The sequence below is a fragment of the Tripterygium wilfordii genome, chromosome 4 (assembly GCF_013401445.1).
Source record: "Tripterygium wilfordii isolate XIE 37 chromosome 4, ASM1340144v1, whole genome shotgun sequence".
Classification (NCBI taxonomy): Eukaryota; Viridiplantae; Streptophyta; class Magnoliopsida; order Celastrales; family Celastraceae; genus Tripterygium; species Tripterygium wilfordii.
In genome coordinates, this window is record NC_052235.1 from 13001815 (window position 1) to 13073903 (window position 72089).

The 72089-nt window shown below is 37.9% G+C and overlaps 2 protein-coding genes across 8 annotated transcripts; one reads left to right on the plus strand and one right to left on the minus strand.

Moving 5' to 3' along the window:
* Positions 1-290: 290 nt before the first annotated feature.
* LOC119996084 (protein SMAX1-LIKE 4) lies at positions 291-4356 on the plus strand. 2 transcript variants are annotated; one of them, XM_038842595.1, is made up of 3 exons: positions 291-1988; positions 2552-2726; positions 2825-4356. In XM_038842595.1, the coding sequence occupies exons 1-3, from the start codon at positions 700-702 to the stop codon at positions 4349-4351; spliced, it is 2991 nt and encodes a 996-aa protein (XP_038698523.1). In that variant the 5' UTR covers positions 291-699; the 3' UTR covers positions 4352-4356. The 2 variants fall into 2 exon arrangements, with proteins under 2 accessions (XP_038698523.1, XP_038698524.1); XM_038842596.1 differs by having other exon boundaries at positions 2570-2726.
* Positions 4357-5847: 1491 nt separating this feature from the next.
* Positions 5848-21135, minus strand: LOC119996713 (protein TRANSPARENT TESTA 9). 6 transcript variants are annotated; one of them, XR_005467925.1, is made up of 21 exons: positions 20797-21135; positions 20376-20427; positions 20214-20290; positions 20000-20133; positions 19794-19890; positions 19613-19670; positions 18728-18836; positions 18488-18617; positions 18198-18405; positions 17566-17876; positions 15764-15852; positions 15593-15663; positions 12580-12690; positions 12298-12363; positions 9455-9592; positions 7946-8066; positions 7791-7862; positions 7594-7655; positions 7196-7355; positions 6795-6942; positions 5848-6514 (listed from the first exon to the last, which is right to left on the minus strand). XR_005467925.1 is itself a non-coding variant. In XM_038843450.1 (21 exons), the coding sequence occupies exons 1-21, from the start codon at positions 20865-20867 to the stop codon at positions 6176-6178; spliced, it is 2622 nt and encodes an 873-aa protein (XP_038699378.1). In that variant the 5' UTR covers positions 20868-21133; the 3' UTR covers positions 5848-6175. The 6 variants fall into 6 exon arrangements, 5 of the variants coding, with proteins under 5 accessions (XP_038699378.1, XP_038699375.1, XP_038699374.1 ...); XM_038843450.1 differs by having other exon boundaries at positions 6795-6961; positions 18198-18384; positions 20797-21133; XM_038843447.1 differs by having other exon boundaries at positions 6795-6961; positions 7594-7652; positions 20797-21133.
* Between the last annotated feature and the right edge of the window lie 50954 nt (positions 21136-72089).

A 72089-nucleotide genomic window follows, 5' to 3' on the forward strand; every position in this document is an offset into this window, starting at 1 on the left:
AGAGCCTGAAGTGCTCTCTGAATCCCAGTATAAATTTTGAATTGTAGGTCCCATTACCATGAAACTCTCTCTAATTTTCCTTACTTAATTATAATTTTGTTCTTGTCCTCCTTACACTGATTGAGAACATATTGGTTTCTTTCCTGCATAATTACTAACAAAATTTAAAAACATGGAAGGGTTGATTCAAATCATCTTTTGCAGCTTTTTCCTCTGATAAGCAGTGCATCATGCATGTCGTGTAACCAAAACAAAGTTCAAAAAAAAAAAAGAGCTATAGACATTACAAGGCCCACCAAAAGAAACTGAAATATATAAAAGCTAACACAATCTGAAAGGAAAAAGTTAAAGAAAAACAAAGTTATAACACAGAAGTAGGCTAGCATTGAGAATTTAATCACCAACTAATGATATAAAGGAGAGAAGGCCTGGTTTGTTATATAGTCTACTCAGGCTCTCTTATAAGCTCTTACATCAAAATTTTCATTATCTGGTTTTCACTCAGGTGGGTACTTTCTTTGTGTTCTGTAAGCAAGAAAGAGGAAGCTAAACAGTACTTAAAAAGAGTGATTGTGTGAGGGGGTTGTGTTGTGGGTTTAAAGAAAAAAAATATATAGAGGTATTAAGAAGTTGCTGGTCCTTGTAGAGAAGAAGAACATCACAAAAGGGGGAGTTTGGGGGGTGGGTTTAAGGCAAGTGATGCGCACAGGAGGTTGTAGTGTGCAACAGACTCTCACAGTAGAGGCTGTTTCAGTGTTGAAGCAGTCTCTAAGCTTGGCTAGGAGGAGAGGCCATGCTCAGGTCACTCCTTTACATGTTGCAGCAACATTGCTGAGCTTAAGATCTAGTCTATTGAGAAGGGCTTGTCTCAAATCACAGACTCAGCTGCTGCCTCATCACCAGAGTAGTTCACATCATCATCATCCTCTCCAGTGTAGAGCTCTTGAGCTTTGTTTCAATGTTGCTCTCAACAGGCTTCCAACAACACCAGCTGGTCCTCTCCTTCATGGACAACCCTCACTCTCTAATGCTCTAATTGCAGCACTCAAAAGAGCTCAAGCACACCAGAGAAGAGGCTGCATAGAACAACAGCAACAACAGCCTCTATTGACAATCAAGGTTGAGTTAGAGCAGCTTGTGATATCCATCTTAGATGACCCTAGTGTTAGTAGGGTTATGAGAGAAGCTGGATTCTCCAGCCCTGCTGTCAAGACTCACATAGAAGACTCCACAACTACTTCTTCTGTGTTCCAGTGCTATACTAGTTCTGGTGGGGTTTTTTCTTCACCTTGTTCACCTTCACATCCTGAAACTCAAAGAGAAATCATCACTCCTAATTTCTGGCCTGCCCATCTCTCTACCTACTCTTCTGAGAGAAACCCAATTCTTTTTTCTCCCCAAAAGAAAGTTTTCGGCACTAACTCAACTTCTCTGAAGCAAGATATCAAACAGGTGTTGGACGTCTTATTGGGGACAAAGAAGAAGAACATTGTAATAGTTGGTGACAGTGTGTCCATCACTGAAGGCCTGGTTACAGAATTGTTGGGGATAATAGAGAGAGGAGAGGTCCCAAATGAGTTGAAACAAACCCATTTCATCAAACTCAATTTTGAAGCATTGTCTTTGAGGTTCATGAAAAGAGAAGATGTGGAAATCAAACTTTCAGAACTTAAAAGGAAGGTGGACTCTGCTTCTTCAGGATGGGGTGCTATTATTTATGTAGGAGACTTGAAATGGACAGTAGTTGAAGATGAAATCTCTGGTTCAAACCCAGTTGAGCATCTGGTGGCAGAAATAGGAAGGCTAGTCACCAAGTACAATAACAACCCAACAATGAAGGTGTGGTTAATGGGGACTGCAAGTTATCAGACATACATGAGGTGCCAAATGAGGCAACCCCCTCTTGAGACTCAATGGGCTCTTCAGGTTGTATCTGTTCCTTCTGCTGGACTTGGCTTAACCCTCCATGCTGCTGCTGCAGCTTCCAGGTTATTTCCTGCCCTTCCTATTTTCTTTAATTAGGTTATCATCATGTTTAGTATGATTATCACAAGCATGCTCCATTAATTGTCATTTTGAGTCTTTTTTGTACTTTCATGGGTCTGAATAAGGCCAAGACCACTGTTGAAAAAGTCAGGCTGTTAGGTGAGTGTGAGACACACATAGCATAGAGCAATAGACATACTGTCCTCATGTTTTACTTGGTTTTTTGTCATGATATATATTGCACAAGAGAGAGAGAGAGAGGGAGAGAGAGAGAGAGAGAGAGAGAGGTATTGTTTGGTACTTCACAACTTGAAAGGCATTGCATTTATTTCCTCATACACATGCAAAAGAAAAAGGAAAAAAACACTTTAGCTTGATAGTTACTTAGCTTGGGCATGCCTATCGCCCAAGAAAAAGAAAAAAACTTGGGCATGCCTTGTTTAAACACTGTTTGCTATGTTGACTAATATTTCACAGTAAATGTGGCTATATTGGTAAAAGACAAAAAGATTTGTTTGTTCATTAACGATCTTGATCATATACTGACATATATATTTATATATAGTGATCTTATGACTTGCAGTGCCCATGAAACAAAGCCCTTTGTTGGAAAGCAGCAGGACCAAGATAGTCTCATTTGCTGTCCAGAATGCACCTCTAACTATGAAAGAGAAGCTCGAATCAAATCAAACGACTCGCCTCCATGGCTGCAATCACATTGTGGATTTGTGAATCAGAAGGTAAACCCAATTCAATACAAATATTGTAGTTCAGACTCACTGTGTATATATGTATCTTCTAATCGTGGTTTTGGGTTCATGTAATTTCCAATATTCAGGATGCATTGGCTGAGTCGAGGAGGAAATGGAGCAGATTATGTCATAATCTCCATCAGGGGACTCGCAATCAGAATAATCTTAGTTCCACATTTCACAACAACCAGGACAGAATGAGTGGTGGAAAGACATACTCCTATGTTTCCTCATATCCTTGGTGGCCAAGCCAGGATAACATGTCGTGCCATTCGGATTCAATCTCCTTCACAGATTTTGATTCCAGGACGAACAACGACAACTGCAATCAAAATATGCATAAATTTAGGCGACAGCTTTCTTGTGAATTCAACTTCAGCCATAAAACAAGCTTAGGTTCTCTTAGAAACAGTCAAGGCAAAGATGAAAAGATCACACTGGCTCTTGGAAATTCTTTCCTCTGGGATTCAGGAAAGCTGGAGAAACAGCGGATTGAAATGCGTAAACTGTTACAAGAGAATGTGCCTTGGCAATCTGAAACCATCCCTTCTATTGTGGAGGCCTTGATAGAATCGAAATCGGTCAGGAGGAGTGCTTTGTTGCTGATTCAGGGGAATGATACCGTGGGAAAAAGAAGATTGGCACTGGCAATTTCAGAATCTATGTTTGGTTCAGCAGATTTTTTCCTGCACATCAACATGAGAAAAACAGAGAATGGGGTTACCTCATTTTGTGAGATGCTGAGTAGAGCATTAAGAAACAAAGATAGAGTTGTTTTGGTGGAAGATGCTGACTTGGGTGATGCCCAGTTCATGAAGTTCCTAGCTGATGGCTATGAGACTGGAAAGTTTGGAGAATATTCAATATTCATTTTGGCTACTGGTGGTGACTCCATGATCATTGCAGATAAGAAGACCAACCAAGATTCAGTGATCCAAATGGGATTGAGGGTCATTGAAAGAAAACCAATTTTTTGGACACCCAATTCAGAAAGCAAGAGAAAAACTGAATGGGATTTCTCAAATAAGGCCAAGAGTCCAAGAATTGAAGAAAAAAAGCATGATGAATATGCAAGAAGCAAAATGGACTTGTCAAGGCAATCAAGTTTCAACTCCCTTGATTTAAACATCAAAGCTAATGAAGAAGACGATGAAGGCGAAGGGAAATGTGAGGAAGTAAGCCAGATTTCAAGCGAGATAACTCGCGAAACTGCTACTGCTGTACATACTCCAGATGGGTTCTTCAAATCAATGGATAAATGCTTCATTTTGAATCGCAATGCGGCTCGGGATCAAGAGGCGAAGGATGCATTCTTGTACAAAATGAGAAGGTGCTTTGAGGAGATTACAGGGGGTCAGAATGTGATGGGTTTTAGTGTAGAAGAGAGGGTGTTAGAGGAGTTAGTTCATGGAAGTGGTAGTTACCTCAACAGTTTGTTTGATAATTGGGTAAAGGACATTTTTCAAACAAGCTTGCAAACGGTACTTAAAAATGGCGGTAAAGGGGGTACAGGTGAAATTAGGGTGTGTTTTGAGGGTATACGTGGAAAAATACTGGAGGAGGGGTATACTGGTACATGTCTCCCTAAGAAAATTCAATTTTCAATAGACTAAGGCTATGTGGTATCTTTGCTTTCTTTCCTTTCCTTTCCCTTGTAAAATATATCATCAAGTGACATACCACAATGTCCATGTCATGTGTAACTGCTAATTTCTTAGTTAAGAGAATATTGTGGGGGTTTTCTTTGTTTTTAATTCCATTCTTATGCTGCCAGAAATCTTTTATGGAACACTTTTTTTCCTAACCGAAAATGACAAAGTAGACATATCTTTTAGACAGCTCATTAAGCTCAAACTTGGACCATTTATGCAAAACACAAATATGTCCGACAGATTAGTTGAGCCAAAACCTAGCGGAAACCACTTAAAAATAGCTGGTGTATTTATACAATGTTGAATGTGTTGTATCACATCGAAAGATGTGAGAAATTACTTATAATTTATAAGGACAAACTCTCTCTCATTACACTAACAAATCGTTTTCCTAGTTCAAGTGAGTTGGGCTTTGACGCATATAGGCTTCAGCCTGTAGTAACTTGACTAAGAAAGAATAAAACCTTGTGGTCCCGATGTATCATCGAGAACCGGACAATATGAGAGTGTTGATTTACAGCATAGTGTTTTGATATATCATACCTTAATGAATAATAACGGGATTTGCAGAAGATATACCAAGACAAAAAGTTTGGCATAGAAGATGTGGAACACACTCTTTAAGAAACGTTTTTCTATTCTAAAAGAAATTTAGTTCCCACAAATACTACTTTATGCCTGTTAATATATACTTTAGTAGTCTATTTACTGTAATCATGACTACAACAGTAGTACCAATAAAAAGGAGCAATCATGTTGAGAGATATATTCTCTTTGGGTTACAGACATTTATTCCAAAACCTCCACTACAAGCCAATTTCACTTACGATTTCAATTTATAATTAGTCTTTGTTGTACCATCATTATGATCTTAAAAGGGGATCTTAATTATAACCAAACATATAACATAATTGCATCAAACGGCGGAAGTGGGGTCTGTGGAATATTATCTTTTTGTTTCTTTGATAAAAAGATATCAAGATGTAATAATTAGTTTCAATCTTACTATAATAAATTGATGGATGGCCTATGATAGTGAAATGATGGATTTCAATCCACTCTAATACTCAAGCCGGTGGACCGAGGTATCGGTGTAACGTTTACTAATAGAATAAAGTTTTAGGGTTTAAATATTTTATAAAAATAAAGAAAAAAACTCAAGCCACCCATAAAAACATTATAGCGATATCAATTCAATGGTTCGGTTTCGTAGATAATTTTACCAATAACATACTTTACCATATATCATCGCATTGAAGTTATAGGTTTGTTTTACATTTTCTTTTTTGATTTTCAGATGCGTGGCCTTCAACGTCATAGTTTCTCGAGTCAAAGATCCTGATTTTAATAGATTTATGGTCAGACTACTAATTTACGACCGAACAAAAAGATGGTGAAAACTGGTTTCCCATGCTTAAAAAAAGTTGCGCCAAAGGTGCCAACCACTAGAAAGAATATATAGCGTGATCTGAAAATATTTATATATATCTCAAGGCTTTTACTAAAGTTTTACCTCACATATACAATGATGTTACACAGCTTAGAAAATTAGGCCACTAAAAAAAAGGACAAGCCTAGGGTTAAGAGCTGCTAAAGAATGGGAGAAACCGCGACCGGAACTTACAAATCAAGGAGCAGAGAGCCTAGTATACAAAGAATGGCACTACATTGGTGGTATGCTAATATACATTTCCTGGTATAATCTTAAGTTTGGCTCGAACATGTACAAAAAGGTGACTACACATTCTCACCCTAATGAAGGAAAATATTGTAATAACAAACCGGTTAGGAGCTTACAAGTGAGTTAGAAGTTGCTGTTGTCGAAGAGGCGACCTCAGGATGATGTGAAGAAGTGTCTGATGAATCTACAGGTCGTTCAAGGTCGAGTAACAACTTTAGTCCTCTTTCCACCTCACTGCTTTGTAGATTAGTCTCTTCAAGAATCATAGACAAAGCAGTCTTGCAAGCCTCTTCGTCCCGGAATGCTAGGGTCCATCTCCCATCAACCAAGGCCCTTGTTTTCCCTTTCTCATAGGTGACCAATTTAGAAGGTTCAACAAAGGGTAAAGTGGATGGACGGATCCGCAAGTGTAACCATCTTGGATGCTTATCATCAATCTTAGGCTGAAAGCAAAAACCAAGGGACAAATTAACCATCTTTGGAAGCTATGATCACAATGACATGCATGAAAACAGGCAGTTGCACACGTAAGCTTGACTATCTACGATTCTTATAATAAAATCTAAGCCAAAATGCATGACCATGAGACAGATTGAATATAAATTCTTCTCGCAAATGCTTCCATGAAAATCGCAGCCACACCGGTAAATGCAAACAGACAAAATTATTAGCACTCCATAATGTTTGCTTCAAGTGAAAGAAGGACAATAAAGCTGTACATACATTGCAGCCAGTCAAAGGTGCAGAAACCCGAACAAGTCCATAATGCCGCTTCAGGGGCAACTCTTCAGCCAGGACAAGCCACCCAGATGTGCCCACAGAGAGTGCTAGGAAGCTAAAATGACGTTCTTTACCCCTCTCAAATGCAATCCTACAAGGCACGGCATCAACTGCATATGGCAGTGACCAGATTGATTTAACTATAAAATACTAGATAGTGTCACTGTTGCATAAAAAAATCTATCTAAAAACAAAATCAACAAGATCTTCATCATTTAAAAGCCGGTATTATCATTAACATGCAAGTATTATCATTAACATGGGAATTAGTATCGATAACTAACAGCCACAAACGTATCATCAATAAATAGTTTACACCAAAAAGTCCCAAGTTAGTAACTGACCAAGTCTTAGTTCTGCACCAGGCTTGGGGCCTAGAACATCGAGGCCAGCATTTCTTGCGCGGGAATTTTCAGGGACATCACTTGGAGAATAAATAGGAGGCCACTCAGGCAAGACCCTACCGAGGAAGAAAATGTGAAGTTGATGGCGGAGTACAAACACCTAAGACATGGAATAACAATATCAGCAGCAAAAGAAATCCATAATGATACACCAAGAAAGTTCAGGAAACAAAGAAGTGTTGGGTAATCGAGAACGTTACACTTAATAAATTATAATAGGTTTGTGCTTTATGTCTAAAATATTCCATATTAATACTGAAAACATTACATGAGAGGGGGTGAAAACATTACATGAGAGGGGGCGAGACAGAGAGAGATGACAAAGTAAAAGGACAAACCTTCACCAATTCCCACATTCTTTCACCAGCAGCATATGATGATCCAGACAAATTAACATCTGCTGATAGAAGAGAGAATAACCGATGGTCATCTTAGCAATGTAATACAGTCCCTCTTTTTAATTTATCAGATTAAGAGAGAAGAGAACAGAAAGAAAATGAAGCAGAGAAATAGGCAATAAACTATTCATAAGTACCTTCGAAAGAGGACTTTTCCATGGGCAGGAGCATGCATTTGAGCTCCTTCCGAGGAGATGAAGCCTCGATTACTGCACGTATTTAATTTTCTCACATCACTAAACCACTTAATAAGACAGTTTATCATTCAATATTTCAAAATTTAAATTAATACCTTTTTTGCATTTCGTCCACTCATTGTGAAGGACTGTCAGAAGTAGATCAGACCAGGCACCTCTACTCTCCTGTACAAGAGCAATAGTGCAGTTCTTGTACGAATCCTGTGCACAAAAAGTCTACCATGTCACTACAATAGATAAATCAAATGCAAACAGAAAATAAATAATGGATGGTCCAAAATGGCAACACATGAAAGTTCAATTTGAAAACTGGGTTACCTATTGGGCTAAACTGTATTCTCAAATACCACAACCGGAGGATAGCAGTCCATCAAAATACATGAACTCTAATGACATCATACAACATATATCAGACCACCTTCTATAAGGTTTTGCCATTCTCACGTTTTTCCAGTAATGTAAACTGACCAACAAGGATAATTAATAATTGTGTTAAACTGGTTCTTGTTTCTGAAGGATTTTCAAACTATAAAATTACTCTAGTAACATAAGAGAAAATTATATGAGGCATGATATTCAAGGCTCAGAAAACTAATCCCACGGAGATGGAAGGCAACTACATAAAAAACATGGGTTGTTTCACTTGCCAAGAATCCAATTTAAAAGTCATTGCATCATGAGCTGAGATGTGTTCTCTGGTTCAAAGGTCAAGGAAAACAATAAGATTTGTTTTCAGAATTTTGAATCACGGCTCAACAGTTTATTCCAATTATTCCAAACTTTACTTACATGATTCCTTTGAAGAACTAATCACTCGAAAACCCAATGTTCAATATCATTTTCTCCATCTAACCATAAATGTCCAAACCCATCTCAGCCCCACCAAGTCCCAAATGTGCTGGGACTTCGGACATTCTCAGTGAAGAAAGCAAAAGAATATTAAGTATTTATCACCAAATTCCAAGAAAACAGATTCAACGAGTGAAAAGGCACTTAGAAAATTAGCAAAATTTTCTGAACTCTTATTCATGAAATCTGGCCAATAAGAGAATATAAATATATATAAATAATTTTCTGTCTAGCATGAGAATCAATGATGTGGAAATTAAACAGCAAGAATGACAACATAGGGCCGTAATTGACTAAGATTGGAGACGACATGAACAAAGAGATATTAGGGTTTTAAGAAACTCCTACAATACATAATAATAATAATAGATTGTCGCTTACAAAATTTTTTTAGAAGACTACTTACAATAGGGTTACAACAGCCTTTAGATCTTCGCCATCGATTTTAAATAAACTTAACAGACCCTAGCCACCCAAACTCATTAAAAAGTCACGTGATAGTCACATGATCCACTAAAGATAAATACTGAACCATAACTAAAATAAAGCTTGATACTAAAGGAAATAAGAAATTAATTAAAATAGGGAAACTGCCAATTCAGCATATACAGTGATGTTAGCAGTATAGATGCTCCTGCCATCAATCAACTAGAGCTCAAGGCTGACAAAAGCTAAGGCTCTTCCAACCATCAAACAGTACATCAAAGCAGAACAATTTACTGTAAAATTTAACATATCAAGCATGTATAACTTACTTTCAGCAGTTTAAGTTGATTGCTATTAAACTCTGATTCACTATAAGGTAGTAGCTGCCGCAAAAGCCAACCACCCTCCCACAATGCCTCTGCAGATATATTTGATCGGCAAAAGAGACTGACCAGTGCATCAAGCAACTATAAGACATTTCACAAAAACAATATAATTGTTAGTTTCATACTGAAAGCAAGATATATTGCCAACTCGCCTTAAAGAAAAACAATTAGATTGATTCATAAAAAAAACTACAGTATATGAGAAGAGCAAGCTTCCATCCATTCTATGGAGGACCTCTGAAGTGTTTTTCTTTATCAAGGCATTTTCTATGCTAGAACTTTTATTTATCAATGCGGTGAAGATGCTAAAGCAATACAATAAGTTGCGTAAAGAGAAATGAGGATTTGGCACTTAAGAATAACTAGACAAGAAGTCATTCAATATGAGATGAGTGCAATCTTCTATGGTCTTCAACTTTGATCCAATCTAGTGTAAAAAGCAAAAGCGAAAAAGCAAGCCAACAATGTGCAACTTCAATGACAAGGACATTAAATCCAATGATCCTCGCAGAATACATAACAGTGTCAGAATGATAAGGAAAACTACTAGGAGATATATAACTCAAAGAAACTTTAAGAAATTAAGGGGAAAATCATTATACTACACCACAACCATCACAGAAGCAGCGTCCATGCCAAGTTTCCTACAGAACTCTAGCATTTATATTACATATTGTGACATCATTTGATACAGAATTCCACCTTGTGAATCCCTCCAAAATCATATTTCAAATCTTCAATCTTTGTCAACCAAACTCAGAAGGCCGAAACTGATGATTTTCGCACCATTCTTACACCTAACCCACATTATCCTCATTAACTCACGTGTTTTTGAACAAAGGGCCTCTTTTTGCAGCTTAATACACCATAATCCTACATATTAAAAAAAATTATCAAAAGCTGGCATGTAAGTAATTTCTGCAAAGTATCCAATTGATACTCATCCCATTCAGTCACAACATTAATCACGTTGATGATTGATTCTCCTCAAAATTCATCTAAAATGTGCTATATAGCTCTGGCTGCCCTGCAAATAGGAAATCAATCAACTCTATCTGAGCAACTGAGAATGAACAGTGCAACACAATTGAGGACTATCTACCACATGTCCTCTTACTCAGGCAGTGAAACAAATTAATATATCCTTCTAACTCATGAAGCATCTCGCAATCAACCTAGAAATTACCTCAAAACTCACTGCCTTTTAAGTTTAAAGTCACAATTATAGAAAATGTTACTTGGTTCCAAGACGAACTTCACCCAAGATACTAGTTTCACCAATAATCCTCCTTGAGGCTCACTGAAGAAGTAGTATTGAACTGGTTTCATATTATCTTCCACTGAAACAGCACATTTCAATTCCCAAACAATCCAGATTTCACTCTGATCACCTCCATCACAATCTGCTCTCACTCCTGCCCAACCACTAAACCAAAGTCCAAAGTAATCATTACAAACTTTAGAATCACCAGAACACATAGGTTTTCCACTACAGGGATCATACGGTACGATCATCTCAGAACAATCCACTGCAGCTAAGAGCATAGCCAGCTGTCAATTTATGGTAAAGAATAGACAAAGAAGGAACCATATCATCCACAACTGAACCCAACCTTCAACAACCATTTCATCATCTGTCTTCGCAACAATAACAACACTATGGCAAAGAATCTTATCAGGGAGGCTTAATATTGTGGACCTCAACTAAAAACGAGCAGCACCACAAGCCTAGCTTAAATGAGGGATACCTTTTCAAATGAGGAGAAAGATTCATCTGTTATTGCATCACAGATAATGCATAACAACTGTGACAACTTAGTAATATTTATGGTGGACCAAGCCCAATAGATAACTTTAATCAAACCTCCAATTTAAATATTTTGTGTCAGTACTAATAACTGTGACAAAAACTCAAAAGAGCACTTAAGAACCAGGTTGCTTTGGAGCCCAAGCACCAAGCTGTACATTTCATCGAAGTGAAATGTTCCCTAAGAAAGTGAAGAAAACCATTCCAGTATATAATTAGTACCTCACCAAAATGCAAGAATAAATATCAAATTTGTAACACCAGAAAAGGAACAGGGGAAATAAAACTACATTCCAAATAAAGCAGGACGTATACAACATGAATTAAACAAAACAGAAGACAGGCGAAGATGTCAATGATCAAGAATGGGGCAACAAGGAATAGAACTTTGTTAATCAGAGAATTCAAATCTGACACTGTCAAGATTCCTACATGAAAACGGACTAACACCTTCAAACCAGATATTTATTTAAATAAAAAAAATTCAAAAAGCATGGTTCTATTACGTCTCAACTTTTATTACTTCTATGGACATCGCGTGTAGCTCTGCTGTGTGAGACCAAAAACACTTAAACTGGAAATACCTTAACCTGAGTAAATGACAAAAAAATATAAAAAAACTGCTCTTAACTATCAAAACCGATCCATCCAAAGGTGGAGGATAAGGGTAATCCCACCAATGAGAAAGACGACTGGCACACAAGGGATAGGTTTCTAACTCCCACTAACCATCCACCAAACCCCTACACTTTTCCATCTCTCATGAACAAATAATAAGTGCCTCGGTTTCAAGACATGCAATTGATGCTTTACGTCTTAAGAACTTGAAGAGTGCAACTCAAAATAATGCCTTCTTAGAGTTAAAAAATAAAACAAAACATCAAGCCTGGGGTACACTGACAATTGATAAGAAAAAATGACTCACCAAAGAGATTAAAGAAAAACAATTTAGAAGCGTCAAAGAATAGGAAAAGAGTACCTTAAACCTATATACACGGGGACTTGTTCCAACTTCTGGAAAGGAACATGATACTCCATATTGCTCCTACCCGAAAGAAAAAAAATGCAATAAATAAATAAAATCTAGCAAAGAAGTTATAGAATAGATGTAACTACAACTTTCAAAAAACAAAGGAAGCAAAATATGAGAAACTTAAACAAGAGAGAGGCTTTAGGACTTTTCTTTATATAATTCTACAATTTATTTCATCTTTCTTTTATATGAGAGAGAGAAAAAGAGAGAGGCATCATTATTCATTACCTTAAGCTTTTGCAGATACCCACTAAGTCCACCACTCGTACTTTCTCTTGTTAAACTACTTTCAGAAGAAAAAAGTGTCTCTTCACCTGAGCCCTCACCAACCAACGCTTGCTGCAGAGATCTAACAATTAGTGACCAAAAAAGAAATTTTCTTTAATTAATACAGAAGATTCCGAATTATGATATCATTTAACTGAACATCACACACCAGGTGCAGATAAATAGAAAGTTAAAAAGGAGGACCACAACTTTACAATTATTCAGGGGTTTTAAATATTTTGCAAGGCCTTTTTGGAAAGGCCCAACAAGAAAACAGAAGTTCTGCAGTCTCCAACCTTTTCATATAGAAGTCAGGTTAAAACAGGGCTTGCTATAAATCCAAAGAGAATCAGAAGTTAGAAGACTGCAAGTTGTTAAAAGACATTATCATTACAAAATTATTAAAATTAGTAAGGGTAAATGTACTCATTACAATTTAAGCCAAAAGAAAACAGGAACAGAGATTATATCACTTAGCCCTTAAATTTTCCATTTTCATTGGGAAATAGACGCTATGGGGAATTGTGTTCACTGTTATGCGCATACTTGAACTTCTGACTGAAGCATGTAAATAAATGTTTACACCTGGAATGATATGCACTTTATCTGAGGAATGCATCTTAAAGAAAAGCACAACAAAAGGAATTGATTGAAAGATCAACCTTCCCCTTATTTGACATCATAATAATGTAAGAGAAAATAATCAAATAAGTCAAACATCAACACGTTACAGGCATCCATGAATTGGACATACTAAATAAAATTTTGAGATCTGATTCTACCATTTTAAAGCGCCCTAATTTCAAGTTCTTTCAAGACCTAATCATCCAAACTCTCTATTTAACCCTAATTGCTGAAAGTCCCTCGCAAGAACCCCTTAAAATGAGGATTGCGAAACAGCGAAAGCTGTCCTACCGGGATTACATAGACATAATGCAGATTGCTATGGAGTAAGGTAATGTAAGAAGATTATAAATTTCTTGGGAAGAGTTCCACACCTCTTCTGTTGGGCAGAGGGAATTGGGCAGAGGGAATAGAATTGATTTTTGGAATCACATTTGGCACAGTGCATCAAAAGGCTCTTTCCAATTTGTATAACTTGGCAAAATAAAGATGCTGAGGCGAGTGATAACATGCTTATTTCCAATGGTGAAATTACTTGGGGAATTCATTTTAAATAGAGTCCATGGATTGGGAAAGTAAAATGTTAGAATATGTATAAATGATGGGAAATGCCATATCAGGTTTTAGCAACTGGAAGAATCAAAGGGAGCAGAAACAGCTGAAGACCATCTTGTCCATGGGAGCTTACAAAGAAGCTTCAGTTATAGATTGTCAAGCTAACACAAACAGTATGTTAAGTGTTGAAGGATGCACCCTGGAGAGTGGAGACTGTTGAAGCATTGATTTCATCAACATCTCAAGCTGAATGACCCAGGTGGAGTCTCACCTGTAAAGCTTCTCCAATCATTTATACAATCGATAACATTGTCTAGACAAATTCATTTTCACTGTCTAATGCAAATATTGCAGTATAAGTTTGGCCAAAAAAAGAACTTGGTACTCAATGGAAAAGTAACTAATCTTAACATGGTGTCCGAGCAGAAGGTCTTGCATTCAAAACTTAGCTTCCGCAATTTAAACTCCCATTTGTTGTTGTCTTATTGTTGTTGTCTTATAAGACCCAAACTCGGATCACATGAGAGAATGATATAATAATCGAAATCAGTAATAGATTCAGGTAAGATAACAAAAAGAAATCAGAATATAGGTCCCAAACACCAACTAGCTTTTGAGGAGCTAGCGCCTCCAACCCTTCCCAAAACAAGACTCACAATTTTCATAAGCTCATATGAATTAACAACTCACCATTTATGTTACCCTAAATCTGATTGTGAGAATGTACCGAACTACCCTTGCCTTTCCTAACAAAGACCTGTACGTCTTTATCATTGTCCCAAGTGTAGGCATATGTGTTTTTGTTATTGCCCCAAGTGAGGGTCTTGTGTGAGAATAGCCCTGGTGTTGGGCCTAATTTGTTGTGCACGTGGTGGGCCTTCAAATTCTCCAGCCCACATGTGAGGGGGAGAGTTAGAAACTTAGAAAGTTAGAATATATATAAATGATGTGAAATGCCCCAAACCCAACAAGTTAACTTATTGGGTTGAATGACAAAGTAACTAATGCTAACATAAACCACAGATATTGTCCTTCTATAAGGTCATTATCTATTAATTCTTAAGCTCGTATATCTAATTGTTATGCTGTTTTAGCTTCTGGTTCCCCAACCCTAATTTGCACAATGGAGAGCTACGGTGCATTCTTCAACGTATACATACAGCTATACATCCCGGTTATGAGTCTTCAATTATACTTCTGTACAATGTTGAGGTTCTTTAATAAGACCTCAAAACAGAATCACATTTTGGAGTTAACAGTTAGATAGAGATGCCATTGGAGGACTGATTATGCAAAGTACAGGCAAAATAGGGAGTTGACGTTCTTGGAGCTTAGTATTTTTGTGGACTCAGCATCAAAAATCAGGAAAACAAACAAAACACAAAAAGGTCACAGTAGAGAGTTGGGGGTCATATGAAAGGTCTAGTGATTGACCAATAAATTGTTAATAGGAGAGATAGTAAAAGCCTAGCATCTTTTTATTTGTTAGAGCAAGCATAAACAAGAACACAAAGATTCAACTACTTCAAGAATAGGTTCGCAACCTTGAATGCTGGAACCAAAGCATGGAGTGCAGGGGATGATCACTAACTTACAAATCCCCGTCACCCAATAATTTAAGATATATACCATGTTAGAAGGATGCTGCATGTACGATGCAAAACCCATATCACAATTTGAAAGCCACAAACAACAGCTGCATGATGTATGAAAAATTTAGAAAATGACAAGGAAAGCTGGAAAATGCAGAGAAGCTAAAGTCTTCAATAATATTCTCAACTTTTTGTAAACTTACCAGCAAGAGTTTTTTATGTTGTTGACGCTGAGGAAGAATGCCAAGTGCATCAAGCATCGTCTCATCCAGCTCTACAGATATGGTTATGAAAAAGAAATAATAACAAAAGACAATACCAAAGTAGGCTAGACTAGTAATAGCTGTAAAGCAAGGAAAAATCAATAGTAAAACCTTTTGTTTGCAGAAATGTGGCAAGAACACTTAATGATCCCAGTACTTGTATGTCATCCCCAGTAGTAATATAAGAAAGCAAAGACTCCCTGTAAATATTTTAAACCATCAGAGATGAAGGGTACACACGATACTATACAGGAACTGATATTTCTAAATTTCACTGTGTCAATAAGGGTAATATGAAGCAACGTAAAGGTTTGGGTTGTCCAGAGATTAAAAATCCCTAAGGCTTTACAGGAAAACCTTACAGAAAATGGCTTTGAAGATTTTCTGATGAAGAATATAGCAAAATGATCTTCAAGAGCAGGAATGGATCTCCTTAAAAAGAACTCAAGCCTTTGGAGTAAGGACTGAGAAAAGAATTACACAAAAAATAGGAAAATAAAATAGTTATTTACCGTTGTGACGGCCATAAAGAGTCCAACTTTTTAAAAGGTTAAAGATTACAGAAGATTATGATGAACAAGGACAAAAAATATTGGGGTAATGAAATAAGAATGAAGAACAGCATGTTATTATTAGACAACTAAAGATAGCTTTGAAAAGAATACCGCTAAAGGGCTTTCTCGCTGTTTGCCTGGGGGATTAGTTCGCTTCCTGGAAAGCAAAATGGTTGGGTTTCAAAGTTCAAACCAGCCTCATAAAAAGTGTGTTGGGAACCAGTTGATACTATCAGGCCTAACTTTCCACAACAGTGCTGTCGATAGAAATGCTATTTTGTGGAAAGAAGAGGTTATGGAGTAAATTGATTCTGCGTAGACCTTCCCTAAACTTCTTCTCAGTGATCACTCACTGGTTTGGGTGGTGAAATTATCATTGTACTCTTCCCATATGTGACCTCAGGAGCATCAATGGAAATAATTGTATGAGAAAAACTTTTTTTTTGTGTTTAATCATAAAGCCTTCGATATACCACTATGCAAGGCACTAGATACTCGATCGAACTTTAGAGGGCTGCTTTCTTGTTCCAGAACTGATCTTGCTTCTTTTTTTCCAACTTTTGCCGCAGACCATCATCCTATTCTCTTGGAAGTTGATGGAGTTCGGTATATTCCAAAATTTGAACACATTACTCAAATTACAAGTGCTTAATGGTATCATAAAGAAGAAAGTTTTTGTGATTAAGTCAGCTAACGAAACATTGGAAAGACAAGGCTCATCTACTTTTTCATCCCCTCTTTTCCCTGTTGCAAATATGATCTGGCCTATGTTCTTTCTCAGTGCTTATTGATATACAGAGTGCAAGAGGCTGTCTTGTATATTACTTTTCTATTAAGGCTGTGCAACCTCTTCTACTCTAGCATTTGTTTGACAACATCATAACCTCAAAAATGAAATTTACAGTCACAAGGGAAAAGGAAAACTACAAATGAGCAGAAGCCCAGCAACAGAAAACCAGTATCTTATACATAAGCTGATGCATCTGTAATGTCAGCTAGCAGAAAACATTTTAGTTTCCAAAACTACTTTCAATTCCAGGAGAAACAAGGGAACCACTGTTGTTCAGATCCATATGCCAAAGCATCAAAGTAAATTATAACAACTTTTGCACAAACTTACACAACAACATTTCCATGTTTGACTAAATTAGTTAGCCAAAAAATTAAAACTGTAAACTGTAACCTCGAAACATAAACAGTAAGCATAACCCCAGCGAATTTGTTTCCAGCAACAATTGTTAACAAAAAAACCAACTTAAGGTTGACCCAAAACACACAGTTGAGCACACTTTAATGAAAAAGTTTGATTCAATCTTAAGTTGACCCCTTCAGAAAACAGGTGAGATAAATAACCATTACCTCAAAGCTACATGTGATTGACCGTGATAGGAGTGGGTGATAACATCTTCTGGATGAATTTCTCCGGCTGACACAGTAAGTCTTAGATGTTCATCTCCCTTAGTAACACCATCATCGTGGGACTGTCCGCTTTCAAGGCTAAAATCATGTCCCGCCATATGGCCATTGGGTTTAGCTTCGTAATTCGGAATAAAAGCTTCCAGTGGACATAGGAGAGCAGCAGCGACAGTATTTGACAGATCCTTAATTTTAACAATGCGCAAGATGCAACAAAGAAGAAATAGAGAAGTTACAGGATGAATCTGGATGTCCTGCATTTACAATCCACCAAAGGTTTGATAAGACAAGTCTTAGAATACAATCAAGGGATGATAACATTGTTGACATCTAAATTATAAATATTGGAAATCTCAGCCTTAAGTTTGAAAATGTAAAATCAGCTGCATTAGGTTGCCCCTCCCCAACCATAAAACATTGTGAGCAGAAGTCATTTAATGTTTTTAAATGGATGAAAATGAACATTGTATATAAGTTTAGGGACCAAAAGCGTCATTTGCTCTGTATCAAAAAAGGTTTTGGTCTCCCATGTCCTAGTAAGGAAAAGAGGTGAGCAAATGAAGAAAATTTCATACATTTGCAGTAGCTATCCGCAGAGATGGAAGAAGCAACGGCAATATCAAAAGCTCCAAAATGCTGTCAGTTATTAACCTCCCAACATCTGGGATTCCAGCAGATATAACATCACTAAAGTAGAAGAGATTGTCCTCAATTTCATCTACAGCCCGAATAACTGTAGTAGTTGAGTCTAGACTTGCTCTTCTGTTCAGATAACCAAAAAAACTTCTTACAGGGAAAAGGCATATTTGCCTCGTTTCATTATCTAAAACAAAAACAAAAAACAAGAAAAAGGCAGAAGTCTAACCCTTGCTTAAGAGTGGCAGATACCAATCCATTCAAATCCATGCACTGCCTTAGGAAATATTTAACTAAATCCGAAAAGTAATCTGCATTAGGGGCACTGGTAACAAATCTGTTTACGGAATCATCTCCAACTGAAAAACGAAACAAAAGAAATCAAATTTTGCACTAAAAAACTGCATTGAAATGAAATATATAACAGAAATTAGAAAAGGAAATGAATAACGAGATAATACAAACTCACCATGATAGACATTTAAAGTGAGAGCACGGACAGCAATGCGAACCATATTCTCTTCATGAAAAGCAAACCGTATTGCCTCGACATACAACGGAAAAGAAACTACTTCATCCTATGCGCAAAACATAAGAAAAAGTTAATCACCACTCAACAAGAGGAGGGAAATGGTGACTTGGTGAGTGAGTATACGAGAGAGAGAGAGAGAGAGAGAGATGACTACTCTATAGCTAAAAGAAAATGAAAACGGATAATCAATCGAGTTCGACTAAATGTATACAATTTTATATTGGTGTCATAAACCCTTTCCTAGGAAGCCATCTTAGAATCAGTCATGCGTAGGCAAGTGATTCACAAAACAACAGCAATTTGGAACTTTGGGTAATCTCATAAATACATAGTTTTGCTCTATGAATTCCAAAAGGTTGAACTCAGAGCACAACTAAATTCATGGAAACATGAAGTCAGATACTTGAACAAATTGACTGCATTATGGCAGGACACAATTTAATCATTTTAGAGCATTTGCTTAGGAGCGCCATATGAAGAATTCCACAAAACAAAGAAAATTTCACGAAAAAGAACCATTCAATAACATAGAGTAAGAAAAAATCCCTTTCCATAACAATATATGTAATGGCATTGTGTAAATATACGTGTTAATCAGGTATCTAGTCATAAAAATGATCTAACCTGAGAAATTATGCCACTGCAACCCAAGTGTTAACCCAACATCTATATAGCCAGATATGTGCATGTGTGCATGCATTTATCTGTTTAGAGGAGAGAGAGACAGACAGACAGACAGACAGGCAGGCAGACACACAGAGCGAGGGAGGAACCAATAAGCCAACAATTTCTATGGCATAATCATAAGCGGGATGCACTTACATTACAAGTCTTCACAAGAAGAGAGATAGTATTCTTGTTTAGCTTTCCACTTATTGCTCTTCACAAGCCACCAGACATGTAGGTTAAAATCATGATTAATACAGAAAATAAAATAGCACAAGCAATCAAATAAAGAATGTATCAACGACCACTATCAAAACTTGAAAGACATATCACATACCTTAGGAATGATATATAGTAAGACAGCAACTCTTCATTACGAAAGTCAAATGCGTAAGTTATTAGGAAGTTAATATGTTCATTACTGAACATGTAATCTGCAAAGTTTCCAGAGAGGAAGATGCTTAACCCAATGCAGTTCATTAAATACCAGACCAGGAATGTAAAAAGGCCTAAGCACATTCTTTTGCTTAAGAACCAACTTACAAATAGCATGTTCACTTTTTAGGTTCTGGATCATGATACTCATTGTCTGCAGCAGCTGAAGTGAAGTAGTGAAAGTTTTGCTAATCTTTAATATTCGGACAAACTCCCCCATGACTTGCTTCTCCATGAAGAATCTAGAAACAGAAAGAAGAATAACAAATTTCTACCCTACAACATACAACTCAACAAAAGAAGGGGCATTGACAAGTCTCACTCGAAAAAGTTTGCGTCATGCTGATCACCGTAGGTTATTAACTCGGCAATTGATCTCAAAGCCTCAACAACAAAATCCTATGACACATATGAATGAATTAAAAAATGAAGAATGACAAGAAAGTGTTTGAACGGAATGATATGAAATGTAGGTTTTCATTACCTTATTAACTGCATTAACAATTTGAACTTTCTGCAGCTGATCGGTTAAGTATCTGCACACCCAGTCAAATAATAATGAAACAAAATATAAGCAAACATATATCCAGGAAATATAATGATTGACATAATACATATAAGTAAATATATATCCAAGACACTACCATAGAGATAAAGTGACTAGGTTTATTTACTAGCATATAAAGCAAATTCAATTTTAGGTTCCCAGCAAGAAAATAAAAAACATAAATACAGATATGTGCATATAACTAAGCTGAATAGCGAAACCAGAACCAGAGAATTAAGATGTACACACAATTCTTGTTCTAGGTTAAAAGTTCAATCATCAGTTATGTCGTCATGCACGAACTGATAAACCAGAAAACACCGAACACCATACAAAATTAAATAAATAAAAAAATTACCTAAGCTCGTCTAAGGAGAATCGATCTCTAGATTTCCAAAAGGAAAACCACATGATTTTGCGATCAGACATCCAAATTAAGCTCACTGAAGTTCATGCTTGGAACCGATCAGAATCCGAAGAAAGTTAATCGATTCTCAGAGAGATAGATATTTTATGTTGTGAATTACTGGATTTTGACACCAATCTTTTCCGAATCAGCATCGACAGAGAGGATCGACGGGGTTTACAATCACCGGTAACAATTCTCAGGTAGTGAGAGAGAAAGGGCGAACTGCCAGAACGGCAAATGAGGGAAGCAGATCGAGCTGTGCCTTCGGCGCCATGGGCTGACCAGCCCACTAATCACTACAACCTTATGCCTTAGTTATGGGCCAGTTTGGGCTAATATTGATGGCCCATAGCTTGATATAAGATGGTTAGAGCTAAGGCTTGGTGCTCTTATATTTATACAATTTGGAAGCTATATCGGTTCGGCCGGTTGAGTTTTTAGTGACTCTTTCTCTTCCTCCGTCTAAAAAACTTCTCTATTCTCCAAAATAAAAAAAATTATAATAAACTCTTTCAATGGATGAAATTTTCAATTTTTGTCTCATTTCTATATTAAACGGAATATTTAACGCAAGACATTTATATTTTAAAAAATTTAAAAGTTGAAATTTGATTCATCTTGAATATTAGTTATTTTTGAAAACAAATTATTTTCAAATATTAGATAAATTATATAATTTTTGAATTTTTGTCATAAATAATTTTTAAGGAGCCAAATTATTTGACATTTCTTAACCAATCGAACCTATACTCAACTTTCTGAGATCCTACTAATCCTAAGCTTAATTCAAGTCTAGTCAAAATATGGCTAGTTGAGTCTAGGGAGACCAAAGTCCGGCATACTCGGCCCATTTATATTTTATACCACTATATACATCTTATAATGTATAAATGTACAAGTTCTCTTAGATTTGATTACTACACAACCAACTACAAAATGCATATGGAAGTTTTTAATGTAATTCATTTATACCTTAAATGTGTATCATTGTATCGAGACACATCTAATTGAAAATACCTACATCCTAGTGAATATAACAGAGTTGTGGATACTTTAGCCTTCATGGATTGTATATCTGAGTCGATGACAGTGTATTTAGAGGTCGTTCTTCCCTCTATTTATTCTCGGTATATTTCTAGCATTTGTCATGATTAATAAATTTCATTTTTCCTTCAAAAAATTACAGAACTACAAACTAACTCATTAATATTATAAACTATAACTATATACCATTAATCTCATTATATGATAACTAATTTGATTAGATTTTGACATTTGAAAATTCTGTGTAATACAAAATATAATCAACAAATCACTTCTTTAGACACAAATAATATACGAACATAGAAAAAAGAAAGTTGTAAGGAAAAGAGAAAGATCTGGACTAAAGTAGTAAAAATTATAAATTTCTTACAATAACATAAGAAATTATAAATTATTTTTTCCTTTCCTTACATGTACATTATAATTAATTTTTTTTTACATAAAATGTTAAAATTTTAAAAACTCTTCATTTGATTCCAGCTCCACTTGTCCGTCTATCGAAATGAAACTGTAAAATAATTTATAGACAAAGAAAATATTAGAGATGGTTAGATAAATATAAAACGTTCAATTGCAATGATTTACAACTCATATCTTTTAACCCACAGTCAAAATTCATTATTTAAATCTAAGCATATTGTTTTTTGTTACTCTACTACACCTGAAAGACAAATTAACTCTCTTAATCTCAACAAATTAGTTTGACACTACTTTAAGTGTCCAAAATAAAAATCTCATTTCATCTTTTTTTAGCACTCCCAAGCAACCATATGAATAATGGGGGAAAGATTCGCAAATAATACAAAAATATTAACTTCATATCTCAAGATAGTTTTCCCACAACTCTTACACAAGTTCGCTAAGGTAAATGCTAGATCTCAAAGATAATATGAACACTCAGCATATTAGCTTCAATGGCAATAATACAAACAAGCTCCCACCAAGATAAAACTCAAGATTACACCAAAATCAAGCATCAAGACAAAATATTTCATCAATTTACTTAAAACATATTTCAATTCATAACGATCCCATTTTTGAATTTATTAGGTATTTAGCACCATGTCGTTGTCGAAAACAACAACATTCTTTGTTTATAACGATGCCGCTATTGGAAACACCATCTTAGTTTTGTCTTTAGTAAAGCCGCTGATAAAACAATGACACCAATTTGACTAAAACTAAAGTCGCTTTTGATAATTGTGGCATGATAATACCACAATTGGTAACAACAACTTTAGGTTGTGTTTGGTATCACTTCCAAAAATTTTGAAAACAAAAATAAAAAACAAAAACATAAAACATAAAATATAAAATGAAAACGTAAAATTGAAACTTGTTTGGTTGAACATTTAAAACTGAAAACAAAAATTGAAAACAAAAACTGAAAAAAAAAATGTGTGCTTATACTTTTATTTTTATAATAATGGATTATATCCACACCACTATATTTTTTATAACTGCAGTCTTTGCCATGTTTCACCATTGAAAACATCAGCAGAAATAAAAAAAGATAAGAAATAAAACAATAACCCAAAGTATATTTGATCATTGTCTTCATATCTCTATGCAATTTGCAATTTGAAATCTTAAAGAAAGTGCAATCTATAATAAGTGTAACTAGTTCTGTTTCCAAAACTTTTTTCTCTTGTTTTCAAAATTTTTGAAAACCTGTTTTTCGTTTTCATAAAAACTAAAACAGAAAATACAAACAAACCATATTTTTTGTTTTTATTTTCTATTTTTTGAAAACTAAAACAAAAAACAAGAAACAAAAGTGAAACCAAGCAGAGCCTTAGTTTGCATATAAAAGCATCCAAACAGTGGCATTAGGGCAAATTCTGGGCAAAAAATCGAGCATCTTTGTGATATCCTGACCCGATTATGCACTGTTTATAGTACATTGATGAGTTGATCGAGATGGAGCGAATCTTGGTGATCGTGAATTGGGATTTGGGGAGAACAAAAATTAAATCAAGATAAAATTATGAAAATATTTTTAATAAATGGAGGATTTAAAAAGAAAATTTTTGGCGCAAGATCACTCGAATCGGATTTAAATTAGATTTATTATGAATTTTTGAAGTTAATTGGAACATTTTATTAAGGGGTGTTTTTGAAAGATGGGTGTTTTTGAAAGTAAAAGATTGTATAAAAGAATAATTAAAATAATTAAAAAATAAAAATTTCAAATATACCCTCACTCTCACACGACTTTCTCTCTCCTATTTCTCTCTCTATATCATGGTTTACCAGCAATTATGGCGATTCTGACGACGTTGACGATCAAGCTTGGTACCAAAAGAAGCGTATGGACAAGACGAACATAACTCAACTTGAATCGGGTTGAACGAAGCTCCGGTTTGGGAGAAATCTGGGATTGAAGTTTCGGTCACAATGAACTTCCTTTGGTCGATCCGACCGATTTCAACAACGGTTTGGCTTGTTTCAAGTACCTATGAGTTCATCTCATCGAGCTCTTCAATTTGGTGTAAGATTTGACAGGTTTGGGTCGAGTTTGGCTGAGTTGACCCGGTTTGACTGGGATTGACCCGGTTTGACCCATTTGGCTTGGTTTGACACTGTTTGACTTTGGTTGACCCGATTTACCATGGTTGACCATTGACCATTGCCTTTGATAGTTGACCATAATTGACCGAACATATTTTAACTGTATTTTCGTATATCGTGTTTTCGGTGTAGACGGTGATCCCGGTTGAAATTCGGATTGGATTGACTTTCGGAGTCAGGGGTTTGACAGGGACGCATGCTTGGTATTTGCATCCTGATTTCCAAGTAGGGGTTTCCATGTCTCTCACGTGTGAGTCTAGGGTTTCGGTTTCACGGACTTTTATTATATTGTGGTTCTGTCGGTTTCCGGGGGTGGAAATACGACCTGTTTGTATGTTTTATACGTATTCTCTGTTGATTATTATTGTTGGTATGTTTTTAAGAGTAGGGTGATGGAACTGGTTGATGTGGATTATGGGGCCCATATAGGAGCCCAATATATCAGATTATGATGGATTATACAATAGACCGAGTACGTACCTATAGACCGTATGAGGTGAGGTGCATCACAGGGGACGCTCTCTGGTGTAGGCTATGCTATCGGAATATCCAATCCTCATCCAGTTTCGATTTGGACCTGGATTGGGAGACACCCTATAGGGATTAGAGTGGGTCCAGTGGTGGATTATAGATTATGGGTTATGGATTATAGGTTATGGATTATGGATTATCGGAGACCAGTGTTTGTGGTTACGGTGCCGTATAGACTTATCGGTTGTCATGTTACCTGGTTGGATTACTGATGGTTATATACTTACTGTACTTCATATTTTGCATCATATTCCTTGATTTCTTATTTCTGGATATCGGTGTTCCCTTTATATGTCCTACTTAGCTTCTTGACTCACCCCTCTTCTTGTTTTCCCTTTCAGGTGAGTAAGATATAGGTGACGATGGTCATCGGCGGGACGCATAAGCTGGTGTGTAGTCTCAAGCTGTTTCTTTAGCCGAGTGTGAGGACTTTGGGTATTGTATTTTGTATATATTATGTATTTACTCAGTTTAATCTCAGGTAGATATGTCTTCTTATTTCCGCTGTTGTATAGATACTCCGATGGTTTTGGTGGGTGTATGTATGGTATTTTGGAGAGACTGTTTCCTTATATGTTTCAGGAGTTGTTTTCGTTTTATATACTTTATTAGGTTTATATATTGGATTAAGGATTGGTTCGGGGAATGGGGTCCCCTGCTGGTCACGTTCTTGTGGGAATTAGTACACTTCGGTATACCTTAGGAGAGAGGGACGTGACAATCTTCGTCATTGCCAGACCCTCTACCATTCTCCGCACCTCCAGACCTCCGTCAACCGAACCTTTCTCAACTTCTTCTTCTCCATCTTCGTTCCTCCACCGACCCGCTCCTCCTACAATGTCTGTCGATCGTTCGTAGCTTCTCAACTTGAAGATTGTTTCGGATAAGAGAAAAAAAAATCAAGAATTTGAAGTTTGTTTGTGATAATAGGTGATGATAGTGATGGATTTATAAGAATAAGTGATTATAGAGATGGATTTAGTTGGAATTTTCACACCTCATTTTAATTTCCTTCATTTCATACTATTTTAATACTAGTGAAATACCCGCGCTTCGTGCGGTTAATTTCCCGTCTTGTAGAATATAACATGTAATGTTATTTTTTTCATTCTAAATTTCAAGCATTCACTTACAATGATATCACAAAAAGTATATGGTGACAATATAATATATAGTTTTTGATAATTTATTTCAATAAAAACATTAATATTTCTTACCGTTCCACACATTATATATATATTTGAAAGGTATTCTATATATATTTACAAATACTCCCATTTGTATATATATTCATGATACCTTGTCCTCTTTTCTAATTTTTTAAATGATAAATTGGTTACCTAAATCTTTTTTATATTTGTGGGTGTAAGCATTTAATAGAAAAATTAATACTTCAATGGAATTAGGTCAATATATTTTTTTACAAAATGAGTCAATTTAAACAAACTCATTTCATTTGTGAACACACTTGTCCATTAATCCAAATGATTTTATATATATATATATATATATATATATATATATATATATATATTTTCTTGTTTGCTTATGGGACTTGTATTATAAACGGCCTTAATTCCTATTGAAACTCGTTTACACCAAGTTAAAAGTTTGAATAGTTATACTTTAGAATGTACAAATTTTTATCAAACACATTTATGCAAATGACACAATCGAATGTCAAAATTTCAAAGTTCAAACAAATATGTACACAAATGCCTTCCTGTTGGACAACATAAGAATGCTAGATGTTTGGATGCTCGGATCTTGATTTAAAAACATAATGAGGATACGTGTCCGACATTCATAAGATTTACTCACTCCATCCTCTCTACATACGTCAATATGCCCAATGAGGGGTGTCCAGACAATGCAGCATGAAAATCGTGCTCATATACTCTGAGGTAGTATTGTCAATGCTTGAATTCTAAAAACAAAAAACTTATGTTTCATCCTTATCAGTAGCTCATCAGGTCAGAAGATCGAGAACAAAAACTATACAGACAGATAAAAATGGGTAACAGGTAATTAAGTATACTTAAAGCATCACATATACAGACATGGCAAGTTGTAGAAACTTTGTTAAAAAATAACATAGAATCCCAAAAAAGGGGGGGAATGATGATGTTCACTCTATTTAACGAAACGTCATCGAAAAAATGCAGATCATTTGACATAGAGAGCATGATAAATTCAAACAATATAGTATGAAAGTCTTAAGCATACATATGCTAAAGGATATGTACCTCCCTTATTTTGCATAATGAAAAACAAATAAATATATAGGAACTAAATAGAGAGTCGAGATTTAGGCACATAAAAAAAATTACAATAGGTTCACCACTAAATAATGAATCTAATGTATGTCCTTCTTTACAGTCGTATGGGTATGTATATATGCCTGTCATTTGTGCAATTCTGATCACTCTAAAGGACCCATCTTACCTCTTAGGGAACATAAAGCTTAACAGATTTTCATTTTCTCCTTAACATAGATTTCAAACGAATGACCCAAATTCATCTAATAATTCTGCTCTTTTTCCTCTTACTTGCTCTGCCTTGGCCCTCCCTTGCTTAATATCAACATGTACAACACGGGGACCTAAATTTCCAAGAGACAAAAGACCAATTTTTTTTTAAAGAAGTGTTAAATAAAGAAGAAGGCATAAGCAGATATACAAAATACCCATGCTAAGACAAAAGTAAGATATTCAATCCATGTAACTAAGAATGAGCAAAAAATTTAAAACAAAAGGCCAAAAAAGGAAGATACATGAACATATGGATTGGTGGTTGGCTGCAAGTTCATAGCCCCCACTACGATCTTTAAAAATTAATCACCATTCACCAAAGGAAATGATCCAAAATATACAAAGTTTACCTTCTGATTAAACTTACTGTTCATGGAAGATGCCATCCCCAAGAAGAAGTTAAAGTCTTGCTCTAAGGAGTTGGTGCCCGCTCAAGAGAATTCTGCCAAGTCCATGTTTGATGAGCTCAAGGCTTTTTGATTCACACAAATGCACGATAGTTTTTTTTGACTCATTTAGTCTCAAAAAGAGGGACAACCACTGTAGGATTGAAGCGTTCACATAATCATCACTGTCTATGTCATAGGTAATCAATTCTCCACGCCTGTCGGAAAAACAAATTATTTTCATAAGGAGGAATAAGGTTAAAAAACAATATTCAATAATAAAAAGATGACAAGGAAGATTTATACCATAAAGTATTTTTGGAAGATTATTATTGTCACGCCCCTCTCTCCTAAGGTAAACCGAAGCGTACCTAAACCCATAAGAACGTGACCGGCAGGGGACCCCATCCCCCGAACCAACCCTTAATCCAATATACCTAAATCAATATATAAAATAGTAACAACTCCTGAAATATAACATGGGCATAGTCTCTCCAGAATACCACATATATACACCTATCGAAAACATCGGAGTATCTATACAACAGCGGAAATAAGAAGACTTATCTACCCGAGATTAGACTGAGCAAATAAGTAACATATATACAAATACAAAACCCCAAATCCTCAAAACTTGCTAAAGAAACAACTCGAGGCTACACACCAGCTCATGCGTCCCGCCGCTGACCAGCATCACCTAAATCCAACTCACCTGAAAGGGAAACAAGAAGAGGGGTGAGCCAAGAAGCTCAGTAGGGCATAGAAAGGGAACACTGATATCAAAAAAAAAAAAAAGAAATCCAGGGATATGACGCATAATATGCAGCACAATAAATATACAATCATTGGCAATTCAACCAAGTAACATGGTAGCCGATAAGGCTATACAGCACCGTAACCACAAACACTAATCTCCGGTAATCCATAATCCATAATCCACCCCTGGACCCACCCTAATCCCCGTAGGGTGTCTCCCAGTCCAGGTCCACACCGAAACTGGATGAGGATCGGATATCCCGATAGCAGCATAGCCTACACCAGAGAGCGTCCCCTGTGATGCACCTCACCTCAGACGGTCTACAGGTACGTACCCGATTGATTGTATAATCCATAATAATCCGATATATTGGGCTCCTATATGGGCCCCACAGTGTACCTCAACCACCTCCAATCACCCCACTCCCAAAGACGTACCAACAATGATAATCAACATAGAATACGTACAAATTATGTAAACAGGTCGTATTTCCACCCCCGGAAACCGACAGAACCACAAAATAGTAAGAGTCCGTGAAACCGGAACCCTAGAATCACACACAAGATACATAGAAAACCCCTACCTGAAAATCAGAAATCAAATACCCCGCACACGTCCCCAATAAACCCCTAACTCTGAAAGTCAACCTGCTTCAAATCTCAACCGAGATCACCTTCTACATCGAAAAACACATTATACGAAAATACAGTTAAAATACGTTCGGTCAACTATGGTCAACGGTCAAAGTCAACGGGCAAACCGGATCAAATGGGTCAAAATCGGGTCAAACCGGGTGAAATGGGTCAAAACCGGGTCAAATGGGTCAAACCGGGTTAAATCGGGTCAAACTGGGTTGAACCGGTCAACACATCAGTCAACCGAGTCAACTCGGTCTGACTCGGTCAACTCGGCCGGAACCCATTCAACGTCACCGCCGGCGATCCGGCCACCCAAACCTACCAAATCTTATATCAAATTGAAGAGCTCGATGAAATGAACTCATAGGTACCTGAATCAAGCCAAACCGTCGCCGGAATCGGCCGGATCGACCAAAGAAAGTTCACGGTGGCCGGAACTTCAATCTCAGATTTCTCCCAAACCGGAGCTCCGATCGACGTGATTCAAGTTGGGTTACACTCGTCTTTTGATACCAGCCTTGACCGTCACCGTAGCCGGAATCATGAAATCACAGTTGAACCCGTTTTAGAGAGAGAAAGAGGAGAGAGAGAGAGAAAATCGTAAGAGAAGAGGGTATTTTTGCAATTTTTTTTATTTTTTTTTATTTTCTTTAATTTTTCTTTTATACAATATTTTACTTTCAAAAACACCCATCTTTCAAAAACACCCCTAACTACAATGTTCAAATTAACTTCAAAAATTTATAATAAATCCAATTTACATCCGATTCGAGTAATTCTTGCGCCAATAATTTTCTTTTTAAATCCCCCATTTATTAAAAATATTTTCATAGTTTTTTTCTTGATTTAAGTTTTATTCTCCCTAAATCCCGATTCACGATTACCGAGGTTCACTCCACCTCGATCAACGTGTCAAAATACCATAAATAGTGTATAATCGGGTCAGGATATTACAATTATTCTGATGAAATCTCTAGTGGGCATAAATTCTGTCACGCCCCTCTCTCCTAAGGTATATCGAAGTGTACCCATATCCATAAGAACGTGACCGGCAGGGGACCCCATCCCCCGAACCAACCCTTAATCCAATATGTAAATTATATAAAATGGTAACAACTCCTGAAACATAATGTGGAAACAGTCTCTCCAAAATACCACCTATATACACCCACCCAAAACAGTCGGAGTATCTATACAACAGCGGAAATAAGAAAACATATCTACCCAATATCAGACTGAGTAAATACGTAACACACATACAAATACAATACCCAAAATCCTCAAAACTGGCTAAAGAAACAGCTCGAGGCTACACATCAGCTCATGCGTCCCGCCGCTGACCAGCGTCTCCAATATCCATTTCACCTGAAAGGGAAACAAGAAGAGGGGTGAGCCAAGAAGCTCAGTAGGGTATAGAAATAGAACACCGATATCCAAAAAAATAAGAAATCCATGACTATGACGCATAATATGCAGCACAATGAATATACAATCATTGGCAATGCAACTAAGTAATATGGTAGCCGATAAGGCTATACAGCACCGTAACCACAAACGCCAGTCTCCGGTAATCCATAATCCATAATCCACCCCTGGACCCACCCTAATCCCAGTAGGGTGTCTCCCAGTCCAGGTCCACACCGAAACTGGATGAGGATCGGATATCCCGATAGCATAGCCTACACCAGAGAGCGTCCCCTGTGATGCACCCCATCTCAGACGGTCTACAGGTACGTACCCAGTCTGTATATATATATGTCATCCATCATAAATCCATATCCGATAATTTGGGCTCCCAAATGGGCCCACAGTCCACATCAATCACCTCTAACCATCCCCACTCTCAAAACATACCAACAGTGATAAATAACATGAAATCTAAATCACCATGCAAACATGTCGTATTTCCACCCCGGAAATCGACAAAACCATAACATCATAAGAGTCCGTGAAACCGGAACTCTAAAGTCACACGCACGAATAAGGAAACCCCTACCTGAAAATCGAAAACCGAATACCACGCACGCGTCCCCAATAAACTCCTAACTCCGAAAGTCAACCTGCTCCAAATCTCAACCGGGATCACCGTCTACATCGAAAAACACAATATACGAAAATACAATTAAAATACGATCGGTCAACTATGGTCAACGGTCAAACCTGGTCAAATGGTCAAAACTTGGTCAAATGGTTAAAACCGGGTCAAACCGGGTCAAATAGGTCAAACCGGGTTAAACCGGATCAAATGGGTCAAACCGGGTTAAACAGGTCAAACCGGGATAAACCGGTCAACACATCAGTCAACCGAGTCAACTCGGCCTGACTCGGTCAACTCGGCCAAAACCAATTCAACATCACCGCCGGCGATCCAGTCACCCAAACCTGTCAAATCTTATATCAAATTGAAGAGCTCGATGAAATCAAGCCAAACCGTCGCCGAATCGGCCGGATCGACCAAAGAAAGTTTACGGTGGTCGGAACTTCAATCTCATATTTCTCCAAAACCGGAGCTTCGTTCGACGTGATTCAAGTTGGGTTATACTCGTCTCGTCAATACGCTTCTTTTGGTACCAAGCTCGACCGCCACCGTCGCTGGAATCGTCGGAATCATTGTTGACCCGTGTGAGAGAGAAAACAAGAGAGAGAAAATCAAAAGAGAGAGAGTCGTGTGAGAAGAGGCTTATTTGCACATTATTTTTTTATTTTTTAATTATTTCATTTTTCTTTCATACAATATATTACTTACAAAAACACCCATCTTTCAAAAACACCCCTAACTAAAATGTTCAAATTAACTTCAAAAATTCATAGCAAATCCAATTTAAATCCGATTCGAGTGATTCTTGTGCCAATAATTTCCTTTTAAAATCCTCTATTTATTAAAAATAGTTTCATATTTTTATCTTGATTTAATTTTTATTCTCCCCAAATCCCGATTCACGACCACCGAGGTTCACTCCACCTCGACGAGCGTGCCAAAATACTATGAACAGTGTATAACCGGGTCAGGATATTACATCCTCCCCCCTTAAGAAAATTTCGTCCCCGAAATTAAAATCGTACCTAGGTAGTGAATAACTCCGGAAATCTGGCTCGCATGTCAGACTCCAACTCCCAGGTCGCCTCCTCAACACCATAGTGCTGCCATATGGTGACTGAGCTGTCAGAAGTCGCCGTCGGATCACTGTCACCACCTCAGTAGTCTGCTGCACCATCTCTGGACCCAATAATGGTCTGTCTCCAACCTCTGACCAACATAATGGTGATCTACAAGGTCTTCCATATAATGCCTCATATGGTGCCATCTGTATACTGCTCTGGTAGCTATTATTGTACACAAACTCCACCAAAGGAATATGAATCTCCCAATCTCCTCGGAAGTCTACCACACAAGTCCGAAGCATATCCTCCATAATCTGAATGGTCCGCTGACTCTGTCCATCAGTCTAAGGATGAAAAGCTGTACAGAAGTTCAGTTTCGTCCCAGAACATCCTGAAAACTGCCCCAAAACCGTGAAGTAAATCTGGGATCCCGATCAGACACAATACTCAATGACTTTATCGAATCTGTCTGTAATATCCTGATCAAATTTTACACTATTCATAGTATCTTATCGTGGTGGTTGAGGTGGAGTGAACCTCTGTGTTGGTGAATCGGTATTTGAAGAGAATAAAATTAAATTGTGATAAAATTTAAAAATAAATAAATAAATAAATATTTTTAATGAATGGGGAATTTTAAAAGAAAATTGTTGAAGTAAGAATTACTTAAATCGGATTTAAATTTGATTTGTTATGAATTTTTGAAGTAAATTATAACAATTTAGTTAGGGGTGTTTTTGACAGGTGGGTGTTTTTGGCAAGTCAAAGTTATTATAAAAGAAAACTTAAAATAAAAAAAAAATTCTTACGCATTTTCTTCTCTTCTCCTTTTCTCTCTCCCGTACATTTTCGTTACTATTCATTTTCTGAGTTCGACGACGGTGAGCGACACCACCGGTGTCAAAAGAAGCGTATTGACGAGACGAGTCTAACCCAACTAGAATCACGTTGATCGGAGTTGTGGTTTGGGAGATATCGGAGTTTGAAGTTTTGATTTACTCGGATTTCTTTTGGTCGATCCGGCCGATTCCGGCGACGGTTTGATTTGTTTCAGGTACCTATGAGTTCATCTCATCGAGTTCTTTAATTTGATATAAGATTTGGCAGGTTTGGGTGGTCGGATCGCCGGCGATGGGGTTAAATGGGTTTCCGGCGAGTTGACCGAGTCAGGCCGAGTTGACTCGGTTGACCGGTGAGTTGACTCCGTTGACCGGCGAGTTGACTCGGCTGGGTACTATTTGACCCGGTTTGACCCGGGCGGGTACTATTTGACCCGGTTCGATACTATTTGACCCGATACTATTTGGCTGTTGACTTTGACCATTACTATTTGGCCGTTGACCATAGTTGACCGACCGTATTTTTATCGTATTTTCATATATCGTGTTTTTCGGTGTAGACGGTGGTCACGATTGAGATTCGGAGCGGGTTAACTTTTGGAGTTAGGGGTTGCCTGGGACGCGTGCTTGGTTTTAGCACTCTGATTTCCAGGTAGGGGTTTCGTTTCTCTTGCATGTGACTTTAGAGTTCCGGTTTTACGGACTCTGGTGATATTATGGTTTTGTCGGTTTCCAGGGGTGGAAATACGACCTGTTTGCATGTTGATTTATATTCCCTGTTATATATATCATTGTTGGTATGTTTTCTGAGAGTGAGGTGATTGGAGGTGTTGGATGTGGATATGGATGTGGATGTGGATTGTGGGCCCATATAGGCGCCCAAATGATCGGATATGGATTTCTGATGGATGATATATATATACATATACAGACCGGATATATACCGGTGGACCGTCTGAGATGGGGTGCATCACAGGGGACGCCCTCTGGTGTAGGCTATGCTATCGGGATACCCGATCCTCATCCAGTTTCGGTGTGGACCTGGATTGAGACACCCTACGGGGATTAGGGTGGGTCCAGGGGTGTCATGGATTGTTGGAGATTGATGTGGTGATTACAGTGTTGGATAGCCTTATCGGCTACCATTTCACTTGATTGGATTGGTGTATGGATTTCTGGAGACCAGTGTGGGTGGTTCCAGTGTTGCTTGGCCTTATCGGCTATTGTGCTATTTGGTTGACTTACTGATGGATGTATATTTCCTGTATTGCATACTATGCATTTCATTTCTGGGTTTATCAGTATTATTTATGGATATTGGCGTTTCCTCTCTACGCCCTACTGAGCTTTGTGGCTCACCCCTCTTCTTTATCCCCTTTCAGGTGAGTTGGATGTAGGTGATGGCGGTCAGCGGCGGGATGCGTGAGCTGGTGTGTAGCCTTGGGCTGACTCTTTAGTGGGTGTGGGGACTTTTGATATTGTATTTTGTATATATTACTGGGTTTGATATCGGGTAGATATATTTTATTATTCCGCTGATGTATTCATACTCCGGTATTTCAAGTGATTTAGGTGGTGGTATGTATGGTATTTTGGGTTCAGTACTGATTATTATACATTGTGGGAGCTAGTATGATTATTATTATTACAATTTATTTTATTGAGTTTAATTGTATGAGTTGGGATCAGGTTCGGGGGACGGGGTGTCCCCTGCCGGTCACGTTCCTGTGGTATAGGTACACTTCGGTATACCTTAGGAGAGAGGGGCGTGACACTGTCTGTCGAATAGGCATAAAATGTGCTGTCTTTGTCAACCGATCAACAACAACCCAAACCGCATCATGCCTCCGTGGAGTCATAGGTAAACCAATCACAAAATCCATAGTAAGATGCTCCCACTTCCACTCAGGTAATGGAAGCGGCTGTAACAATCATGCATCTGCCTTTACCTGCTGACAGGTAAGACATCGAGTCACGGTCTGTGCAACTTCTTTCTTCATGCCACTCCACCAATACTGTCTCCGTAAATCTCGATACATCTTAGTAGCCACCAGGATGCATCGCAAACTGTGAATGGTGTGCCTCCCGAAGTATCTCCTCCCGTAACTCGGTATCCTCTGGGACCACTAATCGGGCTCGGAATCTAACTCCACCATCGGTTCCTCTGACCCATCCCTCCATATCCTCAACATCATCAAATAGTGCATCTCCCAACTGTGCATCCAACACCTGCTGTACAAGTGTCGGACGAGCAATCAAATTTCGTAAACTCAATGAGTCTCCACGCTCCTCCATATCCAGTCGATACTGACTAAGCGTATCTACTAACTCAAATTCACGGATAGCCAACTGAGCTACAACCAATCTCCTACTCAAGGCATCAGCCACCACATTGGCCTTGCCTGGATGATACTGTAAAGTAAAATCAAAGTCCTCAAGGTACTTCATACATCTACGCTGTCTCTGGTTCAGATCTCTCTGAGTAAACAAATACCGGAGACTCCTATGATCTGAGAATATCTCGAATCTCTCTCCATAAAGATAATATCTCCACCGCTTAAGTGCAAACATCACAGCAGCTAACTCCAAATCGTGCACAGGATAATTCCTCTCGTGCGGCTTCAATAAACGTGAAGCATACTCAACCACTCTGTCCTGCTGCATCAGCACACAACCCAATCCAACTCCTGAAGCATCACAATATACCTGATAACCAATATCTCTGTCTGGTATCACCAACACTAGTGGCGACATAAGTCGAGTCTTTAACTCCAGAAAAGCTTGCTCACACTCGTCTGACCATACAAACGGAATATCTTTTCAGGTCAACTGCGACATCGGTGCTGTAATCCTCGAGAACCCCTCGATAAAACGTCGGTAATACCCTGCTAACCCCAAGAAACTACGAATCTCTCCTATATTCTTCGGTCTCCTCCATGCTATCACTGCCTCCACCTTAGCTGGATCCACTGCTATCCCCTCCTGGGATATCACATGCCCTAAAAATTTCACCTGAGTCACCCAAAATTCACATTTGCTCAGCTTGGCATATAATCTATGCTCCCTGAGCGTCTGCAGCACAATCCCCAAATGTCTAACATGCTCCTCCTCAGTGGCTGAATGAATCAATATGTCATCAATGAACATAATCACAAACTGATCCAGATATGGCCTGAATACCCTATGCATCAAATCCATAAACGCTGCAGGTGCATTGGTTAGCCCAAATGGCATAACCAAGTACTCATAATGGCCAAACCGTGTGCGGAAAGCTGTCTTCGGAATATCCTCCTCCCGGATCCTCAGCTGGTGATATCCCGATCTGAGATCAATCTTGGAGTAATAGTGGCTACCCCTCAATTGATCAATCAGATCATTAATCCTCAGCAATGGATATTTATTCTTCACTGTCACCCGATTCAACTGTCGGTAATCCACACACATCCGCATCGTACCATCATTCTTTTTCACAAGCAGAACATGTGCTCCCCAAGGTGAAGTGCTCGGTCTAATAAAACCCAACTTCTATAAACCTGTTAACTGAGTGTCTAACTCCTTCAGCTCTGCTGGTGCCATCCTGTACTGTGGTATAGAAATAGGATTTGTACCCGGATACAACTCAATCACAAAGTCAATCTCCCTCTGCGGTGACAACCCCGGTAAATCATTAGGAAAAACATGCATATAGTACTCCACCACAGGTATAGGAGTCAAAGACTCCTCCCTAGACTCTGAGGTAATCAAACCCGCTACAATACAATCGGTGTACTGAAGATTATCTAGAAAATGTGGACACGGAAGAAGTCTCGTCCCACGAAATCTAACCCTCCCCGTAGGTGTGGTTAGTGTAATCCTCCTCTCAGCACACTCTATAATCGCCTCATACTCAGTCAACCAATCCAATCCAATCCGAGAATAACATCAAAATCAGTAAATGGCATCACAAACAAATCTGCTCTAAACTCATGGTCTGCGAAACTAAATACACAGTCCCTACAGATACCACTAATCATAGTACCTGATCCTAGGGGCGAATCAACTATAAATCTCCTCGCCACTCCCGTAATCCCTAAACTCAATGCCTCAGCAAATGATGTAGAAATAAATGAATGCGTAGCACCAGTATCAAACAAAACACGTACCCAAGAACTGAATAAGAGAAACCTACCTCCCAAATGATCTCGCTCTGCTGGTACTGCATCAGGCCCGAGTGCATACACTCCACCTCTCCAGATCTGTTGCTGCTGAGCTAATGGCCTACCACGTCCTGCAGGACCTCTCGGTGCTGGAATCGGTGCTGGTGCTGGTGCTGGTGCTGGAGCTGGAGCTGGAGCTCTCTGACCTCGAGGTGCTGGCGGAGCAGGTCCTCCACCCTGTGGACAATCTCTCCGAGTATGTCCTGGCAAACCACACTGAAAACATAACGAGTTATTTGCCATAGGACAATCCCAACGCATATAGCCCACATGACCACATGCATAGTAATGTTGGGGCTGCTGATCCCGTCTCGGAGCCTGACCCTGTTGGTCCAATCTCTTCCTCTACTGACCCTGTCTCTACCCCTGCTGACCCTGTCTAGAACCCTGCTGTCCCTACCTAGGTCCCCGATAACTCTGTTTCTGACTCTGAGAACTCTGCACCTGACTCTGCTGCTGCCCACGGGTATCAGTCCTCCATCTATACTGACTACTCTCACCAGTAGCAGATGTAGAACTCTCAAGCTTCCTCTTATGAATTTCCCAATAATCCTTAATCTCCACTAATGTCTTCTCAACTCCGAGTGCCTTATCAATATACTCGCAATAGGTGGTGATAGTCTGAGCCGCCAAATGAGGTGAAATCTTCGGTGATAATCCTTTCCGAAATCTCAGTATCTTCTTTTCCTCAGTGGAAAAATACTCCTCCCCAAATCTCCATAATTCCTCAAAGCGAGCCTGATACTGAGTCACTGTCATGTCCGGGGACTGAATGTTGTTGGGTCTAAATTAACCTTACTAGCAAGTGTACTAGTCGGCGACTACAGCACAATGATAAGCAAGGGTCGAATCCACAGGGACGGTGTTATGTTTAATCCAAATGTCTATTTGTATGTATATATGGACAATGCAGTCAAAAGTAAAATTCAACTCAAGATTGTTTGGTTTGGTAATTAAACTAAAACAAGCAAAGAGCAAAAGTGTTTTTGGTATTTTCTTAGAATTAGGATGCAACTAATGCAAATGAGATGATTTAACAAATATGAGATGAACACCAAGGCTTCGGAATCCCCCTTGGGAAATGACTTGGAATGACATAAATTCACACACATATTTGCTAATTCGGGCATAACGAATCCGTACCTAAGTCGGTTTTAGCGCACTTAAGTCGAATCTCCCTAAAATCAATTACTAGCCATCTTATTGGTCTAGGTCGGATATTCCTAAATACATTCTAGCCATCCTATTGGTCTAAACATGCATAGGAATTCATGAAGTTCTATGGAGATTAGGATTCATACAAATTGTCACCTAATTAAAGGGAGACACATTCATAATCAAGTGTTTCAAGAAGCATAATCTACTTGACATATTATTGTCTAAGCAAATTCTCCAAACAATTTCATCCAAAAAAACCTAGGTGTTGGCCAAACACCACAAGCATGAAGAAATTACAATCAAACATAGAAACACAAGATTTATACCCAAATCAACTCATATATATGTAAATCAAGTCATAAACAAAGTCATCAAACCCAAGGCTTCAACCTAGCCTTGGCACAAGAGATTTAGTTACACATAATGAGAGAAAAACACAAAAGGAGAGATGAGAAAATCATGAATAAACCCAATTAGTTGAGTAGATCCAAGTTGAGCTGAAGAATCTCTCCTCCTAGCTCCAAGAGTCGCCTTCCCCCTCTGGTTTCGCTCTCCAGAAACTCAGTTCTAGGTCTCCAAAGTCCCGCAGCTCGGACAAATCGCGACTTAAAACACCCCAGAAAATTGCTTTTTACGCCTAGGCGCGTTGTTTCCACGCCTAGGCGCACCACGCCTAGGCGCAATCCTAGGCGTGCACAACTTCAAATTCAAGTCCAACTCTCTGAACTGGGCGTGCAGGAGTGATCCTGGGCGTGCACAATTTGTGCGCCTAGGCGCGCCACGCCTAGGCGCACGCCTAGGCGCGTTACCCCTAGGCACATGATTCGAATGACCATAACTTCTCCATATGACCTCCGATTTGCATGATTTTAGATTCTACGGAAAGCTTGAGATGTCTAGTTTCCAATGCCTTTTGTTGCGCTCAATTCCAATAACGTGACAGAAAGTTATAACTATTTGAACACACGAAGGTCGGTGGACATTTTCTTCAATTCAGCCCTTTTTCCGTCGCTTTTCATCCAAACCGCAATCAACCTATCAAAATACAAATCAACACATAAATACACTCATTATTTATCAAAAGAAAACTTAAGAGGGGAATATTTCTACCAAAAATAATAGGTATTATCATACCTATCAAATGTCAAGGAACTCCTTGGCTTTAGCTACACTCACTGTTTGTGGTACATACTGTGCCAGAAAAACTGTCTCAAACTCCGCCCATGGCATACCCTTTCTGCCCCGACTATTTGTCAGCACCTCCCACCATGTAAAAGCATCACCCTCTAAAAACTCTGCAGCCAATAAAGCCCTCCTCTCCTCAGGAATCCACAAGGAAGTCATCTTCCTGCGCCGCAGCCACTCCTCTGCCGCAGCCACTCCTCTGTGCCGCCATTGGATCTATCACTCCTCTATAAACCGGAGGATTTGTCTTCCGTAACTCAGCTATCTCCTTGATCGAAGTATCAGTCGCCAAAGGAGCTGCCTGTGCCTCCACAAACTGTCCTGCACCCTCCTGTAACCCACCCAAAATTGGAACCTGTGCTGAAACCTCAGCAGGAGCCTGGAGTGCAGCTGGGGCTGGAGCGGCAATCTGTGTCACAAGTCCTGTAACAGTCTGCCCAAGTGCTCTTACCAACTCAGTAACATCCCGGACCTCCTGCCGTAAAGTAGTCACTACTGCCTCTACCCCCTATGGTGCTGGCTATACCAGTGGTACCTCCCCAATATCATCTACTGGAGCTACATAAGCTCCTTGCCTGCCCCCGTCCCTCCCACGTCTCACACCCCTACCTCGTCTTGCACCCCTACCTCTCCGTCCTCGCCCACGCTCTAATGGAACCACCTCAGGCATACCCGCCTCATCTACCCCTTGAGGCTCATCCGCCTCATGTCGTCCCCTACCCCGTCCACGTCCTCGCACCCGAGTATTACGTGTGTCAACCATATCTACAAAATGTAACACACATATACATAAATCTAAAAGCAAGAAACACAAAAATAAAAACTCACCGGGTCAGCCGGGAAGCGCATGATGTGTAGCCAACGACATAACTTAAGTAGTCTAACCACTGTAAGTACCTAAACCTACAGCTCCGATACCAGACTGTCACTCCCCTCTCTCTTAAGGTATACCGAAGTGTACCTATATCCATAAGAACGTGACCGGCAGGGGACCCCATCCCCCGAACCAACCCTTAATCCAATATGTAAATTATATAACATGGTAACAACTCCTGAAACATAATGTGGAAACAGTCTCTCCAAAATACCACCTATATACACCCATCCAAAACAGTCGGAGTATCTATACAACAGCGGAAATAAGAAAACATATCTACCCGATATCAGACTGAGTAAATACGTAACACACATACAAATACAATACCCAAAATCCTCAAAACTGGCTAAAGAAACAGCTCCAGGCTACACACCAGCTCATGCGTCCCGCCGTTGACCAGCGTCACCAATATCCATCTCACCTGAAAGGGAAACAAGAAGAGGGGTGAGCTAAGAAGCTCAGTAGGGCATAGAAAGGGAACACCGATATCCAAAAAAATAAGAAATCTAGGACTATGACGCATAATATACAGCACAATGAATATACAATCATTGGCAATGCAACCAAGTAATATGGTAGCCGATAAGGCTATACAACACCGTAACCACAAACACCAGTCTCCGGTAATCCATAATCCATAATCCACCCCTGGACCTACCCTAATCCCCGCAGGGTGTCTCCCAGTCCAGGTCCACACTGAAACTGGATGAGGATCGGATATCCCGATAGCATAGTCTACACCAGAGAGCGTCCCCTGTGATGCACCCCATCTCAGACGGTCTACAGGTACGTACCTGGTCTGTATATATATATATGTCATCCATCATAAATCCATATCCGATAATTTGGGTTCCCAAATGGGCCCACAGTCCACATCAATCACCTCTAACCATCCCCACTCTCAAAACATACCAACAGTGATAAATAACATGAAATCTAAATCAACATGCAAACAGGTCGTATTTCCACCCCGGAAATCGACAAAACCATAACATCATAATAGTCCTTGAAACCGGAACTCTACGAATAAGGAAACCCCTACTTGAAAATCGAAAACCGAATATGTAACAGCCCGACCCACTAAAGCCCAATCTCCCCACCAACCACTGAACTTGGCCCATACCAAGCCCAGCCTGGCAGTTCCCAACCCTCCTGGCCCATACCAGAAAAGATTGGACAATAGTTTAAGGTCTGCAGCGTGTTATATTCTGCACCCAAGACCCATCCCTGGCCGATGTGGTATTTTCATCCAGAACAGTAACCCCCACATCTCGCCTCATCTGACGCAGAGCAGGGTATTACAGTCCACCCCCCATAGGAGCCCACGTCCCCGTGGGTCATGCCAGACACGGGCACCGCGCCCCGGCTAGACGTGAGGGCGAAAGCCACATACCCACCAGGTCGGCTTCGATACCAACTGTAACAGCCCGACCCACTAAAGCCCAATCTCCCCACCAACCACTGAACTTGGCCCATACCAAGCCCAGCCTGGCAGTTCCCAACCCTCCTGGCCCATACCAGAAAAGATTGGATAATAGTTTAAGGTCTGCAGCGTGTTATATTCTGCACCCAAGACCCATCCCTGGCCGATGTGGTATTTTCATCCAGAACAGTAACCCCCACATCTCGCCTCATTTGACGCAGAGCAGGGTATTACAGTATACCACTCACGCGTCCCCAATAAACCCCTAACTCCGAAAGTCAACCTGCTCCAAATCTCAACCGGGATCACCGTCTACATCGAAAAACACAATATACGAAAATACAATTAAAATACGGTCGGTCAACTATGGTCAACGGTCAAAGGTTAAACCGGGTGAAATGGGTCAAAATCGGGTCAAACCGGATCAAATGGGTCAAATCGGGTTAAACCGGTCAACACATCAGTCAATCGAGTCAACTCGGCCTGACTCGGTCAACTCGGCCGAAACCCATTCAACGTCACCACCGGCGATCCAGCCACCCAAACCTGCCAAATCTTATATCAAATTGAAGAGCTCGATGAAATGAACTCGTAGGTACCTGAATCAAGCCAAACCGTCGCCGGAATCGGCCGGATCGACCAAAGAAAGTTTACGGTGGTCGAAACTTCAATCTCAGATTTCTCCCAAACCGGAGCTCCGTTCGACGTGATTCAAGTTGGGTTATACTCGTCTCGTCAATACGCTTCTTTTGGTAAGAAGCTTGAATGCCACCGTCGCCGGAATCATTGGAATCACTGTTGACCAGTGTGAGAGAGAGAACAAGAGAGAGAAAATCAAGAGACAGAGAGTCGTGTGAGAAGAGGGCTTATTTGCAAAATTTTTTTTTATTTTTTAATTATTTCATTTTTCTTTTATATAATATTTTACTTACAAAAACACCCATCTTTCAAAAACACCCCTAACTAAAATGTTCAAATTAACTTCAAAAATTCATAGCAAATCCAATTTAAATCCTATTCGAGTGATTCATGTGCCAATAATTTCCTTTTAAAATCCTCTATTTATTAAAAATAGTTTCATATTTTTATCTTGATTTAATTTTTTATTCTCCCCAAATCCCGATTCACGACAACCGAGGTTCATTCCACCTCGACGAACGTGCCAAAATACTATGAACAGTGTATAACCGGGTCAGGATATTACAAATTCTCTCTTTCTTTTTCCTCCATTTAGAGAACATGAATTAGAGTTTTTGAAAGGTGATGAGTTTAGGTATTGTAATATTTGTCTCAATTGGAGTCTTTTTTATATAGCGGACTAATGAACAAATTTTTTTTTTTTATCAAAACTATATATGTTGTTAAAAAAAAAATCAAATCATCAACGATAATAACACCGCGTATACCATTTCATTTTTATTGCATATACCTAATTAAATTTTTCTTAATTTCTATGTAAAACTATATGCATAGGGGAAAACTTTAACATATTTGGATTACAACAATATCTTAAGTGAGAGGGTGAGGATATGCAGCATTCGTATGGAGCGAATTTTGCTTATGTATGGTGCGAAGGTCTTGTTGTCCATCTTGGAGCGAATCAAATAATAAAATCATATCTTTTATAATATCCTTTCTAAGATTGTTCTATTTTATCTCTTATTTCATAAGATAAAAAATACAAAGATGAAGTAGATAATCCATCAATTTTTTTTCAAATAGGAAAATGAATCAAAGAGATCATCAAATGAATAGATACTGGCATGTTTCTTAGGAATGAATATTGATTGCTTACTTGATTTTGAATATCATTTTTACAGTTATCAAAGTCATGTATCATAAATATTAATATACATTAAAGTTAATATATCTCATTAATCAAAATATATATAAAGAACACATTCAACTTAAACGAAGATAAGGATATTTCACACATTTATGACGCTTTGGAAGATTCATGTATAATCTTTATATATACACTATGGGGCATGCACATGCTTCGCGTGGCATGTAATTGTAGGGTGCGGATAGAAGTATATGTAATTGAAAGCGTCATATTTTAGGCGATTTTATATTATATTACATTCATAGTTTGAATAGTCGTTGGCGTTGAGCAATTAAGAAAGTATTCTAAAAATGGGCGCATGGTGTCATCAAAATGTTGAAGGCTATCGAAATTCATGTCGTTCGACACGCAGGATGCTACTGTTTGTGTTGAATAAAGGCAAAAGTTTGGCGTATTTGGCTTGGAGGCATGGTTCTCTAATTATTATACGATGTCAACATTTTGCATGGCGTTTTCATCAATTTTTAATTATAAAAAAAATGAAGCAATAACAATAAATATTACAAAATGGTTTTTTTTATTGCAACCTCTTTTTAGATCTTTTTACTCTCCTAGTCATATTGGAACCAACACAAACATATCCTCATTTCAAACAAACTTATTGGCCTTATAGAATGGGGAAAGGAATGCTGTAAACTGATATTGAAACATCCTTCAAAAACATGAAAACAAAAGCAGAGAAAAAAGGAATAGAAATCAAAAATCATTACCAGTTGTAAATACAAGTTTCTATTAGTTGATTTCTCCCCAATCTCTATCTTAAACCAACACACCAAAGCAAACACAATCGAAACCCATTAATTAGTCAAAAAAATAATTAAAAATAAAGTAATGTGTTTGTGCTTAAGGGATTGATGATGAATTATTCCAATAGTGACAGTAAGCAATCAAAGATCATTGCAAACAAATGATGCATTTAATTTACAACAGCTCATATCTTCTAACTCAACCAACCTGCGGCCAAAATTCATTATCTAAATCAAAGTATATTGTTTTCTACTAATCTACTACACTTGAAAGATAAACTAACTCTCTTAATCTCAACAAATCGGTTTGTCACTTTTGATAAAAAATATCTTACGAAAGTGCTCAAGGAGCAATTGGAACGACGCAAGATGAAGAAGAAAAGTGGTGATAAATAGTGTTTTTTTGATTCAGTAGTATTTCAAGGGTGTTTTTATTTTTTGTTAGAAACTCTAGTTTCCAAAAATAGAGACGTTTAAATTAGTCTCATTTTTCTTGAGCTCTTTTCAATTTTAGACATTCAATCAATGAAATATTGAGAGTTCTCTCATTTTTTTGATGGATTCTCAATCTTATTATTTTTGGGGTTTACGTTTGTAAATGCTCCATACTTTCACTGCGTCAATTTTAAGTGTCCAAATTGAATAACTTGATTCAACCAATGAACCAAAATAAAACTCTCATTTCATCTTTTTTGAGCATTCCCCTAGCAACCATATGAATAATGGGAGAACGATTCACAAATAACGCAAAAAATTAACTTCATATCTCAACACCTTTTTTCCCAGAGATCTTACATAGGTTCACTAAAGGTACATATAAGATCTTAATTTCCAATTTAGTCAAATATTAATATCAAGAAAAAGCATATTGGCTACAACGGAAATAATACGAACAAGCTCCCACCAAGATAAAACCCAATATTACACCAAAATAGCGCATCAAGACATTAAGGAAGTATTTGATTAGATTTTAACATTTGAAAATTCTGTGTAATGTGAAATATAATCAAGAAATCACTTCTTGAGACACAAATAATATACGAACATAGAAAAAAAAAGAAGTTCTAAGGAGATGAGAAAGATCTGGATTGAAGCAGTAAAAATTAAAAAATATAAGAAATTATAAATTATTTTTGCCTTTCCTTACATGTATATAATTAATTTTTTTTTACATAAAATGTTAAAATTTTAAAAGTCTTCATGTGATTCCAGCTCCACTTGTCTGTCTATCGAAATGAAACTGCAAAATAAATTATAGAAAGAGAAAATATTATTCATGGTTAGATAAATATAAAATGTTTAATTGTAATGATTTATGAAAATAAATTGAAAATTTTATATATTATTTTGTTACTAAAAATTATATATTGGGAAAAAGATGTAAGAATTTATAAAATATATATGACTGAATACTAATAAATAATAAGGGGACTATCAATTTATATATATTGGCCAATTGATGAAAAGCTAAATTATAAATTAGAATAATTGTATACCTTCAATAAATGGTGGCAGTCTCGTGATGGATATCTTCCCCACTTACAACAGCAAGAGCACTGGTGTAATATAAACCAAATATTAGTGCAAGGAGATAATAAAAACAATTTAAAATTTTCATAGGAGGATGGTAAAAAAGGATTTATATTATAAATAATTTTTGGTAGAGTATTATTCGGATGAAATCTCTATTGAGCATGAATCCCATTCACAGTTAAAAAGAATGAAACAATCTCTTTCCTTTCCTCCATTCATATGCAATGATTTATGAAAAGAACATTACATTGAGAAAATTTATATGTACCCTAATCCATATGATATGTAAAAGATAGATTAAAAAAGTAAGGAAAAAATTGGAGCTCACCTCTTCATTTGAAGGGGTTTTTGGACTTGACAAACCTGTCAATCATCCCAACACTTCATGAATCATTTTGATCTCTTGAAGTTGTTTCTTTCAAACTTCGTGCCTAATATAAGTCTATAGATCACAAAGTATTTTTTTGGAAGATTATTATTCTGATGAAATCTCTAGTGAGCATCAATTCTCTTTTTCATTTTCCTCCATTTAGAGAACATGAATAAGAGTTTTTGAAAGGTGATAGATTGAGGTTTTGCAATGTGGTCTATTCATCTCAATTGGAGTACCTTTTTATATAGCGGGCTAGTGGACAAATTTTATTTTTTTAGCAAACCTATATATGTGGTTAGAGATAAATCAAATCATCAAGGATAAGAACACCACCTATATCATTCCATTTTTACTTTGTATACCTAACTAAATTTTTCTTAGTTTCTATGTAAAACTATATGCATAGGAGAAAACCTTAACATATTTGAATTATGATGCAATGCATTTGACCAATATTACTAAAAAATTTCCTTACTTTTTATATAAAATTATTTCTATGTAAAACAATGTGCATATACAGATAAAACACATTATTTTTTTTTTTGAAAACGTTATAGATCCGATTGTATTAAATTACCCAACAAATTAGGTAAATGATGCCCGTAGACACTCGAGTCATCATAAAGATGGAGTACAAGTAAGAGGACTAAAAAAAGAAAACAATTAAAAAACACAAAAAGATGGTCATCGCCGGACACTCCCAAACGTTACGGAATTACAATGGAAATCATTAGAGATGATTGCCAAATGATTCTGTACTCCATCGATTGATGCCGATGGAGATAGAAACCTAATATATTTGGATTGTGATGTAAGGAATTTGACCAAAATTGATTTTTTATCAAGACAATGTATTGTCCCTCCCTAATCACTGAAGACCAATATGGTAACTATCCTAATGAATATTTTTGATGCATTTTGTATGTATCAACCAAAAAAAGCGCAAAGGCCATAATTTTTTTTGAAAAGAGTGGATGACTCAATAATTCATTGCACGAAAGCAAAAGTTACACCTAACAGTACTTTAGCAACCTAAGAAATTATAAACTCAAGTCTAGAAAAATAGACACCCATACCCAAAAACAACACCGGAATATATTCAGGAACGCACCGAGAAACCCATAATTTTACATGGAAACACATGAGACTTATCAAACACTATCTACACTCTTCCTTTTTTTTTAATTTTATATTTTGCTCATTTATAAAATCAATGATATAAATTCATACAGAAAAAATGAGTAATAATCAAATAAATCACATATCTATCTATATATCTATATATAAATTCGGTAATGATAGTTGGCCCAACTTTTGATAGCCCAATGTAACCAAATGTTATGTGCCATGTTGACTCATCATGTGACAAGACAAATTTTGAAACAAATTTTTTTTTTTCACGTTCCAATTGATGATGATATCACTATTTTTTTTAGCTTTTCTCTTTTTTAAATGAAATTTCAAAAGATTTTAACTTTTAAAATACATGTTAGATTTAGAAAAAAATTTACATATTTCGAATAAGCGCATAAAGCTCTTTCTAACAAGATTCATTGTCGATAGGTTTTATCGAGTCGTTCTTAATTCCATTATTTTTTCAATGAAATTACAAAAATAACGGATTCATAACTAAAAATAATTGATTCTCGAATGTGCTTTCAAAAATCAATGGAATTTGGACTAAAAAAAATGGTTTTTGGATTGTTCTAATTTCAAAAACAATAGATTCTGGATAAAAATAATGAATTTAGCTATTGATTTAAATCGGTGGATTTAGCTATCTAATTGATTTAAATTAGTGGATTTAGCTATCCCACTAATTTAAATAAGTGGATTGAGTTGTGAAATTAGTTATTGCACTAAATTAAATCAATGAAATAGGTAATTCCACTGATTTTTACCAATGGAATAGGTAATTCCACTGATTTTTATTGATTATTCCCCGGTGTTGGGGAATTATAGACCCACTCTCATCCGACAATAGAGAAATTAAAACCGAGAAAAGTAACAATCAACACAGAAGAAATATGTGGAAAACTCCAAAACTGGAGAAAAACCGCGGATGTTGTCAAAAGACAACCAAGAGAAAACTTCACTATGTAGGAAATTTTTACAACCACACACCGACGATTTTCTCTCACAAAGAAACCCAAGAATACCCAAGAGCCCAAGGGATTACATAAGCCCCAATCTAGCCTATATCTTTAACACCTACATCTTGAATCTCTTACCAACAAAAACCTAGGTTTAACCCGAGAGATACATCACGAAGTTATCACTCTTTGCTCTCTCTCAACATAGCCCTTTGATTTCTCTCTTCCAAAACACTAATAAACCACTAGTATTATAGTAGTACAAAATCTCCTAGTTCAATTCTACCTATGAGCGCCTCCCCAAAATGTTTTTAATTACAAATATGATTTCCTTCACATTCCTAACTAGATATCAACTTGAAAAACGAGTTTTATCACAACTAGGACTCTTCATATCAATTAAAACTGTCCAAATTTGTCTTGATTTTAACAACTGATTTGATCAAAATTCCACAATTCTCCATCTTGATCAAGAAATCTCATAGCTTTCACTATACCATCGTCTTCACCGACAACCACAACTCTCTATACTGAGAATCATCCTCCATAGCTTTTGCTATAACATTGTCTTTACTGACAATCATACTCCACCATAAAAAGTATACCACTTGAAACTTTACCACTCCAAGATTTTCCTTTTTGGCTTCATGTTGAAAAAAATATGTTGAAATTTATGGTGCAACCCCATGATTGGCTTTTTTGGGAGCTCCTCGGTCCTCCGACATCTTTTCCACCATACACCCTACATTAATGCCAAACCAATGCACTGCGTGAAAACTTGTGAACCCACTTTCAATGACCCATCCTCTTTCATGGCAACCTAGATATCAATCAACATGCCAAAAAGATAACCAACCTATTATGGAGACAAAAGACTCCACCCTTAGTGACAATATCAACATCTCCATCTCCTGATTTGGAGCTTTTAGCAGAACCCGCTCCACCTTTTTGACACTTCTGGTGCCAATATTGTCCATACCTCTCGAAACCCCTTGTGTAACCCTGATTGAATCAACACATCCTTGACTTGTACTTGTCACAAGCAAAAATTCATTCTCCCATCAAACTTCTAGATGTCGACTTTCACCCTTGACATATCTGCTCCAAAGAATCTTTGACGGCCCAAGAAACCGAATCATAGAGCTCCAATACCAATTGTTAGGGAATTATAGACCCACTCTTCTCCTTGACCGACAATGGAGAAATTAAAACTGAGAAAAGTAACAATCAACACACAAGAATTATGTGGAAAACTCCAAAACTAGAGAAAAACCACAGCCGTTGTCAAAAGACAACCAAGAGAAAACTTCACTATGTAGAAAAATTTTACAACCACACACCGATAATTTTCTCTCACCAAGAATACCCAAAAGCTCAAGAGATTACATAAGCCGTAATGTAGCCTATATCTCTGACAGCCTATATCTTGAATCTCTTACGGACAAAAACCTAGGCTAAACCCGATAGATACACTACAAAGTTATCACCCTTTGCTCTCTCTTACCATAACGCTTTGATTTCTCTTTTCCAAAACATTAATAAACCACTAGTATTTATAGTAGTATAAAATCTCCTAGTTCAATTTCACCTAGGAGTCCCTCCCGAAGATGTTTCCAATTACAAATATGATTTCATTCACATTACTAACTAGCGATCAACTTGAAAAATGAGTTTCATCGCAACTGAGACTCTTCATAGCAATTAAAACTGTCCAGATTCATCGGTTTTTTTATCAAAATTCCATACCCGGGTCGTTCTGGACCAGGAGAATCAAGATTAAGGTATATAGGACCAGGGGTAATACACCAAGGACATCTTCATGTCCATTAATAGGCACTTTATTGAACATCATATTGAAGGTATACAAGGGACTTGTTCCAACATTACCAAAAACAACACTAAGTGTTTGAAAAGCAAGTATAATCTTTCTCCCCACATCAAACTCCTGCAATTAGATTAACATAGTAAAGACAGCCAGTACTTATCTCATTCATTAAGGATACTGATGTCTGTTCCAAATTTGCAAAAATACACACGAACAAATCAGTCAATTTAGCCTATTCTGCTTTCTTTACTGGACAATCTGGTAGCTATCGCCATTGCTTGGCCCACAGTACATGGCTGAATCCTACTAGATGGATGAGACTGATTTTTTTTACTCTGGAGAGTTCGTGGTGAAGTTAAATTTCTTCGAATTGGCGAAAAAACCTACCACAATCTGGCCTGACAGAGCACTTTGAATCGCCATGGAAACTCTCTTTGACAAAGCACTTTAGTAGGACGGGTCGACAACTCTCATTAGTGACCAGATGGTCAGTCTTGTGCTCTGACAGTGGTGGGGCACGAGGAAGAGAGAGGGATAAGAGAGAGATGAAAAGAGAGGGAGGATAGGGGAAATACGAGATAAAAATAATTTTTAAGGTTTATGAGAGAGGAGAGTGTCTTTTTTTATTAATGTCATGTAGGATGATGAGTCATCATGCCACATAGACTTGAGTTGGTGTTGGGCTACCAAAGGCTTCTGCTCTATATCATTTTTGATATAAATTATTGAAAAACAGAGGCTGCGAAAAAGTTATGGACGTTCTATATATTTATACAAAATTCCTTTTAATTATTTGTGAAATATAATCATTATAAATTCATTTTTATATGACGTTCATTTTTATAAATTCATGTATGACTAGTCCCCTTATAAACATTGGCTATATTGATCAAAATCATGAATTAATATATCATTAAAGTTAACATATCTCATTAATCAAAATAAATATAAATGATACATTCCACTTAAAACGAAGATAAGAATTTTGTGCATTTATAGCTCTTTGAAGGATCTATAATATTTTATATATACACCAGGAAGCCTGCCCGCACTTCGCACGACATTTAATTATATTTTTAGCTGTAATGTATCATAAATGCAGTTCACGCATTCAAATTTCTTCTATGAATTCGAAGTAATGTAGGGTGTGAATGGAAGTCTATGTAATTGAAAGCATCATTTTTCAGCCAATATTTATATTATAATTACATTCATGGTTTGAATAATCGTTGGCACTGAGCAATTAATGAAGTATTCTAAAAAAGGGCGCATGGTGCCGTCAAAATGTAGAAGGTTACAGGAATTCACATGTTATTCGGCACATATGATGTTGATGTTTGTGTTGAATAAAGGCAAAAGTTAGGCGTATTTGGCTTAAAGGCATTAATTTACAATTGCTCATCTCTTCCAACTCAACCAACACACGGCCAAAATTCATTATTTAAATCAAAGCATATTGTTTGTTTTTTTTGCTATTCTACTACACTTAAAAGACAAACTAACTCTCTTAAGCTCAAAAAATCAGTTTGCCACTCATAGCCTATTAGTCGAGTTCCACCATAGAAATTGACACTAATTTAAGTTTCTAAATTGAACAACTTGATTTAACCATGAACCAAAATAAATTCTTATTTCATCTTTTTTTAGCACTCCCCAGCAACCACATGAATAATGTGGGAAAGATTTATAAATGATGCAAAAAAATTAACTTCATATCTCAACACTTGGTCTCCCCCACCTATTGGCGAAATTTGTGTAGGACCTAGGCCACACACGAGGGGGGGTGAATTGTGTCTCCAAATTCCTATTAGGAATCATCTTCAATAAAATCGTCACACAAAACACAGACAAACAAGATTCGGTCTCTAAAAATCCTAATCAGATTCAAACAAGTACTAATATAAGTTTATCTCACATAGAATCACAGAGGTCAAATAGAAGCAAGTATATAAGATCACAGAATCACACAAGATTGCAACTCACATTCAGATTGTAACAAGATAATGAATCGGACAATCAGTGCATATATATTAATATATAAAATAAGAAAATCAATAGAACAAGTACTAATAATGGAAATATGATCAGACGTGCAAGTATGATAGGAGTTATCAATCACAACCAGACTTAGCGTACAAAACTTTATGTGGTTAGAGTTAATGTTTTAATCAAGCAAGAACAGACCAACCAATAAGAAAATCAAAACAAATATGTAAAGCTATAAAATAAAGACTGAAGGAGAGAGATGCAAATAGTGATTTATAGTGGTTCAACGACTTCACCAAATCCTCCTACTCCACTCTCTAAGCACTCTTGCTTAGGAGTTCAATCCACTATGGAAATGGTGATTTTCCGGAGTTCACCACCAAAACTCAGAGGTTTTCACAAGTTCACCCTCCTAACTTTATACAAGTGGATTTAAAGGCAAACCACAAAACTCTCACAAACTTACAAAGTTTACACGTTTAAGTGCAAGGTTCCTCTCAAGATAGATTTGAATGAGGTTTAAGAGGTAGGAATTTTCAATGGTTTAATGTAACTCACAGGTAGGATAAAGAATAGAGTGCACAGGAGCTTTTTCTTGGATCTGAACAACTGTAAAAATGGCTTGAATGAATCACGGGAAGAGAGAATAATACTATTGGCGTTTTTCTTGAAGAAAGTTCTTTGAGATTGTTGAGAGAATACGACTGGGTTTGCACAGCTCTTTCTTGTCTTCTTCTTGCCATGTGATACGCCTATATAGATTAGGCAACCAAGGGTTTGAGACCCTCAATTTCCTCCAATTCAATTTCGGAAATCATGCCTCTTTTCGATTTGAAATTAACTCCATAAACTTCTCTCTTTAATTCATCAATCAGCCCCTTGTTTTGTCTTCATATTGTAGGAAACAAAATCCCCATTGACGTGTTCTAATTTTGTTCAAAGAATCTTCCCTTGAAATGACAATCATGCCTCCATTGACTCAACAATCACTCTCATTTTCCTCTTCAGAATAGGAAATAAAAATCTCCATTTGAATGGAAAGATGGTATGCTAGACTTGCTCCAAAGATTATATAGAATCAACTCTTCTAAAATCGCCTTGAATCAATCTTCACATAATAGGAAAGAAATAAACTCCCTTTTTGATATGGATGATAATCGGCAATAGTATCCTTTCAAACCTTGATTCACTCTCATTAATACTGCACATCTTGCTTCACAAAGTCAGCTGGGAACTTCTTGAGTTTCGGTTACCATAAAATAGGAAATAAGATTTTCTCCATATATAAAGTGTGATTCAGCTCTTCTTTATTTGGTAAGAAAATCAGCTCCAACGTCTTCTTCTTCTCAAGATGAAAACAACCCTTGATTTCATTCTTTGATGTAACATTGGCTAGATGAGAGAGAGGTAGTCTTCTCCATTCATTTAAATAGCATATATGGAAGTTAAAGCTTCTTGACCTGTTGAACATATTTGAACTCTTGATATGGCAACTCAATTCCAATTTCTTGCCAACTTGGCACTTTCAAAATTTTGCTTCAATCAACTTCTAGTGGATTGTCAAGGGTACCTAGGAATTTTTTAGCAAGCACCATTCTTGGACCGCCGGATAGCTCACATATTCATTGGAATACTTAGACTTAACTTGAAATATTCTCAAAAATGTTTGTAAGCTCGTTTGAGTTTCATGCTTGAAACATTGGTTAGTTATGGTCAAATAATTAATATTTTGTCATGAAATATAATATCACATATGTATGAATAGACATGTAAAGTTTCATTTCAAACAAATATTATATGATCACATAACGAGTCACATAAATCAATTGGAAAATAACATTGTACAGCAATTTCGGACAGATATTTGGACAACGATTTTGAGCAGGGAAACATCAAAATTTCTTAATAATTTCTTCATGAAAAATGTTTATTATGATGTAAATAATGTATCTGCAAAATTTCAGCTTAATCCGAATTCATTTGATATAAAAATGATTGTTTAGTTTTCAACTAGGTTTGAAGCACTTTAATGAAAATCGGTTTCATGCAACACTCAAATTCATGACATAATGCATTGAATCAAATAGCATGACATTGTTCAATCATCAAAACTGAAATGTAGGACCTTTGGTCCAACAATTTGATGCTGGTTGGGACAAGGCTAAGGCATTACTTCTTGTTGGCTGGTTGGCTAGAAACAACCCTGGCCAATTGCTTGCTGCATCAGCAAAATAGGTGGGTCTTCTCCCATCGGTTGAGAGCGCCGAGCTCTATGCTATAAATGAAGGAATTGATCCTGCTGTAATCCATGGTTTCCAGAATGTGACAGTTTTAAGTGATTCCAAGGGTGCCGTTGACAAGATTAATTCCAAGGAGGTAGGTTTGAACGAAGATGGCAGTGTGGTTAATGAGATTCGGCAATCTCTTGAGGCTTTGGATAACTTCCGGTGTGTGTTTCAACCTGCAAGGAGCTGCAATAAGGCAGCTCATTGCATAGCTAAGTTTGTTTTGTCATGTCCAACTCCACTAGCTTGGAGTGTGTTGGCTTTGCGTTAGGTAAGAACATGAAAGATGGGATTTTGTTGGTTTGTTCTAGTCTTTTGATTGGTTTGGAGAAAACCCACCTGAGATTTTAGTTGAATTTTAATATTTTGAGAGTACCAATTTGAAGATGAGGTTCAACCCTCAATGTTGAATAATGCTGCAGAAGAGAATTCACTCTGTCTGAATATGTTGCATTTGGTGTTTTGAGTTTCATGGGTTTTGATTTTGTTTATGCTTCATACTTTCATCGATTGGTCGGTGTTTATGGAAATAAAGTGCCTAACAGTCGGTTTCGGTTTTCAATATTGCACTTAGCTAGTATACTAAACTTAGCAAAAGAAACAATTCTTGAGGGATGGTTGATTGCAGATAGCAAGCAATGAAATCAAAGTAACGAAGTAAAGAAACACAAAATTGTTGTTTTCGATTGTGAAAGCAAATTATGAAAGCACTAGGACAATGAATCATCTTAATAATCCTCTCTAGTTGTTGATTACCTCACATTTAATCCACTCTTGATGTTGTTGGCGAATCCACCACCACGTGAATTACCTATGGTATCTAGGATAATTCGTTTATCTTAATATGCAATTTGGTTATGGTATCCAACTCAAATATGAACATGTAAGATGTCCTTAAGTGCAAGAATTCATTCCCTAGGAGTATGGTACCCCGTATGGTATCTACGTGAGCTTGCATCGAATTACTTAATTGAAAACTTAGTTGGTGGCCAATCATCCAAGCAATCAAACAAGTATATAGCCTAGTGATTAGAAATCCAACATCAAAAGAGCAATCAAAGATAAGAATAATAAACAAACTAGAGAATCATATTAAGAGTTCGTCACACCCTAGCAAAAGCGTTTAGTTACACATAATCATGAATGAAAACCACAAGAAAAGTTGGAGAACACCCTAGAAAAATCGACTGAATTCCGACTGTTGAACGTCTTTGAGAGTCTATGAAGTCCTCCTTTTATAACCTCTTTCAAACCCTAAACTTCCTCTAAAACAAATACTATACCTCCAAGGAAACCTCACGGCAACCCCTGATTTCCAAAACAATAAACCCAACAAAAAGGGAAGAGGTTGACTTCTTCTTTGATTAGGAAACTGCACTGTTGGATGTGTCGAACATTTTTCCCATGTTTCGCCCATCATAAAAATCTCCACAAATATGTAAATTGAAGCTTGATGTCTTAGCTTTCCAGGGTTATCTCATACGCCTCTAGGAAAATTCTGTGAAATCTTCTAGACCCACTTCTTCACGGGTAGCACAGTTCTGCCGAGATCATAATTCAGCTCAAATTGTCATCAAATTCTGGGTCAATTGGCTTCACCGAAAATTCTCAAAATATTCTCCAATTTTTTTCAAGGTCTTAGCTTCATTCTTCAATTGACGGTCCTTCAAAATACTCAAAATCGACCATTTTCCATCAAAAACCATTCAAGTGCTCGAGAAAACTTAAAATGAGGAAAACAAAGTAAGAAATCCTTTTTAAAGCCAATCCTCTAACAAAAACCAAGTTTAGAGAGTACTAAAATGAAAGTATATATGAGTTTATCAAATACCCCCGAACCTAGTTTTTGCTAGTCCTCGAGCAAAGAAAATAAATCAAACAAATTAAAAAAAAACCTAACCCCTAGGTGTCCCTAGTGGATAAGTTATAGTCTCGTGAGGGATTACCAGAAGATACCTTCAAACATTTATTTACACACATTATCATAATGCCATAATCCAAAAGCAGCAGCAGAAGAAGAGAATTTAGAGCTGTATTCACACAAATTAGTTGAAGTATTCAAACTCCACAATTCACATCATCGGCAACTTCAACCAAGTCCTCATCCCATCTACTTCATTAGTGTCATTATATATTTTGTGCATGAATCACACATGAATGTTTGACTTTTAATTGATCATAACATAAATATTGTAGTATCACAAGAATCATTGGAACCATCAAGTGAAACACCAAGCCATATTTTTCTTTTTCACTTTTTTTTTAGATTTTTTTCTTATTTTTTTCCTAATGACATGTGCAATGCTAAACCTTATTAAGCTTTCTAATTGACCCATCTAACGAGCTTTCAACCAACGACTTCCAACTAGTTGGCTTAGGGCATGCATTAGGTGTAGAGACAACCCTACGAATTTAATGACTCGAGTCAAAAAGGTTACGAGGCTTCGCTAGTCATGCAATTATTCATCTTGATCACTCTACCTTTTTACGCGAAACTAACTGCTTGCTATGCAATAGGCCCGATTACTTGGCAGAGAAAACCAAAGACAAACACACCATTATTTTGCATATACTTATTGATTTTTCTTTTTCTTTTTTCTTTCTCTTTTTCTTTTTTCTTTCATGCCAAGGTATCTAATTCAACAAATTCCAACTCCTCTTAAAACACTAACAACATTCATAATTAATCTCAAATGGCATACCCCACAAATATGTGTAATGTGCAAGTGTAATTGTTAACTAAAAAGAGTAGATGAAACAAGACTCAGTTTAAAGAAACTTAGATAAGATTGCGTGTTCTTAACTCGAATTCTTTTGTGTGATAACAAAACAAAATTACTTCATATGTACTTTGTAGTAACCAGTTTTCATCCGGCCAAAAAAATATATATACAAAAATATAAAAACAAAAAATTCAAAAGCCCGCTTTTGGACCCACAAGCTTATAAAATCATTTCTTTGATCCATGAGCCCATAAATACTCAAAATCTTGATCCAATCCACCAATGAATCAAAAAGCCTAGAAAGTATCTAGGAATAAAAAGAAACAAAAAACATAAAAATAAAATAAAATAAAAGACAGAACACGGGTTGGGTTTTTGAGACGAGAGACAGAGATAGGGTGTAGGCAGAGAGAAAATGTGTAAGAGACATGAGACAGAGATGGCGTGTGTAAGGTGGTGGCGTGTGAGCGGGATTTTGGCAGAAGAAAAAAGAGAAAAAAAAAACAGGGGAAGACTTTTATCAAGGGGGAAGGAGAAAGCAGCTGGGGGGAGAAAAAACAGTTTGAGGGAGGAACTCAAAGGAGAGGAAAACAGAGAGAAGGCGCTGCAAGAAGGAGAAATCAAGGCCAAAGAAAAAGAACAGAGCAAAACGGAAAGGTTCCGGCGAAGAAAGAGGGACCGTTTGGGAGAAGAAGACCGATGCAAGGAGCTAAGACGAAAATCGGGATTCATCTCCTGGGAAGGTAGTAATCCATCCCTCTGAATCTGATTTCATTTATTTGTTGTGCTCTGATTCTAGTTTGCACAGGTTGGCTTTCATATCTGAGATAGTAAAAAGCTTTCCCCTATGTCCGTCCTTTCTTTTAACTCTATGTTTCCGGTGATGCATGTGAGTTCATTTCTGCAAATTTCTAGAAGTATATTTGCCATGCCCGTGTGTAGTTCTATGTCATTATGCTTGGTTCGGGTTCATATTGTGAGTACGTGCGTATGTGCTTGTTATCTGGTGATGATGAATGATTGAAACTCTGCCTCCTGTATGTGATATACTAATTTGAGTTTGATTTTAACTTGTCCGTGCGTTGTTAGAGTATCTATGGTTGATTTTGAATGAAATATGGTCTTTGTTATTCTTTGATCTGAGCATGTATATGTGTGTGTATATATATATATGGGTTTGTGTCCGTGTCTATATATATATATATATTGTGGGTGGATGTATGAATTTGTTTGTTTGTGTGTGTATATATATGTACAGTGTGTGTATATATGCAGTGGGTTTGCATGTGTATGTGTGTATGCGTTTGTATATGTATGCCAATTTATATATGCATTTGTATATATGTTTATAATGTATATGAGTATGTGTACTTAATTTGATTTGAATTTGATATTATATTTGAATACCTATTTGACCCCATTCTTTGTGTTTGATGTTGGGTTTTGACCGGCCTTGACCACATTTGGACCGGAGGGCGTACTTAGAAGATTTGGGCCGGATTTGAGCAATGGGTCCCAAGGTCAATATTAGAGTTTTTGTATATATTTGTATTTATATTTTTGTCATGTATATATCCTTGTAAAAATGTAAACCTTGTAATAAGGTAGTGAAAAATAGTGGATGTAAAATAGAAAAGCCATACATGATATTATAGGGTGCTAGAAGCATATAGACATTAGGAAATGATTTTGTGAATGATGATTGCATTAGAATGCATGCTTAGGACTTTGATTTCTCACATTATTCCATGTTTTAGACGAATGCTAGGATTGTTTGAGTGCCATGAAAATAAACATAACGCGTTAGTCATTGGATTAACCCAAGCCATCTCACTTTAATAACACATCAAGATTAAATTATGGAACCCTTATGTTTTGTTTAAATACCAAGGAGCCTTCAAGATATTGGGGTTCCATTGGCATTCATTCAAAACATTTGGATTTCGTGGATCCGGAAAGCAAATATGTTTTTAGGGATTAGGAGAATTTATTTAAGGACTCAAAGGTGGGTTTAAAGATATTTGACCCATTCAATGAGCCTTAAATGGATTCTTTCTTTTCTCATGAAGAACATAATTGTGAGTAAGGCTTGAATTGAACCTTGTTCCTTGATTGTGGGCCCTTTTGGTACATCAACCAAGTCCTCAAGAGTCCCTTTTTTCCAAATATTCAAACCCACTCCAAGTGGTGTTTTATCCAATATTTGGCTAAGCCGGGAATGACCCCAATGATCTCGTGCATACCCTTTTTCCAAATATTCAAACCAACTCCAAGTGGTGAGATCACACCCTTTTTCCAAATATCCAAACTCACTCCAAGTGGTATTTTATCTAATCTTTGGTCAAGCCGGGAATGACCCCAATGATCCAGTGCACACCCTTTTTTCAAATATCCAAACCCACTCCAAGTGGTTGTTTTACCCAACCTTTGGCCAAGTCGGGAATTGTCCCAATGATCCCGTGCACACCCTTTTTTCCAAATATCAAAACCCACTTCAAGTGGTGTTTTATCCAATCCTTGGTCAAGTCGGGAATGGTCGCAGTGATCCCATGCACCTTGTTCTCCAAACCACTTCAAGTGGATTTTTCATCACATTCCAATAAGACCCATCAAAATGGGATTTTCAAAAACAAATTAGAGCCAAATAGGAAAACATTCAAAGGTAACCGTTTTCGGGAGTTGTGGGGTGTCTAACACCTTCCCCATGCTCAATAGACCCCCTTGCCCATTTTTTCCGTAGATCAGAACGGATATCCAATTGCATCCTAAAAATCAATTGGTGGCGACTTCATTGTTTTTCATGTCGGTTGCTTCATACTTGCAAAAGAGATGACGCATTACAATAATCTTTTTTTTTTTTGAAAATTTTCATATTGCATGATGTATCCCACCCCCACACTTAAATTGTGTTGTCCTCAATACAATTGATCACAACAAAATCACAATCACATAATAAGAAGGGAGGGAAAAGATACAACCTGATATTGAGGGTCTTTGGACAAGTTTCGCATTCAAGTCATCTAGTAAAAAATGTTTAGCTTGAGCTAAATCTGCAATTGTCTCAACGAACCATCAAGTGAAAATTTTGTAGCTCGAGCTAATTTTACCCCTGTCCAATAGATCCTACAGGAAACAAAATCAAAATATCAGGATTTATATCTAAGCACCAAGTAAATAAATAAATAAAATTTAAAATACAACGAAAAAGAGCTTGGGTTGCCTCCCAAGAAGTGCTTTATTTAACGTTTAGGCAAGACGTAGAGCAATGCATTCATTCAAGTGATGACTTGGCAGCATCATAGCCAACTTCATGATATGGTTTGAGGTGATGCACATCAACTTTAAACTCGTTGTCCGTCTCCAAGTTTTGACTATAAACGACTCCATTGGGGTAGACCTGAACAACTTGAAGAGGACCATGCCTTCTTAAACTTAATTTCTATGAAAATAGCTTGAGCGTAGAGTTGTTCAAAAGGACTTTTTGGCCTGGAAAAAACTCTTTCGGTCCAATTGGCATGTCATGAGTGGACAATAATTTAAGTTTCAGTTTAGGAGCTTGCTGTATGGAGGGCAAAACTCGTTGATTAGGTGGCCCCAAAAGTTCTGTAGCTTGTCTCCATCTTAGTGGCTGAGTTGGGGCAGAATTGAACATAGCTAACATAGTTGCCTTGTTTAAAACATCATCACCATAACTTGTATTAATTCTGGATGCTTTAGGCTGGTTTTTAGCTCATCATTATCGACTTGAGAAATAAAATTGGTGTGTACAGCAGTACAGGCTTCTCAATAATGTCCAGCCGATTACACTCCTCCATATCCTTCGGTCTCTTCAGGGCCTTGAATATCAAAAATTCCGTTGACTCTCCTTCAACATTCATGGTTTAACAAACCATTCTTCACGTCAATAATAGTGCCAGTAGTCGTCAAGAATGGACGACCCATAATGACGGGAACTTCTCGGCATTCTTCCATATCAAGTATAATAAAATCAGCCGGAAGTACGAAACGATCCACTTTAACCAACACGTCTTCAATAATTCCAAGTGAAAATTTGACGGACCAATCCGCAAGTTACAAGCTTATTGACGTTGGTTGCATCTCTTCAACACTTAGTTGCTAAAAAATAGATCAAGGCATTAAGTTAACACTAGCATCCAAATCAATCAAAACTTTTTCAAATTATAAATTGCCAATAACACAAGGGATTGTAAAACTCCCTACATCTTTCAACTTTGGTGGCAATTTATTGAGTAGAACAACACTACACTCTTCGTTTAGCATCACCCTCTCATGCTCCGCAAACTTCCTTTTATTAATGCATAGATCCTTGGGGAACTTGGCATATGATGAAACTTGTTTAATTGCATCCAATAGTGGAATGTTGATGTGAACTTTCTTGAACAATTCCATAATGTCCAACATGTGTCTCTCTTTCTTTTGTTTATGGAACACTTGTGGAAAGGGTAAAGGAGGTGTGTAGACTCTCTTCTTCAATGGGGCAACCGGTGGTGCACTAGGAGGAATTATGTCACGCCCCTCACTCCTAAGGTATACCGAAGTGTACCTATATCCATAAGAACGTGACCGGCAGGGGAGCCCATCCCCCGATCCAACCCTTAATCCAATATGTAAATTATATAAAATGGTAACAACTCCTGAAACATAATGTGGAAACAGTCTCTCCAAAATACCACTTATATACACCTACCCAAAACAGCCGGAGTATCTATACAACAGCGGAAATAAGAAAACATATCTACCCGATACCAGACTGAGTAAATAAGTAACACATACAAATACAATACCCAAAATCCTCAAAACTCGCTAAAGAAACAGCTCAAGGCTACACACCAGCTCATGCGTCCCGCCGCTGACCATCGTCACCTAAATCCAACTCACCTGAAAGGGAAACAAGAAGAGGGGTGAGCCAAGAAGCTCAGTAGGGCATAGAAAGGGAACTCCGATATCCAAGAAAATATGTAACTATCAGTAGTCCAACCAAGTAACATGACAGCCGATAAGGCTATACAACACCATAACCACAAACACCAGTCTCCGGTAATCCATAATCCATAATCCATCCCTGGACCCACCCTAATCCCTGTAGGGTGTCTCCCAGTCCAGGTCCACACTGAAACTGAATGAGGATCGGATATCCCGATAGCATAGCCTACACCAGAGAGCGTCCCCTGTGATGCACCCCATCTCAGACGGTCTACAGATACGTACCCAATCTCCTCGAAAGTCCCGAAAGTCTCCCAATCTCCTCGAAAGTCTATCGCACAAGCCCGAAGCATATCCTCTAGAATCTGAATAGTCCGCTCACTCTGTCCATCAGTCTGCGGATGAAAAGCTGTACCGAAGTTCAGTTTCGTCCCCAGAGTGTCCTGAAAACTGCCCCAAAACCGTGAAGTAAATCTGGGATCCCGATCAGATACAATACTCAACGGTACCCCATGCAATCGGACTATCTCTCGTACATATAATCTCGTCAACGACTCAATCGAATCTGTCTGACAAATAGGCATAAAATGAGCTGTCTTTGTCAATCGATCCACAACAACTCAAACCGCATCATGTCTCCGCGGAGTCATAGGTAAACCCATCACAAAATCCATAGTGATATGCTCCCACTTCCATTCAGGTAATGGAAGCGGTTGCAATAATCCAGTAGGTCGTCGATGCTCTGCCTTTACCTGCTGACAGGTAAGACATTGAGTCAGAGTCTGTGCCACATCTCTCTTCATGCCACTCCACCAATACTGCTCCGTAAATCTCGATACATCTTAGTAGCACCAGGATGCATCGCAAATCGTGAGTAATGTGCCTCCTGAAGTATCTCCTCGCATAACTCAGTGTCCTCTGGAACCACTAATCTACCCCTGAATCTGACTCCACCATCAGTGCCTCTAACCCATCCCTCCATATCCTCAATGTCATCAAATAATGCATCCCCCAACTGTGCATCCAACACCCTCTGTACTAGGGTTGGACGAGCAATCAAACTCTGTAAACTCAGTACATCTCTACGCTCATCCACATCTAGTCGATACTGACTAAGTGTATCCACTAACCCAAACTCCTGAATAGCCAATCGAGCTGCAATCAATCTCCTACTCAAGGCGTCAGCCACCACATTGGCCTTGCCTGGATGATACTGTAAGGTAAAATCAAAGTCCTCAAGATACTCCATCCATCTACGCTGTCTTTGGTTTAAATCTCTCTGTGTAAACAAGTACCGAAGACTCCTGTGATCCGAGAATACCTCAAACCTCTCTCCATAAAGATAATATCTCCACTGCTTAAGTGCGAACACTACTGCAGCCAACTCCAAATCATGCACAGGATAATTCCTCTCGTGCGGCTTCAACAAACGTGAAGCATACTCAACCACTCCCTCCTGCTGCATCAACACACAACCCAAACCAACTCCTGAAACATCACAATATACCTGATAACCAATACCCCTGTCGGGTATCACCAACACTGGAGGTGAAGTGAGTCGAGTCTTCAACTCCTGGAAAGCCTGCTCACACACATCTGTCCACACAAATGGAGTATCCTTCCGAGTCAACTGTGTCATCGGTGCTGCAATCCGCGAGAATCCCTCAATAAAACGTCGATAGTAACCTGCTAATCCCAGGAAACTGCGAATCTCTCCTACATTTTTCGATCTCCTCCATGCCACCACTGCCTCTACTTTCGCTGGATCCACCGCTATACCCTCCTGAGAAATCACATGCCCTAAAAATCTCACCTGAGTCACCCAAAATTCACATTTACTCAGCTTGGCATACAATCTATGCTCTCTGAGCGTCTGCAACACAATCTCCAAGTGTCTAATGTGATCCTCCTCAGTGGCTGAATAAACCAATATATCATCAATGAACACAATCACAAACTGATCCAGATACGGTCTAAACACCATGTGCATCAAATCCATAAACGCTGCAGGTGCATTGGTTAACCCAAATGGCATAACCAAGTACTCATAATGGCCAAACCGTGTGCGAAATCTTTGGAATATCCTCCTCTCTAATCCTCAACTGATGGTACCCCGATCTGAGATCAATCTTGGAGTAATAATGACTACCTCTCAATTGATCAAACAAATCATTAATCCTCGGCAATGGATATTTGTTCTTTACTGTCACCATGTTCAGCTGCCGGTAGTCCACACACATACGCATCGTACCATCCTTCTTTTTCACAAACAAAACAGGTGCTCCCCAAGGGGAAGTGCTCGGTCTGATAAATCCCAACTTCTGTAAATCTGTCAACTGAGTGTCCAACTCCTTCAGCTCTGCTGGTGCCATCCTATACGGTGGTATAGAAATCGGATCTGTACCCGGGTACAACTCAATCACAAACTCAATCTCCCTCTGCGGTGGCAACCCCGGTAAATCATCAGGAAAAACATCCATATAATGCTCCACAACCGGTATAGGGTTCGAAGAATCTCCCCTAGACGCTGAAGTAATCAAACCCGCTATAACACAATCGGTGTACTGAGGATTATCTAGAAAATGTGGACACGGAAGAAATCTCGTTCCACGAAATCTAACCCTCCCCGTAGGTGTGGTCAGTGTAATCCTCCTCTCAGCACACTCTATAATCGCCTCATACTCAGTCAACCAATCCAATCCAAGAATAACATCAAAATCAGTAAATGACATCACAAACAGATCCACTCTAAACTCCTGGTCTGAGAAGCTAAATACGCAGTCCCTACAGATACCACTAATCACGGTACCTGGTCCTAGTGGTGAATCAACTATAAATCTCCTCGCCACTCCCGTAATCTCCAAACCCAATGTCTCAACAAATGATGTAGAAATAAATGAATGAGTAGCACCAGTGTCAAACAAAACACGCGCCCAAGAACTGAATAAGAGAAACCTACCTCCCAAGTGATCTCGCTCTGCTGGAATCACATCAGGCCTAAGTGCATACACTCCACCTCTCTGGACCTGCCGCTGCTGCTGAACTAGTGGCCTACCCCGTCCTACAGGACCCCTCTGTATCGGAACTGGTGCTGGAGTTGGAGCTGGAGCTCTCTGACCTCCAGGTACTGGCGGTTCAAATCCTCTACCCTGTGGACAATCTCTCCTCATATGTCCTGACAATCCACACTGGAAACATAACAGATTAGGACAATCCCGAATCATATGGCCCACCTGACCACAAGCATAACAATGTTGGAGCTGCTGATCCCGTCTCGGAGCCTGACCATGCTGATCCAATCTCCGCCTCTACTGACCCTGTCTCTGCCCCTGCTGAATCGGTCTCTGCCACTGCTGAACCTGTCTAGAACCCTGTTGTTCCTGCCTGGGTCCTCGGTAACCCTGCCTCCAACTCTGAGAACCCTGTCCCTGACTCTGCTGCTGCCCCCGAGTATCAGTCCTCTGTCTGTGCTGACTACTCTCGCCAGTAGCAGATGTAGAACTCTCAAGCTTCCTTTTATGAATCTCCCAGTAATCCTTAATCTCCACTAAAGTCCTCTCCACTCCGAGTGCCTTATCAATACACTCACAATAGGTGGTGATAGTCTGAGCCGCCAAATGAGGTGAAATCTTTGGTGACAACCCTCTCCTAAATCTCAATATCCTCTTTTCCTCTGTGCAAATATACTCCTCCCCATATCGCCCTAACTCCTCAAAACGAGCCTGATACTGTGTCACTGTCATGTCCGGAGACTGAATCAACTCAAGAAACTCTTTAGCTTTAGCAACACGCACTGTCTGTGGTACATACTGTGCCAGAAAAGCAGTCTCAAACTCTGCCCAGGGCATGCCCTCTCTGCCCCGACTAACTGTCATCACCTCCCACCATGTAAAAGCCTCCCCCTCCAGAAACTCAGCAGCTAATAAAGCCCTCCTCTCCTCAGGAATCCGTAAGGAAGTCATCTTCCTGCGTAACTGGCGAACCCACTCCTCTGCTGCCACTGGATCTATCACTCCCCTATATACCGGAGGATTCGTCTTCCGTAACTCGGCTAGCTCTTTGATCGACGTATCAATCGCCAAAGGAGCTACCTGTGCCTCCACAATCTGTCCTGTACCCTCCTGTAACTCACCCAAAGTCAGGACCTGCTCTGGAACCTCAACAGGAGCCTGTAATGCAGCTGGAACTGGAGCAGTCATCTGTGTCACAAGTCCTGTAACAGTTTGCCCAAGAGCTCGTACCAACTCAGTAACATCCCGAACCTCCTGTCGTAAAGTAGTAACAACTGCCTCTACCCCCTGTGGTGCCAAATATCCCTCCTGATCCTCTCTAATATCATCTACTGGGTCTATAGACACTCGCCGCCTGCCCCCACCTCTCCCACGTCTTCCGCCCCTACCACGTCTCGCACTCCTACCTCTCCGTCCTCGCCCCCGCTCTAATGGAGCCACCTCAGGCATACCCACCTCATCTACCCCCTGAGGCTCATCCGCCTCATGTTCTCCTCTACCCCGTCCATATCCTCTCACCCGAGTACTACGTGTGTCAACCATATCTGGAAAATATAACACATGTATACATAAATCTAAAGCAGGAAACACCAAAAATAAAAACTCACCAGGTCAGCCGGGAAACGCATGATGTGTAGCCAACAAAATAACCTAGGTAACCTAACCACTGTAAGTTTCTAAACCTACAGCTCCGATACCAAACTGTCACGCCCCTCTCTCCTAAGATATACCGAAGTATACCTATACCACAGGAACGTGACCGGCAGGGGACACCCCATCCCCCGAACCAGATCCCAACCAGATCCCAAATCTACAACTAAACCCAATAGACATAATAATAATAATAATAAGAATTACCATACTATCCACAAAGTACATCCACCTGTATACATATACAACAACAGAATAATAAACATATCTACCCGATATCAAACCTAGTAATAGTATATACAAATACAATACAAAAAGTTCTCACACCCACTAAAGAGTCAGCCCAAGGCTACACACCAGCTCACGCATCCCGCTGCTGACCACCATCACCTACATCCAACTCACCTGAAAGGGGATAAAGAAGAGGGGTGAGCCACAAAGCTCAGTAGGGCATAGAGAGGAAACGCCAATATCCATAAATAATAATGATAAATCCAGAAATGAAATGCATAGTATGCAATACAGGAAATATACATCCATCAGTAAGTCAACCTAATAGCACAATAGCCGATAAGGCTAAGCAACACTGGAACCACCCACACTGGTCTCCAGAAATCCATACACCAATCCAATCAAGTGAAATGGTAGCCAATAAGGCTATCCAACACTGTAATCACCACATCAATCTCCAACAATCCATCACACCCCTGGACCCACCCTAATCCCCGTAGGGTGTCTCCCAGTCCAGGTCCACACCGAAACTGGATGAGGATCGGGTATCCCGATAGCATAGCCTACACCAGAGGGCGTCCCCTGTGATGCACCCCATCTCAGACGGTCCACCGGTATATATCCGGTCTGTATATGTATATATATATCATCCATCAGAAATCCATATCTGATCATTTGGGCGCCTATATGGGCCTACAATCCACATCCACATCCACATCCACATCCATATCCACATCCACATCCACATCCACATCCACATCCAACACCTCCAATCACCTCACTCTCAGAAAACATACCAACAGTTATATATATATAACAGAGAATATAAATCAACATACAAACATGTCGTATTTCCACCCTCGAAAACCGACAAAACCATAATATCACCAGAGTCCGTAAAACCGGAACTCTAAAGTCACATGCAAGAGTAAGGAAACCCCTACCTGGAAATCAGAGTGTTAAAACCAAGCACGCGTCCCAGACAACCACTAACTCCAAAAGTTAACCCGCTCCGAATCTCAACCGTGACCACTGTCTACACCGAAAAACACGATATATGAAAATACTGTAAAAATACGGTCGGTCAACTATGGTCAACGGCCAAATAGTAACGGTCAAAGTCAACAACCAAATAGTAACCGGGTCAAATAGTATCGAACCGGGTCAAATAGTACCCACCCGGGTCAAACCGGGTCAAATAGTACCCAGCCGAGTCAACTCGCCGGTCAACCGGGTCAACTCGGTTTGACTCGGTCAACTCGCCGGAAACCCATTTAACCCCATCGCCAGCGATCCGACCACCCAAACCTGCCAAATCTTATATCAAATTAAAGAACTCGATGAGATGAACTCATAGGTACCTGAAACAAACCAAACCGTCGCCGGAATCGGCCGGATCGACCAAAAGAAATCCGAGTAAATCGGAACTTCAAACTCCGATATCTCCCAAACCACAACTCCGATCAACGTGATTCTAGTTGGGTTAGACTCGTCTCGTCAATACGCTTCTTTTGACACCGGTGGTGTCGCTCACCGTCGTCGAACTCAGAAAATGAATAGTAACGAAAATGTACGGGAGAGAGAAAAGGAAGAAGAGAAGAAAATGCGTAAGAATTTTTTTTATTTTTTTTTTATTTTAAGTTTTCTTTTATAATAACTTTGACTTACCAAAAACACCCACCTGTCAAAAACACCCCTAACTAAATTGTTACAATTTGCTTCAAAATTCATAACAAATCAAATTTAAATCTGATTTAAGTAATTTTTACTCCAAAAATTTTCTTTTAAAATTCCCCATTTATTAAAATATTTATTCACACTTTAATTTTATTCTCTTCAAATACCGATTCACCAACACAGAGGTTCACTCCATCTCAACCACCACGATAAGATACTATGAATAGTGTAAAATTAGACCAGGATATGACAGTATCTTAGGAGAGAGGGGCGTGACATATGGTATCTAGGCTAATTCGTTTATCTTAACATGCAACTTGGTTATGATATCTAACTCAAATATGAACATGCAAGATGTCCTTAAGTGCAAGAATTCATTAACATGCCACGTAAACCCTAGGAGTATGGTATCTACCTAGGTGTTCTCAATTCCTAATCACAAGAAGCTAGTCTCAAACCCCGTATGGTATCTACTTGAGCTTGCATCAAATTACTTAATTGAAAACTTAGTTGGTGGCCAATCATCCAAGCAATCAAACAAGTATATAGCACAGTAATTAGAATTCCAACATGAAAAGAGCAATCAAAGATAAGAACAATAAACAAACTAGAGAATCATATTAATGTTTCATCACACCCTAGCAAAAACGTTTAGTTACATATAGTCATGAATGAAAACAACAAGAAAAGTTGGAGAACACCCTAGAAAAGTCGATTGAATATCTGAGTGTTGAACGTCTGTGAGAATCTATGAAGTCCTCATTTTATAACCTCTTTCAAACCCTAAAATTCCTCTAAAACAAATACTAAAACTCCAAGGAAACCTCACGACAACCCCTGGTTTCCAAAACAATAAACCCAACAAAAAGGGAAGAGGTTGACTTCTTCTTTGATTAGGAAACTGCACTGCTAGATATGTCGAACATTTTTTCCATGTTTCTCCCTTCATAAAAATCTCCAAAAATATGTAAATTGAAGCTTGATGTCTTAGCTTTCCAGGGCTATCTCATACGTCTCTAGTAAAATTTTGTGGAATCTTCTAGGCCCACTTCTTCACAGGTAGCACAGTTCTGTCGAGATCATAATTCAGCTCAATTTGTCTTCAAATTCTGGGTCAATTGGCTTCATCAAAAATTCTCAAAATATTTTTCAATATTCTTCAATGTCTTAGCTTCATTGCCCAATTGACGGTTCTTCAAAATACTCAAAATAGACCATTTTCCATAAGAAACCATCCAAGTGCTCGAGAAAACTTAAAATGAGGAAAATAAAGTAAGAAATCCCTTTTAAAGCCAATCCTTTAACAAAAACCAAGTTTAGAGAGTACTAAAATGAGAGAATATATGAGCTTATCAATTAGCCCTTTTGGCTTGAGGAAGCTGTAATGGTAGATTTGCTGCCTCTTGATTCTTAATAAATTACAGACTTTCCCTTCAAAAATTTTTTTTTGATTAGATTTAGAACAATTGAAAATTTTGTGTAAAATAAAAGTTACAAGGAAAAGAGAAAGATCTTGACTGAAGCAATAACTAAAGTATTCAATTTCATTACTTGAGATTTTAATCAAATCTACGAATACACATTCCTTACAAAAAATATAAATTATTTTTGTCATTCCTTACATGTACTTTATAATTAAATAGTTTTTTTACATAAAATCTTCGACCTCTTCAATTGTCTGTCAAAAAAAAATTATAGATAGAAAAGATGTTAGTCATAGTTAAATAAATAAAAACATTCAACTGCAATGATTTAGGAAAGGAACTTGAAAATTTTAATAGTATTTTGTTAATCAAAATTATATACTGGAAAAAAGATGCAAGAATTTAAAAAATATATATGATTGGATACTAATGAGTCAGGAGGAGATTATCAATTTATATATATTGGCTAATTGATGAAAATCTAAATAAAAAATTAAAATAATTGTGTACCCTTCAATAACTGGTGACAGTCTGGCGATGGTAAGGAGATTATAAAAATCATTTATAATTTTTATAAGAAGATGATGAAAAATATTTATACCATAAATCATTTTTGGTAGAATATTTTGATGAAATCTCTATTGAGTATCTGTGACAACCCACCCTCAAAAATGTAAATTTTAGAGATTAATTATGGTGAGGATTCATTATTTCATCAGTAAACCTAGATTGGAGATTTCATAAAGTGAATATTTCAAAAACTGGTGGAAGTGTCCGGACACCCAGATTAAGTGTTCAGACACCTTGAGCAGAGAAACTCTTTGTCTCAATTTCTTCACAAAGTGTCTGGACACTCTTTGAGTTGTCCAGACACTTGTCGGGGAACTGTGTTTTTCAAACACACGAATGAGAAATTTTGGGTTCATTTTCATTATATTGAAAGAAGAATAGTCGAGAGAGAGAATTAGAGAGAGGAGGGTTTTGAAGGAGATCAAGGAGAAGGAAGCTTGAATCAAGCATTCAAGGGTATGGAACTTTTATCAAGGGTTTGGAACTTTTATAAGCTTGGTTTCAAGATTTTCTTCAAGATTGAGGTAAGATTTCTATGTGTAAGTTACAAGGAAGTTAATATGTTCATTACTGAACATGTAATCAGCAAAATTTCCAGAGAGGAAGATGCTTAACCCAATTAAATATCAGACCAGGAATGTAAAAAGGTCTAAGCACACTCTTTTGCTTAAGAACCAACTTGCAAAGAAAGTTGTAAGGAAAAGAGAAAGATCTGGACTGAAGCAGTAAAAATTACAAATTTCTTACAATAACATAAGAAATTATAAATTATTTTTGCCTTTCCTTACATGTACATTATAATTAAATTTTTTTTACATAAAATGTTAAAATTTTAAAAACTCTTCATTTGATTCCAGCTCCACTTGTCTGTTTATCGAAATGAAACTATAAAATAAATTATAGACAGAGAAAATATTAGAGATGGTTAGATAAATATAAAACGTTGAATTGTAATGATTTACAACTCATATCTACAACTCATATCTTTTAACCCACAGTCAAAATTCATTATTTAAATCTTTGCATATTGTTTTTTGTTACTCTACTACACTTGAAAGGCAAATTAACTCTCTTAATCTCAACAAAT

What these genes read in the sequence shown, in the direction of transcription:
- LOC119996084 (XM_038842595.1), top strand. Translation starts at nt 700, where the DNA reads ATGCGCACAGGAGGTTGTAGTGTGCAACAGACTCTCACAGTAGAGGCT. An exon ending in GCTGCTGCTGCAGCTTCCAG is followed by an intron (nt 1,989 to 2,551) that starts GTTATTTCCTGC and finishes ATTTATATATAG; the next exon opens with TGATCTTATGACTTGCAGTG. An exon ending in GTGGATTTGTGAATCAGAAG is followed by an intron (nt 2,727 to 2,824) that starts GTAAACCCAATT and finishes TCCAATATTCAG; the next exon opens with GATGCATTGGCTGAGTCGAG.
- LOC119996713 (XM_038843446.1), bottom strand. Translation starts at nt 20,867, where the DNA reads ATGTCTGATCGCAAAATCATGTGGTTTTCCTTTTGGAAATCTAGAGAT. An exon ending in CACATTTCTGCAAACAAAAG is followed by an intron (nt 15,664 to 15,763) that starts GTTTTACTATTG and finishes CCATATCTGTAG; the next exon opens with AGCTGGATGAGACGATGCTT. An exon ending in GGAAAAGTCCTCTTTCGAAG is followed by an intron (nt 7,656 to 7,790) that starts GTACTTATGAAT and finishes CTCTTCTATCAG; the next exon opens with CAGATGTTAATTTGTCTGGA.